Source organism: Rhopalosiphum padi, chromosome 1 (genome assembly GCF_020882245.1).
Source record: "Rhopalosiphum padi isolate XX-2018 chromosome 1, ASM2088224v1, whole genome shotgun sequence".
Lineage (NCBI taxonomy): Eukaryota > Metazoa > Arthropoda > Insecta > Hemiptera > Aphididae > Rhopalosiphum > Rhopalosiphum padi.
Genome location: NC_083597.1, coordinates 91691123 through 91761981, shown reverse-complemented (window position 1 = coordinate 91761981; position 70859 = coordinate 91691123). Strand labels below are relative to the sequence as shown.

Below are 70859 nucleotides of genomic sequence, written 5' to 3'. Positions count from 1 at the left end.
AAAGTTAACTGTACATAAATAGGTATTTAAAATTTAACAGTTATAAATCTACGTTTGGATGATCATTATAACCATGGTTAGCAACATTTTGTTCCGAAAAAAAGAAATAATAAATGTAAAAATGAAATGTATATCGTATATGTATTAATATAAATTGATCAAACACGACAATTTTTTGTTACTTAAATTTAATTGTATTTTCTATTGTTTATTATGGAATAAACCATCTTATGAAGTGCCTTGTATTACATTATCAAGCATTTTTAATCACAAATAACAATTTATCACACATAAATCAAAAATAAACTGAAAAAATAAAGAATAAAAAATATCTATAATTAGTAAAAAAAAAAATTTTAATTATGTTGAAAAATATATAATGTTTATTAAATCCTCATACAGCCATTAATTTATTAATTAAAATCAAAAAACAAAATAATTTTGTTAAAAACAGATTTTACTGCAATAATTTATAATTAGAAAATCACGAGGTAAATATTTGTTGTTGTCAATAAAAATATCCAATACGATTAGAAAAGCTTTAATAGTATATGACGTATATAAAGCAATTAGCAAGGACGGAAAATGAACCATTTCAGTTGTGGTCGACGTTTGCAACACGAACCACAGTAGATACCTTTTGTTACACCTCTGCTGCATTTTTAAATGTCTTTATCGATACAATATTATTATTAACAATAATGTATTGTACAATTTTTCAGCTATTCGTTTGTCCTTCGCTCCCAAACTTGAGTATCAGAGTTATAATATACTACTAGGTCAATACATTTTGCAATTAATAATTTATCTGGCTGTAACACTGTGAGCAACATCGAGTGGCGAGTGCCACTGGTCCGATTGAATTGCGTATAATTTTTTGAAATAACTCGTTCATTGGGTCAATTACGTCAACTACGTCAACTACGTCAACTAGGATCATTTGGAAAAACCAACTATTAAAAATAACAACTATTTAATATCTTGATTTTTTTTTTTTTTTTAATTTAATAATAAAAATATTTATTACGCAACTAGTTGGTTAATTTACATTTTGTTTTTTACTTATGATATTGTTATACGGGAATTCTTGATTGTCTATTTTCCTTATGTTATGTTGTTCATATTTTAACCAATATCTATTAAAGTATTAATACATTAATAAATGTAAAATGGTATTATTCTTTTTGTTTATATTATGTGCAGTACACCTATTGCAACTATTTTAATACCTAGATAATTTGTTTACAATGCTGTGTTTATTCTATTATAGTACAACATCAATGATTAATACTTGGCACTCGTCCAAGGAATAATTATCATTTAATATAAAGATAGGAAGATACCAATGTTTAAATTAAAATTTTTACTTACGGTATACAATATACATACATTAATTGTTATGTCATAACATAAATATAAGTAAATAACCATAGACAGTATAGACATATTTTGCTTAGAAAATTAGAACGGTCATGTCACTTTATAACGTATAATTATTAATTAATATTATTTAATTAATATATTACGCTAAAACTATGTGTAACAGACACTTACAAAGAGGGTTTTTGGAGTGTTTTAAAAAAAAAAAAATTCATATAGACATTATTAATACATTATCAACATAGACTTTCGTGATTTTCAAAGGCAGTTTTATAGTGAGTTCGAGAATGATTAACACCCCCCCACCCATCTTTTAAGTTAATTACCTAATTATTAATGACTTTTATAGAATAACTGAATAATAAGAGGCTTCAAAAATGAACAAAGTATAAACAAGAAATGTTATTATTTGTCCTAATATTGTACTTTTTAAAATTATATAAATTTTTTGATTTTTAATTTTATTCTATTAACTGTTATTGGCTGTATTGAACCAAGTATAAATTAGAAATTCTAATTTTGTAAAATATAGCTCTTCATTTTTAAAATTTTACCACGGCGCAGTTTACATGTCACCTTTTTATACTTGATAAAAACTCGGGTGCAGTTTACATGTGTGATCTTGTATTTACCTGTACCTTGGGCACAGTTTACAATCGCCGTCAAAAATTCAACACCATCAATTTTTTAATTTAAATTGCAACACAGATTATTTTTATATTAAAATAAATGTTAAACATTTTTATAATAACTTAATTAAGATAAATTAACTATATATTTTGTTTATTAACGTGAAAATGATTACTTATGTATGGTACAATGTGCATGGTGTATTGTATTGTCAAAATTATTTAAAATGCTCTGATATATTTAAAATATAATTCAAAACAAGTAATTATTTACTTGTCGATTATTTCATAAATTATTAAAAGTATAAGATAATAATATTTAAAGCAGCGATTCCCAAACTGTGCACCACGGTATACTAGGGGCACCGCGAGCACTTTCTAAGGGCATTGCTATTTTCGGCTCATAATAAATAATTTATCGTTAATCGTTATCAATGAATATTCTTTTGTTTTGTCTTTCATAAAATTCACAGCAGGGCACCACGGAAAAAAATTTGGAAACCGCTGATTTAAAGCATAATACACATAAACATTTCATCAATTTTAACTCCAAATACAAAATAATATGTAATTTCTCGTGATTTTGACGAATTTTATCAAATGTAAATTAAAGCTTAATAAAAACTATGACTTTCAATTTTCGACATTTTTAAATGCTATAAGAAATAATTTATGGAAAACCTTGTATTACATTTTCAAATGTTTTAACTAGAATAAAAAATGTTACCAATAGTTACATAAATCGAAAAAATTTTAATAAAAGTAAAAAATATCTATAAATAGCACAAAAATATTTTGAAAATTGAATGTAGAAAATGATTACATAAAAATGCCCAAATCTCTGGTTATTCATTTGACAACAAAAGAACAAATAAAATTTTTTTTTTAAAACTGTTGTTATGTAAAATCCCTATTTTTCTCAATTTTTTTATTTGTTTTTGCTGATTATTTTAAGAAATACAAACTGATTTACTTTTTCAAGTAGAAACAAATCTTCGTATTTTAGATTATCTTTGTTTTTGCTGTAAAATTGTATAGTCATAAAACCTGTATAGGTACAAATAATAATAATATAATATATTTCTACTGTCCAACCACTATTGCTATAAGTTTACTTAAAAAAAACAGCCAAAATAGGACGAACAAGTACTGAGCATCTATCGAATAACCCTATAAATATAAGTAGGTATTAGATATAGGAAATATCAGATGTAAAAATTAACAGTTAGCCAGTTATTAAATATTCTATTCTATTATGTTATATTATAAAGTTGTACCTATTACATTATTTGTATTATGCATGGATGTATTATTGATTTGATTACAATAAAAAAAAAAATTATAAAACAATAATACCTATATTATTATTAAAAAATAATTGTTATAACTTATAATACTCGATAAAAATAAAGTATTTTTATTTTATACATATTATAAAAATAATGATAAATAATAGAAAAGCCCATAACTATATAATATGATCCCATTCATATATGGTTTTTTTATAATCTGTAGATGTTTAACCTTATTAACTATAAAAATACAGTTATACATTATAGTAACTTTCAAATAATATAAGCGCAGTTATTATTTACGGGTTTTACCTATAATAATACTATCGTTATATAAACACGTGAATGCATGATGTGTGAACCATATTATAAGTATATTATAATAATTAAAATGTTTACTATACAGTAGTATAGTATACTGTGATCTTTGGAGTGTGTTGCGTACTTTCTATATAGGTACGTAGTTTTCGTATCTCTGTCAATTAATAATTAGGTAGGTACATTTAATATTCCGTTTACCAATCATTAATTATCTATTGGGATTTTCCTGGACGTTTACTACACGCGAGAAGTCATATAAATTATTATGATTATTATTGTTGATTTCCTACCACCAACGACACAAAATGAATAATCAATAGGTTTTCATTCTATATAAAAGACCCAAGTCTAGCACTCCAAAAAACAATCCACCTTCCAACTGCCGACAGAGCTCTATAAACTTATTATCCAAGAGTAATATTTGAAACTCAACTTTAATATCAACATGAATCGCAACTTGTCTTTGTTTCTTTTGGTCGTCGCACTGGGTAAGTACAAAATGTATAAATCGATTTATTAATTATTAAGATATAAAAAAACTTATATTGTTATATATCCACTCCAATGCATAGGTGACAAGTGTATTGTGTAGAATATATTAGCATATTATTTTAAATTTCAACATATAACTTTAAGTAAAAATGTAAAAATTTTCATGTATGACTTTGTAACTGATAGATAGCCAATAGGTAATGATTAAGTGGTAACTAGCAGTTATTTTGAAAATCTGGCAGTAGCGACAGTAGGTACTTTATAATGGGCATAACACTTGATTAGGAACTTAATTTTTAAAAGTATCTATACTCAACGATGAAACTCGAATAATTATATATATTACTAGATATATAGGTAATAAATATTAGAAAATATAAAAACAACTTTTGAAAACAATACACACTTACGTGTAGGTACAACTCGTTTATAAATTCGTTTAAAATTCTTATGGCATCACATCAGCTTAGATTTAAATCATATTCTAAAACTTTAAATATGTTAAGTGTTTTCAATATGTTATAATAAAAACCACTACACACAACATTTCAGAAAAAAAATATAATTTTCAATCAGTACCTACCTGTTGTAAAATATTTTAGATTTTACAAATTTGATTAATCAAAATGACAAATAGGTATACAATATAGCTAACGACAATAATTGTAAACTGCGCCCGAGTAAGATTTTAAAAATGAATAGCTATATATTTTTGCAAAATCAAACAAAGTTATTAAATTACGAATCCAAAATAAATATCTCTAATTTATACTTTAAGAGTTAAAACTTAAAAATCATATAATATAAATAATAATTAATAGAATACAATTTAAATATAAAAAAATTGAAAAAGTATAATTTTATAATTTACAATATTACGACAAATAATAACATAATATTTTTAATATATATTCATCAATTGAATTTTTACCACTATTATATTTATTAATTTAACTTTATAACTTTTCACGTTTATGAATTTTAATATTCAAAGGGTTCCTTTATACTAATTTTTTTTTCATATATTTTAACCTACTATTGAGGAGGTTCTGTTTGAACACATTTATACGACTTAATTTAATACATTCATCAATTTAAATTTCATTTAACTTTTCTGTAGGTAAACTTAAAAATACTAGGATGATTTATATAAAAGCTAGAATTAAATGATCCACATAAGTTGGCTCTGCTGATACTTTAGAGTTTAGACCATTATATTGAGCTTCTTCCCTTATAATTTATACATTTACAAAATAGTCCGCAAACCGTATCACTCATAGACAAGCTGTTTTGACATATATAAAACAAATTACATTAAATTTTATCAACATTTAACTTTGACAAACTCTCCTTAGTCAATAAATATTAATTAACAATTATTAAGTAAGTATGTATATTGTGTAGTTCATCAGTGGCCCTCTAGCCACTCATAGTTGCTCCGATGATAATATAACTAAACAGTATAAACAAAACTATTTTATCAAACTTAAAAATTATCGATACTTTTTCCGTACAATATAAGAGCAAAAGATATGTATATCAATTTAATGTTTTTCAATTTACAGTTTTATTAGTCGGAACTACAATGATCGACGCCGAGTGCAAATGGTTGGACTGCCACGCACATTCAGCTGGTGACTGGTGTAACATACTCGGACCCGGTTGGAGGATCAAGACTTGGCGTCGGTGTAATGGATTGTTGGGAAAATCCGAACAGTGCTGCAATTGATGCAATTATTAACTGTTAAACTTTTTTTTTAATACATTTTAACTTTCTGTCGACCCATTTATATATCTGACACCAGTATACATTGTGTCGAAAAATGCGCTTACTTGTACTTATATTATTACTATTACTTATTAATCATTGAATTATTATCGTGTTGAAAATATTTTTTTTTGTTTACAATAAAAAAAATTAATAATAACTTCTTCACATAAGTACAAATTGTGTCTCATTTTTTGTACCTATATAACCAATATATATTAATACCAGTTATACTATCCTCGTTATTTCTAATTGAAATACATTATGATACAAGTGTACAACTAGTGTAAGGATATTTAAATATTTAACTCTGTTTGGCAAAATTAGAGCATTATAAAGGATGATAAATAATTTCATAAAAATTTATGAATTTTAAATTAATATTTTATTTGAAAAATTCTTCAAATGTGTTTTCAAAAACATTATTTGTACTAGCATGAATGGCAAAGCATTCTTCGATGTCTTTAATTATAATCAATAAATCGTTATTAGGGTAAGTTAGAAAACCTTTAGTCTTCATATTAATGAAAACTGCTTTTTTACCAATGAAAAAAAAATATTTATATATAAATATAACCAATAATCTAACACAAAATAAATATTTTACATAAATATAATCGTGCAGTGAGCCAGTGACTAAGTCAGACATTTTAATCTCCACCTTATGAGACATTGTGAATCTTTTAACAAAAAGTAAAATACCTAAATTTAACATATATTATATTTAATAACTAATCTACACTAACATAGTGCATATTGTAGTATTCAAGTACACAATCATACAAATTGAACTCCCAAAAAAAATTTTCTTTTAATATTTTATATAATAAGGAATTTACAAAAATGTTTAGCCAAAACGGCTACAATTAATAGTGCTAAACAATTTTATTTAAATTTAAATATAATTTTAAAAATAAGTGTTTTTTCAACATGGAATAAATATAATATATAAAAAATAAATTACCGCAGTTTGTATAATGCATATTATCGGTTTTGTCGCAAATTGTATAATGTCGATTTATTTTTTAATGCAGTTTACACATCGACTTTTAGAAAAGTTATAATTTTTTCTCAGTTTGCCATCTCCACCGCAACCTTGTCATACCTGGGCTGTATATCAATTCCTTTTCGTTTCTGTTAGCCGATTAGCTACGACCTACGCGCGGTGAACCTCTTTTGGTCCGCCGCCCTGCAGGTACGTTTTTATTCTGCGACGAGTTTATTAATATTTCCTAGTACTACCTACCACCAACGACTCAAAATGAATAATCAATTTTATTCTGTACAAAATACCCAAGTCTAGCACTCCGAAAAATAATCCACCTTCCAACTGCCGACAGAACTCTTTAAACTTACTATCCAAGAGTAATACTTGAAACTCAACTCCAATATCAACATGAATCTTAACTTGTCTTTGTTTGTTTTGGTTGTCGCATTGGGTAAGTACAAATCAAATGCAAAATTTATAAATCAATTTATTTATTATTAAGCTATAGGTATATAAGAACTTATAATATATTGATATACATCCACACCAATGCTGTATACCGTAGCATTGAAGCAGTTTACATTATACCTTTTTAACATTCATACAAATTCGGGTGTAATTTAAAAAAAAATGGTTTTTTGGGCACAGTTAACGTATGCTCCTAGTTAGATATGATATTAATTTAAGATTTCCACCCTATAACAAAGGAATTCATATCTATTGATATAGACAAGCTGTTTTGATATGTATAATACAAATTACATTAAATTTTATCAACATTTAACTTTAACGAACTCTCCTTAGTAAATAAATATTAATTAACAATTATTAAGTAAGTATGTACCTATATTGTGACTATTGTGTAGTTGAGTAGTTCAGTGACCTAGCCACTCATAGTTGCTCCGATGATAATATACCTATACACATAACAATATATTATCAGCAATGGCAGAACTAGGGGGGTGCAAGCACGGAACTAGAATTATTTTCCAGGGGGGGCAGAGTGTGGCAAATATTTTTTTTATATGGGCTAAGGTTTTTTCAGCAAACAATGAGGTTATTTAAATAGGTAAAATATAAATATTTTCGTATCATATAACATAACATAATATAGCTATTAGCTATATAGTACAAACTTTTGAATAGTTAAAAATGTTTTAAGAATAATGTCAAATATTTTTTGTGTACCTTATGTAAGAAAATTTTTAATCACAGACCTTCAACAACTATATTAACAATGATGTACAAAAATGACAATTTCTTTATTACTTTAATATTACATACCTTTGTGAATGAACGATTATGTTTTTTTACTTACATTTCATAAATATAAATTATAGTAATTGTGTTTAGTAATGAACAGATGAATTTGATTGACTCAACTTTAATGCAATGATTTGGAATACATTCGTTTGTTTATTTTCATCCAGTAATTAATACTCAATAAAGGTAATACTAAAAAAATAAAAGATTTTTTCCTTATTAGACAATACTAGTAGGTTAATCCATAATAAAAAGACCAATGATGTTATTTGTTCAAACTTCATTAATTCAATTATAATAAATAATAAATTCAATTTATTCCGCAATTTATAATGTTTTATGACTTTGTTATATATCGTACATATTTTTCAGTAGGGAGGCTGGCGAGGGGGCTGAACGTTTTCTAGTGGGGCTAGAGCCCCCCCTTGCACCTCTTGGCGCCGTGCTTGGGGGGTTGTGGTTTAGTTTTTATATTTGCTTGTTAGTCGTTACACCTGTATAATGCTAAGACCTGTACTTTAAACTTCTGGGAGGGCTTAATCCCCTCAAGACCCCCACCGATTTCCGCCTATATGTCATTGAGCTATAAGTCATTGCTGTATTTTCCATGCAAACTGAGAAAATATTTGAAAATTCGTAGGTACTTATTCATTATTGTTGATATAAAAATGTAGGTATGTAAATTAAATCAATGGTAACCATAAATAAAACAAATAGTTAGATTTCTACACGAAATAATTCATTATAGATATTTTTGTATTAATAATCAAACGATAGGTCATAGGTAGGTATAAAAAGAAAATTAAAAAAAAAATTATCGATTTTAATCAAATATTTAATACAAGTATAAATTTAACACTAAAATCTTTAAAAATTTAACCTTGAAAACTGTTGAGTGTATTGAAACTGTCAAATCTTAATGTAATCCTTAATAATTTTCATAGTTGGGTTAACAGAGATAAAAAACTGTGAGTGGTAGTTCTATAAAATGCATTATAGTAACAACGCCAACTAAAATTATTTCGAAAAGCCGGTTCCACTGTTACTGGTATTTTATGAATTTCAATAGATTTTAATATTGTATTATAAAACTGTTTAGAAAGTTTTAATTATAATAGAGTTTGAACATAAAAAAATAGAATGTCATGTTTAAAAACACTTACTATTTATAAAAAGTAATAATCGTATATAAAGGTTTTAAAAAAAATGTATAACTATTAAGTCTGGCTCATGGGATTGTATAACATCTTAGTCAAATTACTCAAATTTCATATTAGCTTATTTAAATAATTCCAATTGGCATATTTAGCCTCCAAAATCTGATATGAATCTAAAGACATTTTCATTTATTTTTAGATAAACATTATTTTATTTATACAAAATTAAAGTAAATTTGTAAAATTTGTAAAAAAGCATTTTTGTTTTTTTAGGTCACCAATATCCTAACTCTAGTGATTATAAATTATAATCATAGAAAGTAAGATTATCAATGTCGATTTAAGATAGTATTTTACAGTACCTACCTACCGTTTTATACGGGGACTTAGTGTATTTAGTTTGAACTATCCAAATAATAATCTTAGCTAAAACTATATATATATTAAAATTTGAATTAAAGGAAAATGGAGAAATATGATCAATATAAATTAAGTTATATTTGATTATAAATTTTTAGTTTTCTAGGATTTTTGAATACTCATTGATTTTGAGTTTCAATAATATTGTTATCATATATCTACATTTTTAACCAAGGTGATGAATTAAAATTTAAAATAAAAACAAAAAAAAATTATTTTTTCAAATTGATTTCTTTCCATTTGGTATAAAATTAAACATATTTGAAGAATAATATGAAAAACTAAATGATACAAAAAGGTTAGATTATAAAAATGTGAAATTAATAATTATTAACTAAATTATTTGTAGTTCCTTAAAAATAATAACAATTACCAATATTTTAATTTTAACATAATATTCTCAATAAATAAAAATTAACTTGTAGTATTATTAAGAGTATTTTTTTATATATCAAAATATAATTTTAACTTTTCTACCTTCAGATTAATTATTTAAATTTGGAATTATTAATAGGTATAACATAGAATTTAAAAGTATTAGTTATTACAAACTTAATAACCATATTAAAAGGGAACAATCATTGGATATTATTGTGCATAAGTATTATAGAAACAAAATATTTTGGAGGTACAATCAGACATCCAATTGTTTTTTTTTTTGTGTACAAGTATGATGATAAATGATAATACATCATTTATAACAAAATTAAAATATTATTTAAATGGTAATGAATAATGATGCTTGCATAATAATTATAAAATATGTAATATTGTAATATACTGGATGTATGTTACAAGAATATATTTAACCAAATCAACAATATGATTTCAAATAAGCTTCATAATCATAAAAAGTTAATCGAGTAATATATTTCATCGAGATTTAAAATGAGAACTTTAAATGTAATTTATAAAATTGAGTCAAAATATAAAAGAAATTAGTTTTATATTTAATTAAAACTTCCTAGTGTGAAATTTAATATTTATCTTTTTTTTTTTATTAATCTCTCTAAGATTTAACTGATGTCCTATAACTTGATGCATTAAGGTATAGGATTTTGTAAGGAATATAACATACTAAGACAAGGGTAAAAGAAAATACTGTTATATGGATAAAACTGTTAACAAATGTTTGTTGGGTTACATAAAAATGTAACCTAAAGATAACACTATGATATAAACTCGGTGTAGCCAGGTTTTATTGAATAAAAAACAAGACCAATACAATAACAAATCCCTTACATACAATAAATGTTTGATTTATATATAGAAAACAGGCCCACTGATAAAGAACAAACATAAACATTGAGATGTATTGTTGTCACAATTTCCTGATATTTTGTTTGTTATTAATATACATTTTTCTTGTTCAATTAAAAATCATATTTAGAAACATAAATCCACAAATATATTGTGAACAATATGATTAGTTTTTTAAAAAAATTGCTACCACTATTGATAGAAGAATGTTAAACAAGAAGATTTTATTATAATTTTTCTTGATATATGTTTATCCTTGTTTTTTTCCTGGCTTCGAATTTCAAAATTGTGATAATTAGATTAGGTGTAAAAACTCTGGAACTAGTTACGCTTGCGGCATTCACGACTCAAATGTCCCTGTTCACCACAGTTGTAACAGCTTTGTTTGTTACCCTCTGGGCAATCACGAGCCATATGTCCAGAAACATTGCAGTTACGACAAAGGGCAGAATAGTTTCCAGAGCCATTTCTAAAACAAAATTATTAATAAAATCAATAAATGTTAATACAGAGTTACAAAAATATATAAATAAAAGATCTATATTTAGAGTTAAATATGACAATTAATATAATAATAAATAAAATACTATTTTTATTTTTAACGATATATTATAGGAATTTTCGACAATAAATTGTTACTAAATATTATTCTTAAGAGGACATTATATCCACATATGTTGTCTGTCTTATTAAAATACAATACAACAAATTTGCGTTCAGCAGAACACATTTGTTGTTAGCTTTAATATTGGAGTTAATTTACTTATTATCAAACTTAAAAGTAAGAATATTTTCTAAGACATGTTATATGATTGTATGATATCGTTGTTAAACATTTTTTTAAGTTGTAATATTACTATAACTCTATAATTACTATAACTAAATTAACTATAACTCAAGACAATGACAACACAAGAGTATAACATCTTCTTAAGCAGAGGTCAACAACATTTTTAATCATGCGGGCCATATTTTTTTTCAATTGTTCATCAAGGGCCAAATTAATAAAAAAAATTTTACATGATATAATACAAATAATTGTATTGCTATTATATTTGATTATTGTTTATTTTACATGGAAATATGAGTATAAAAATACAAATTTTACTAGAAAAAATTACTTTAAAAAAAAAATTCTAAATTTGTAAATTAATGCGATTTCTGTGCCTGCAGTTTATTAGTTAATTTTTTGATATCAGCTTGCAAACTTGTTGTTGAGACTCGTAATACAGCGTGTAAATATTCATAACTAAGCCGTGAAAAGTGATTATTTTAACCGTACTTAACAATAGAAAATGTCTCGTCACACATATATATATATACTTGCAAACGCCGCTATAAATTTTTGTGCAAATTGTCTGATTCCAGGGAATGAAAGAATTAAATTATATGAAAAATATTATTGAACAAAAATAAAACACAAAAATTATCCACCTTTGTTCGTGCCATGAAAAATTGCTTCGCGGGTCGCTGACCCCTGCTCTTAAGGAATAAGTTGTACATGATAAATTATTTTGATAAGTTTTTTTTTACATAGTTGTTTAGTACTTTTATTAAATATTTATTGAATAGTACAAATTTAATTATTAATTACTGATTGTAAATGATAATTACCTGCTTTCCATACAGTCTCGGGAAAAATGTCCTATCTTGTTACAGTTGTAACAAGTAGAACTGCTACCACCACCACCCATTCCACCACCGCCCATGCCACGTTCTGCACGTTCATCTGGGCATTCGCGAGCCAAATGTCCTGTTTTACGACAGTTGTAACACGATGGTTCACTAGCAGATTGAGAACAGTCACGAGCTATATGACCAACGCCGTCACATCTAAAATTGTAAAAATACATTTAATTTTGATTTCAATATTTATTTTTAATGATTAAATACTAATAATAAAACACTTATATTGGCAATATAAATTTTAAAACACAATTTTATTAAATTACTAAGTGTACATTTATTAAGATTTTTATTTGGTTACTTTAGCAGATATCATGTTATAATGAGTAATATTTAATTTTAATTATAATGCATACACTTTTCATATAGGTTTATAATATTATAATATATTATGCAGCATTATAAACAAAAAATAAGGACATGTTTAATATTAATTAATTTATAGAACCAATACTTAAATGATTCTTACCAAGTGTTTTTCATTCCTATATATTGTAATATATAAAATTATATGTTATAAAGTATTATAAAATTACTTGTTAGTTGTTACTAACTAATGCATAATTAATAATTATATTTGAGCAGACTTTCTAAAAATCATTATTGCCATAAGACTTAAAAATGTATCATATTAATTCAATTTTCATTATAATTCAATTTCATCAAAATTACATTAATAAATGTATTATAAATAGATGAATTTACATTTGGACGGGGCTTATAGAAACTGCTGAACCAATCAACACTTAAATTTGTACACAAATTTCTTGAAACTCTGAAAACATACATACAGATAACTGATTCACACAGGAATATTATTTTGTTTATTTATAGGATTGCAATTGGTTAAAGTAATTAAACTTTTATATAATATAATATATATAAACTAATTATTTAACTTATATACTAAAAAACTGGTTTTGACAAAAAATTTCTTAGAGATATTATGAACAAACCATGTTTAAAGTGCTGTAAGATATCTTGATCAAAGAAATTTACAAAACAAAATATATAGATGCCAATTTGCTTGTGAACTAAGATATATTAAAAATTAAAATAAAGATGTATTAATACAGCGACATTTTTATATTTGTTCATTTTTCTTAAGTCGCCAGGTTATACGGCTTATTTTTATTAAAATATGTACCTACTATTATGATTTTTATTTAAAATTTACAAATCATTTTAATTTAAACTTTAAAACTATTTTCTCACATATTAATTCTAAAATACTACACTTGTACTTGCTTAAATGATTGGATTTTTTTTTTACTTTAAAATATGAAGATGATATTTTACGTATGATACTAATTGCCAATAGTTTTGTATTCATAAACAGTTTAAATTGAATAAAATAGTACCTAATGCTGCTTTACATAATAACACATTGTATAAACTTAGTAAGTTAATAACTAAACACTTATTATTTCAAGTATTCAAAGATAAAGATTAAAATACACGTAACTTATACATATATTTTAATTTTAAAATATAATATATTAATTCAATTCCAAAATAATAATATTTATGACTACGAGTAGTTTCTATTAAGTTATTTAGAATTAGGAATAATCAATGAACTCATTATTTACGTATGAACATATTTTAGGAACTTAATGGTTAGGTAATATTAATCACAAATTTAAATACTAGCTAGGCAATTAAAAGCAAAAAGAGTATACTAAAAATCAGATAGTTACACATTAAAAAAGATTATGTGCAGCAATTTCAAGAATAAAGGAAATTTTTTTACACCTTCACAAAAACTTTAGGTTTTAAAAACTCATTAATAATTATTCTTTTAAGTTGAAAAATGAATGAAGTAAATACTATTATAGATTAATTATTTCACAAAAACGTCAAATATAAGAAGAATTCAAACTAAAAAAAAAATTCTTCAGCAAACATTTGATTAAATTTAAGTTACTATTTTATGTACATAATATTAAATTTATAATAGTAATAGTTTTATACAACAGGTAAAATTAATTACGATCCAATATGGTGCTATAATTTTGTTATTTGCATACATTGTTAATTGTTCAAAATAATTAATTATTAAAGATAATGTTGTAATAGGAAAGTAATTAGGCACAATGGTATCATATGTTAAATTCTTAACATTAAAATAATTACTATTCTAACATGAATTTATGATCAACAGTGATATTAATTACAAATAATAAACATACATTAAAATATTATTATTGTCAGATAATGTTGACAGGTTTTTAAAATATCAAGATCGAATGTTTAAATATTTATTTTCATACCACTTTTTACTTAGGTAGGAATTTATTTGAACAACGTTGTATAAGGAAGTACCAAACACAAAGTACAATTTAAAATTATTAGAAAAAAACAAATACAGTGTCAAATGAAGTTATATAACCAACCTACAACAATAGAAATAATGTTAAACCTTAAACACCTGGTTGATTACACACCCATTAAATAGAATATGACCACATAACCTCAATTATGAAACATAATATTAAAATGAATATGAAAACAAATGGACTTTTTTAAACTTATTTATGTTATGTATATATATTTTATACCTGTATATATATAAAAAACATTAGTTAAAGAAGAATTCAATAAATTTAAGTTAATCTCAAGATGAAGAATCAAATATAAAAGACTAAAAATAAGTATCCTGTAAAATTTCAACCAAGATAAAAACTAATATAAGAATATATTAATAAACTTTCCTACACTGCGGCAGAGAAGCATCACAATAATCATATTATGATGATTCAGTTTTTCAGTTGTTGAGATTCATAGTTGCTGACATTACATTGCACAACATCATGTAGATTATGGAAAGGGGCAAAATATGGGTAAAACATAAATTGAGTTTTTCTCATAATTATAAAAAATGTAAAATTATATTACCTGTAACATCTGTCTTTGTCTTTGCAGTCACGGGCAATATGTCCACTGCGATTGCACTTGTAACAATTTGTTTCACGATCACTACTTCCGCCACCTATTCCACCGCTGCCACCGCCTCCTCTGCCGCCTCTGCTGAATGTAGCACTGCTTACAGAACCACTGTCACGGCAATCCCTGGCAAAATGACCAGATCGGTTGCACCGATAGCACATAACTCCAGCACTCATGACTAATGAAAACAAAACAAAAACAACACTTAAATAACTTGTTTTTTCAAACAAATATTACTGGGACATAAAATTAAAAAAAAAACTGGAATTAGAACATATGTGATATGAGGTGATACATGGGTAATGTTTTTTAACGAGTCGCAATCTCGGGAGAACTAATAACTGTGACGGGAAAATAGAAAATATAATGAAAATCCATGTGGAACACCGGCTATTGTGACATGCCTCTTGCATCTCGGCCATTTGCGGTAGGAGATAAAACATTATACAAAGAACTCAATAGTTGCCGTCACAGCCATCATTCCGTCCAAAAGTGATTAAAAAACGATAGACGAGCATAAATACCTGTATTTGGTCGGTTATTCGTAAAAAAACAAACGAAAAAATATAAAAAAATTTAATTTTAAAAAACGTGAAAAGAACGCTGGCAGACACCGGGTCGAAAAGAAAGAATATTCCGTCAACGAACAAGTATGATGAGAAAAAAAAAAGAGAAACGTGATTTTTACGGTGAGTCAGTGTGACCGGTTCCCGGGATTTTACGCGTACACCAAAGACAATAGAGTTTTTCACGTAAACCGGCCGGTTAAAATATACATTTGATTGTAAATACTCGCACACACAATAATAATGTTATGTTATATAATATATATATATTATTATACACGATGCACAATCAACAATATATTATACCATCCTACCGTAAAAAACTATCGTGTACAATGTCTGCGCGCTAAACGGTATGGTGGAATACTGGAATCTGAAACGTTCTGGACCGTGAGCCGAGAAAATCGCATACCTGAGTAACGATTTTCATCGATAAATTACTGAAATAATTCTGGACTAGCGATTGTCGTCTGCTTGTCGACTAGGAAAAATCGCATTTTAAAATATTGTTGCGGTTCCGTTTGACGGGTTGATGCGACTTGAAATTATGATATTTAAATACTATCGTATCTGACATAATATCGTATAGCCGTAAAGCCCGTAAAGGTACACGCGTAATACGTCATAGTCTTTATTTGTATGCAGTCTGTGAAGTCTATGTACATACTCGTCATACTCTCCTCCTACATCAACCGATATTAATAGGTACCTATATAGTATATATATCATCATAAATGATGATCGACTACGTCAGTGAATAACCGTAGTTTTATCGACTGTACGTTTATCATCGCGATGACTCGAATGTGTGACACAACGAGAAATTAGGTATTCGATTATTGTGACGACTTCTAATGCCAATGAGTCATAACAATTATACATAATACCTATCATGATAGTCTAATAGTGTAATATTATAATAGTATATCTACCGAACAACTGAACATCCCAGCTATGTGTAGGTAATGTACTAATGTGTATATATAACCGTACAACGCTTAATATAGTTTTACATATTGCATAGTAATTAGTAATTATATCTATATACTATATTTGTTACGTACCTATAGATACCTATACTTGCAAGTGTGTGGGATGAGAAAAAATGATAAATTCGACAGCGTTTAAACACCTAAAACGTTACCGAAAAAAATGAACTAACACTGGTTATTTACACGTAGCACAGTAATGGTAAATTTTAAATTCAATTAAAAATAAAATTTTATATCCAAATAGTTGGCGCAGATGATTGCAAAATGCATTATTATTGTAGGTATCAACCTTCCTAATCTACATGAATCATTTTAAGTCTTTTAAAAGTTATAACAAGTAAAATATATCGTTTAACAAATATTTACAGGGTACAGCTACAGTATATTAGTATGTAGTCAATATATTACAGATTTTATTTAAAAACCCAATTTATGACAAAGTACAATGTTGTTTAGAAAATTAATTAATTAAAAGAAAGTATAATTAATATGTTATCAAAAAAAAACAGTTTTTATTTAAAATACCTATAGTAAATAAAATCATAAAATACATTGTTGCATATTTTTTTTTATATATTTTCATAAAAATAGGTACTTATTTTGAAATTTTATAATGATAACAGAATATTTTTTTTATCAATATTATTAAGTACGCAATAGGTACCAGCTAAATACTGCTCTAAATAATTATACCTGTATAATAATAAATATAATAATAACAATAATTTATAGTTAAAATCTAAATCTAAAAATATAATGAGAATAATATCGTTAATAAGCAAATAAATAATAATCAAATAATTTTAGAGCCTAATATAAAATTCATAATCAATAAAGAAAAAAGTCGATCGGGTAAGAATAATATGTATCGCTATATGGTCCTGGTGTAAAGATAGATGTACTGGTGTAGTGCAGTAGGGGTCTAGTGGGTCATGGATGTATTAAATTTGAAAATAATGATATATCATCGTACACAAAAAACGATTCTGAGTAGAGACAGTCTGTCGGCCTATATAACTAAGAATATATCATTACATGTTTTTTTTATATAACTTCATTTATTGTACTTTAAGTATTACAATAGGTTGATATCATTTTTCCGAAAATATTGAATTTATTATATCATTAGAATTTAATTATTAAAATACCATATTATATTATTGTTATTAACTTTTAAGTTAAATGTTAATACCACTTTATCATAACACAGTATTCATATTTCATATAGGTTCATACCTTTATGGTATAAATATTATATAAAAATAAAAATAAATGTATTATCTATAAAACAATTTACATATTTTAAAAATGTCATTGTGTATAGAAAATTCATCATAGACGTAAAAGTTTGAAGCCTCACGGATAATGTTTTTGCATTAAAACAATTCAATATTAAATATCCTTATTCGTAGTAATTTTGTTGTAATTTGAAATTCAAATGTCTATAAAAAAAATTGTTCTTATAATATATATATATATATATATATATTTGGTTTTAATTCTATAACACATTATAAAGCACTTTGTATTCAATTTCCAAGCATTAACTACAATTGAATATTTTACAAATTTTCAATTGAAATACAATTTGCAAATTTACCTGATTTTCACAACATTTTAACTTCAAATGCTTATAAAAATAAATTCTGTTAATTAAATGTAATTTTAAATATTTTTTTTATATTTAAAAAAAATTAATTCGAGATCTTGTATTAAATTTTTAAGTTTTTAACTAGCTAAACGGAAAGTGTCGAGTGAATCATTGTGATGGATTCGTTAAATTTGAATTACATGATACATTATTGTAGAAAAGTATAAAAGTATAAAAAGGTTCTGAGCGGAGATGTCTGTCAGCCTATATCACTAAATATTATATTCCATAATATTATATTTTTTTGATAAAACTATTAGTCATTTATTTTTAGTATTACGTTAGGTTGATTAATTTTTTTCGGAAAAACATTACATTTATTATATTATTATTTATTAGACTTAACATTAGTATTTAATTATTATAATAATTTATATTTACAACATAATATACTATTGTTGTCATTTGTAATTATGTTGTTGGTACTATAGTTATATTATCTTTCAAAATATTCATTGTTAATTTCTATTAAATATTAATTATTCACAAATCGTTGGTTAATGTAAAAATAATTAACATTTTCAAGTATAGTCGTAGGTAGTTACGAAAGACAGACACAAGAGATGTGCATGAGTAAAAATCCGATTTCGTATTTATAAAATATGTACAAACTATATCTTTCCTTTACCCTCAAAAAGCAAAATTTAATATACTTTTATATGTATAAATATACCATAGGTGTGCGGAAATTTAAATTTCAGGGGGAATGCTCTTTTTAAGAGCATTTTAAGTTATGTATATCAATTTACTTTATTTTAAACACATTTACGACATTCGATATTCACCTATAAAATAATTATTTCTTCTTAAACAATCTTTGATATTTTATTGTATTTCAAAAATAACAATGGATGGATTTTTAGGAAATGTTTACTGAATATTTATATTATCATTTTTATATTTACAAACAAATTTTCAACTTTTTAGTTTTTTTTTCTATAAATGTCGATAAAAAAAATTATATTCATTGCAGGGTCAAAATTCTTGAAAATCTAATACAAAATTCCACAAAAGTTATTATTATAGCTGTATAAAAATATTAATAATATATAGTCACAATTTTTTTTTATATGCATTTGAAGTTAGAATTTTGACAAAATTCGTCATAATCACAAAGAATTACAAAATATTTCATATTATTATGAAGTTTATATTACGCTATAACACTTGATTTATTTTAAAATATTATTTTTTACATGTACTTACCATAAATATATTTTTAGTGTTCTACAGTATTGACAGAAATATGTAATTAAATGTTGTGTTATGTAAGTTTATATAATATAGTATAAATATATATAATATAATTATATTTAATTATAATAATTAAATACTAATAATTTAATAAATACAATGTTTTCGATAAAAAATATATCAACCTTCTATTCATTATAATGACCTATATTATAAAATCAATGATAATACTAAAAGTAAAATAAATTATGTATAATAACAACTATATCAAAAGAATATATCACTTGGTGATTTAGGCTGATAGACCGTTTCCGTTCAGAATCGTTTTTCGTATATTGCAATGATTATCATTGAATTCAAATTTAATATATCCATGACCCACTAGACACCTACTGTACAGGAGAGCGGTATCCACTCACCCATCTTTTTATTTTTGATTTGTACTTTTGTATAACACATTTCTAGCTGCTTAACATAAGAAGTTTTTTCATGTAAATTTAAAATATTTTAGAATCTACCACATATTTTAGAAAAAAATTAAGTATTAACTATTATTTTAGTAACAAAAATTTGTATACAATCCTTTTACCTGGGATTTAAATTTTAAGTTTCCAATTACAAAATGTCGGGAGCTCATGGCACACCCGGGACACACCGTGCACAAGTCTATGGAATAAACTGATATATACTATGCATTGATTATAGAATAGACTATTCTCATTACTCTGTAATCAATGATGATACTATAAACTTCAGAGTTTAAAAATATATAAGTTATAATAATACTAACTTACTAACATAAACTATATAATATATTCATAATTTATATAATTATATTTATAAAAAGACTGAAAGCCGAAAGAGTTTTAGTTAATACTTAGAGTACTTAGACAGATGTTTATTTTAACTATTTTTAGGTTTATAGCTAGTATATAAAGGAACAAATTATAAAGTTACATTTAATTTGTTTATTTGTATGTATACAAAAATAAAATTATAACTATTAAATTTAATAACAATTTAACTTAATTCAAATTAACAATGTGTAGGTAATTTGAGTTACTAAATGTATGATAGAGGTGGCAGGGGCGCAATTTAAGATCCCCTCATTTATTTTACAGTTAGTCTTGTGATCATGGCTTACAGCAGCTTTTCACCCTCCATAGCCTCCATCTAATAATTACATGTTTATAATGACTGTATAGTTTATAAGTACCTACCAATTGTATATATTGAGCATTGAGGAGAAAAACAATTGTGTCGATATGCTCATCACTCGTAGCGCAGTGATATCTTCCCAGACCTAAAAAAAGTACTGTACATAATATACTTAATATAAAAAAGTGGGCAAGTGGGTATCGCTCTGCTGTATAGTAGAGATGGAGAGTAGGTCACTGCCCACTGGTCACTATAATGGATGTGTTAAATTTGAATGCAATGATGGGTATCATTGTATACGAAAAACGATCCTGAACGGAGATGATTTGTCAGTAAATGGTAATTAGCAGGATATATCTTATTATTGTCTATATTTAAATTGTAATATATCGTTATTTAATGGGATTTCGTAAAAAATTAAATTTCTTAAGCTCATAAAATTTTTTCTTTATCGACGCTAGAATTTTTTTTTACAATTACTTAAAGGAAAACTTATGGATAACCTTGCATTGAATTTTTGAACCTTAAGTATAAATCACAAAAATTTTATGAATTTTCAACTTCAAAGTTCCTTGCAAATTTTTGCAATTTTGATATATTTCGTAAACATTTGAACTTTAAATGCTTATAAAAAAAAATTGTGACGAACAATTTTTGATTTTTTTTTACTACGATAAGTACAACTTATAATAAACATTGTATTAAATTTTAAAGATTTTTTGGATAGTCAAATTTTTTTTATCGGCATTTTAAGAAAAAAAACTTAGAAAAGTCAATTATTTCAAATGTCTATCAGTAGCTTAAAAAAGGATAAATATTTTGAAAATTTAATCGTAAATATATAACCATAATATAAACATTTTGTTAAAAGTATTTACAATTATTCGTTTTTGAGTTACAGCAAAATCAAAAAATCGATTTTGTCGAAAAGTGTTATACATAAAAATTCCCGCTTTTCCGTTATTTTTTCAGGGTTTTTCCCGACGCTTTTGAAAATTACTGGAAATTTTTTACCCCCCAAAATACCAATAATAGATGAATTTTCCTATTCAAAGAGGGGCTGGAGTCAAAAATTAAAGCATTATTACTACTCCAAAACGTGATGATAGACACAAAAATAAAAAAAAAAACACACATCATTGTAAAATCAATACATTCATCACTCCGTTCAGAATCTAATAAGAACTGATTAACCATCATATATTAACCATAAATGATGTAAATTACGAAAGTGCTGATTTTAAAATTGATATTGCTAAATAGCTAGTAAGCATACTCAACTTATTGGCGAACAAACAAGGGGGGTGAGGGGGATAAATCTCCCAATGAACTTTTTTTCTTTAATATTTATAACAATTAAATTTATATATAAAATGTATATAATTTATTATATTGTACTATATTGTTATTTGTTAATATATTAAACTTTATTTTATTTTTTACGCCACATCCCCCCCCATGAAAAATCATTTGACCGCCACTGAACATCGTATCGATACACAAACAATAATTACATACTGATTTTGGATTCTTCGTACAATATAATGTAGAATAAATACATCATTAAGTTTCTATAATATTATACGATTGTCGATAGTAATGTCGTTTATTAAACAACAAAAAGACTTTTCAGTAGAAATTATTTTTTCAAATTGAAAAAGACGATATTGGTTAACAAAATATTACATTAAAATAGAAAAAATGTACTAATAATATGCTAAAAAAATTTAAATATTTATTTTACATAAAAAATTATACGATATATGCAAAAATATGCAGTCAAACTTTGTATTTAACTTCAACATTTCAGTCATTTCACAGTAAAATTTTTACTTATTTTTTATTTTTTTAATTTTTTAATTTTTTTTTTTTTTATAATAGTCTATGACCATTAAAAAATTAAAAAACCCGCAAATGCAAGAAGTTCTGGATCTAGTAATAAGAGTCTTATTACGACGTACGTATATTATAAAAACTCAAAACAAAGTAGATAATAAAGAAAAACATTGTATAATATGCTTACAAAAAAACAAAATCAATTTTCAATATTTCAATAGTCCATATACCGATATAATTTTAAGGTATTTTTTTTTGTTTTGTGATGGTCAAGTTAGACGAAGGTCAAGAATGACTATATGAATCACATATATTATTCTATTTATACAACATAACTTGGACAAAGATAAACCTTCAAAATTGAGACACATGACTTAAAACCATCTCTATTCTTTGATGTGTCCATATTTTATATAAACAATATGTATACGTATATTTGCATTATAAATAAATCAATGTGATGTATTTTTATAATCTCTCTGAAATAAAATGGTAAAATTATTTGTATATCTCAAAAAAACATTTTTCAATAAAATAAATAATACATTTTTTTCTTTATATTAATACATATTACAATAATTATCTATACTCATTTAAAATGTCAAATATTTTGAGCTATTTCTAGAGAATTTAAAATTGAATGCAGTTTACTTTTCAAAATATTGGTTGTGGGTTAACTAGCTTAAAAATTGAATACAAAGAATCTCATAAGTTATATGTATAATTATAAAAATTTAAAAATATTAAAAATAATATATATAATCACATTTGTTTTCAAACGCATTTGAAGTTAAAATTCGCTTAAAATTTAAAATTATTTTGTATGTGTTATATTTTGCGATTTTTAATTTTTAATTTAAGTATTTAAAACTTGAAAATTTAGTACAAAGTAAGTTAGTTTTAAAGCATTCTCAAATACCTATCAAGAATACATCTGCACAATTTTTTTCATACATATAAATTTAAGTACGTTTTTATAAAACTAGATATTTAAATGTAAAAATAACGATTTTTCATTGTAATGGTTTAGTTATTTTGTTCATTTGTTGTAATTCATTCAAATCATATTAATTGTAAAGAATTGAAACTTTTTAGTGGTACAGGAAAACCAGCAAAATTCACTAATCCGCTAATCAAAATTTGAAATACTTTTAAGTTATAACAGTTATAATAAATGGTTATACATTTATAATTCATAAATTACTCATTAAAAATTCGATTTGTATATATCAAAAATACTCCAAAAAATATCCTGTTTAAGAATAATAAATTACAAATATATATGTTGTCATTCAAAAAAGTACAAAACTAAAAAAATTATAAAACAGTATAAGGTAATAAAAATAATATAGTTTTTTCAAAAAATTCTGTCTTGTAGCTCGTAGGTAATGACCACAACTATATAAAATAACATATAAATACATATATTATTGTACATGTCTATGGTAACAACTTAGTAAATAAAATAATTTAAAAAAGATAAATATTATTTTTTAATTAATTAAATGTTGGTATAAACACATACGTTAATATTTAAATGTGTTTATATTATGACGAATATAATATATACGTATGGGTATGATTATGCTTTACTTAATGATATACTACTTACTAAATATTAATTTTTATAACATACATATTATAATAAATTATTCTACACAATTACACATACCTATAGATAGTTTTTATTGCTTGTAAATTGTTGTAATACATTATTGATATATAGCTTGGGTTCAATTTTAATGTTATACTTGTATTTGTTCGGTATTTCGGTAAATATTTATTTTTTTTGTACGTTTATTCTCATGTAAATTATTTTTTAAATTCAAAGCGAAACGAAATTTCACTGACAATAATTATTTTTACGAAAACTCATATGTTTCTATATTAGGTATATATATTACCAATTAATTTCTTTTACCGTATATTAATTTATTTTTATGAAATGTAAAATGTTGAGTTTATAATGTTTATATAAGTATATTGTTTTACTAATAGGTACTAAATATTACGTTTAAATAGGTATTGAAGGTATTGAAGTATCTATGTTTATTATACTAGGTATACAGACATACAGTTACTACCTAGGTACTCCGACAGTGGACACTATAACTATATATAATCAATAATCATTAAACTCATTATATACTTGGCTATCTAATCATTTATTTATACTGACGTATATTATTCGTATTAATCTTACACATTACAGAAAGATTAACATTATTTATAGTAAAAGATACAGCTCTAGTAAAAATCGTCTATTCAATGAAAAATGAAATGATTCATTCAATGATTCATTAATGTTTTCAAAATATTTAGCGGATCGATAATTCTGTAGCCGTTATGATCAAAAATGAAGTGAATATCAGAACACTTATAGACTCTGTATACCGTAACCTGCGTGGATTCTTAAACTAATATTTAATATTAATTTAAGTGGTAAGTTATTACTTTTTACTTATTAATTATATATAGCTATACTAGTATAACCTTGTCTCAATAATACAAGGGCATTTGATACAATTCATCGTATATATTATTTGAATTAACTTATCTATAAGTTATAAGTTATAACTAGTTTCGCGATTATCGTTGGATTCGTAACTTTTGTATACCTATAACCTATGTGACTATGTCATCGATGTTGATTGATGGAGATAGGTGACATGCCGAACGTCAACAAGCACAGTAATTCAAGTTAACGTTTAATAAAACAAAAAAATTTAATAGGAGTGACTCATTGTCATCTGTATACTAACCAATATAGTATAGACAATAATTTTAAGTCAAAAAAAGATATAGAAATATCGTTTCTATAGTAGTTTTTGAGCAATTGTATTAATAGTACTTAGTAATAGTATCTTTATTATAACAATAGAATATCATACATTATTTTACAAAATATGCCTTCAATGCAACGGCAGTGTTTTATTTAACTAGTAGCTATAGTTAAAAAGTAAATAAATAAGATAAAATTGTTTATTTGTTTTCGTAGGTAATCAGTATTTTTATTTATTTATTTTTTATTTATAATTTTAATACGTATAATATAAATAATAAATACATAAAATATACTATCACAATCACGTAACAGACCAAACTACCAATGAATCAATGTATCTCAAATTCTCAATCAAAAAATACGCTTAATGAAAAATTGACTTCTGTTTTTTTATTGTTATATATACATGATTTGGGTAAACTATATAGATACTATATTGAGTACTTAATAAAAATACAATTGTACTTAATATTTAATATAATTATAGTATTGTGATTTGTAAATTTAAAAAAAATGTAAAACAAACATTTCATAATAGTATCTCAATTATTGACAATTTGTATCGAACATTATGAATTCTGAAGACGGCAATATATGATTATTATATTATTTACTTTGATAATCGACTTACCACTATTTCAAACAGAAGGATTTTCAATTAATTATTTAAGTAATTACTTAAATACTAAAATACTATTTATAGTAAAGTATGTAAGTAGTAAGTAGTAAGTTGTAAGTATTACTCAAAAGGCTACAATAAATTGTCATTATATAAATGTTAATAAATAATAGCCCATTTGAGTGGATGGCGGCTGTGTATTTTTATTTACTAAGGATTACAAAATAATAAAAATAATTTTAAAATTTATAAGGACTCAAAAAAATTATAAAATAAAAGTATTCTGGTACTCAAATACTTTACAATACTGCATATACACTAAACAATACACATTTTGAAATTCGAAGGACGATGGCAGTTCCTTCACACATCACACCTGTGGATAAACTATGAATTATTTATAAATACATAGACGTAATACGTCACAAAATACAAGGAAACACGTGCTTATGGTTTGGTATATTATGGTATATAATCGTATAATTGTGCACATACTATATGTGGTTTATGTACTATGTACAATTATTGTACAATAATAAATAAATTGATTTTTGGTATAGTAATTAATAGATTATTAGAAAACTATTGTCATTTTTGATTTTTCTTAGATAAAATGTTAGGTATGTAGGTATCTACTCGAAGCATCACGAATCGTATAAAATTAAAAATATTAATTTTAATTGTTTGATATAACTTATGAAAGCTGACTGTTTATTGTTTATGCAATTATAAATAGTAAATATTAAATTGTAATTATTAAAATTATTAATAAGAACATGATGATATGTATATATCGAACAAATTATAAATAGTAATACCTAGTAATAAACATAAACTATATTATGTAGCTTATGAAGTTTTACGTTTTGCATTATTATAATATAATACACAATGACTCACCACTCATAAATTTATTTTAATAAAATGCATTTATTCAAATTCTGGTTTTCGAAATTTTTAAAGAGTTAAATTTTCAAAACTTGGATTTGTGTAATTGGTAACTGGTGATGTAAATTAATTTTTTTTTAATGGAAACTGAGTACATCATATGTATAGAAGGTAGTGCTAAAGAACAATACAGTACCTATAATAAGTATAATATGCAATATACTAATACTATATTGAATATAGGATTAAATATTATGTCTTAAAACGTTTTAACATAGTATGGTATAGTCGAACAAAAATACATTCTATTATTTCAATTATTTGGAAGTTTTAAAGTTTAAGATATAAAGTTCATAAACGGGTAGCTTATACTTTTTAATTCATAATATTTTTATAGGTAGAAACCAGTAGGTTAGGTAGGTATTATGAATAATAGCCTAGGTACCTACACGTATACTAAGTACTATATATGTGATTATGTGAATACATATATATTATAAATTATAATACTATTATCATTTATAAATTTATAATAGTTGTTTCTCTGTATATAAGTCTTATCGTTGCTTAATTAAATATTACTTCATTATTTATTTATAATGAAAATGATTTATTATTTTTAAAATAATATAATGATTATTTGTTAACATCTCGCGAAGAAAAAAAAAGGTGTAATTATCATTTTATCAATGCATATTTTGATAATGATTTTAATTCATATCAAACTATTTTTACGTTGCATATTTTTATCTGTAGTAAATAATAATAATTATAATTCAAGTTTTCTTTAAATAGGTAACTTTTGTTGTAAATGCTGTACCTATAGATGTTTATTGAAATAAATAGTAATAAACCAATAACGAATTAATGATTATTTCTAAACTTTTAAAATGATTGATAATCATTGAATGTATCATGTATCCATATCATTCATAAGTCATAACACTAAAATAGTAGGTTTTACCAAGAGTAAAAATCATTAAACTTGTAGTACTTATGTCATTTGTATTTAAATCACAACACACGAATAACCAAAATGACTAGGTGCGTTAGCGTAATCACATCGGAATTTTATATGTTGTATATGCTACTCGAATCTGTGATTAATTACTAATAAAAGTTTAAAAAGACTAAATATAAATAGTTGCCATGAATTACTAAACGATTGTCAAACGATTAACTATCTAATCCTTTTCAATAGACACAATCACGCAACTCGTAATGAAAATATGCACAAAGCGAATATTATTTCCATCGCATCTTCTGCTGCGCGTCTGGTGGGTCTTTATATAGTTTATGTAAATCGTTTTTAGTATAGGTAACCCGTAACCAACTATATGTATATCTAATATCTACTATTATAATTTATAATATATATTCAGCGTTTTGTACGAGTGGACGTCAACCTGCACGACAACACACAATCACGATTCACACGCGTATGGACTATGGACTATGGAGTATGATATTAATAATAGCCAATAGGTATATAATATTGTATGAATAAACAAAATTTGATGCAACCACTGCCATACAGACATAGTGAACATAATATTATATGTGATTCACGATCTCGCACTTCACAGGCGTGCAGCAATATATCGTACACAATACGGCCAGGCTTGAAGTTTAACAATACATACAACGAATGTTTGCAATCCAACACGATTTATATATATGGAGAGGTACATCGTACATCTATCGGTCTATCCAACGATATCATCTATACGTGTGACTTAAAAAAAATAAAATAATTGTAATATAATACGTATATTTCACGTATACGATTGTACGATAATCGAATACCTACGAAAAAACATACGAATGCACATAATTACACATACAGTGGTATAATAAAGTAAAAATATTCAAGGGTATACCAAAAAAAAACCTTTTGAGATACCCTGGATAATATTCTTACCTTTGAATTTGATAACAGTCAATTAACTTAAATATTAATTTTCCTAGTTATAATAAAATTATTAGTAGTGTATTTGAACATTCAATTTTTAAACAGGTATTATATATATAATATACTGTATACAGTAAATACTATTATACACCGCATGGCTTTAATCAAAAACCACGTGATGAATCTTCATCGTATAATTCTAGTACACCACTGACAAAATAATATATAATATAATAATAACTAATAAGGTAAAAATGTTATAACTTATAATCGCAAGTGCACTTTCGTTGAGAGGGGAGCGGAACTGCGCCTCTGGATCCGGAAATGCATGCGAATTGGCGTTTATGTTTATAATATTATAGTATGTAATATGTTTATAATAATTATTGGGCGTTACGAAGGTCCTAATAGTAATCGATTAAACGTGTTGAAACGAATAAATTAACGACTCTTTGAAGTACAGTCACCTCGATATCCTATCTCTCTTTTTCTCCTCTCACTCGCAATTTTGGTAATAATCCGTTACTTTTAATTCTAGTGGCCCGTCATCTATATAGTCTATGAGTGGTCCGTATCGTCTACTCGCTATCTCTCTTTCGCAGAATTGCCAGAATCTCACAAATTATTTCGGTTTCAGTTATTTTTGTACAAACTGCACGCGTCGGCGTCACATTGTCGCCCACCATCGCGTGCATATTATTATATTATACATTATTTCTGTATGCACTGTATATCCGGCTAAAGGGTTATTCGTCACACGCACACAGTCGCTCGTCACTTCCCGTCACGTATGTTTTCTTTCCGCACACGACCGAAAATGTTGCCAAAACGGTTATTGTAAAAATATGCAAAAATCGGTACTTTCGCATTTAAACCGGCTCCGTCCCGCTCGACGATGACACGTGGACACTGAATATTATTAATATTTAATATTACGATTTCACTTATTGGTAATTTTTACACAATAATTATGAGTTCAGCGACCGAAATCGTCGATGATATCGACCGCGTGAAATAGTATATTTAATATATTAAAATACTGGTAGGAATGCGGCAAATCCAAATATCGGATAATAAAACTTGGTAGTTTATTAGTAGGGCCCGGATTCCAATGCAAAATGCATCATTTTTTGATTAATCCTAGACAATGCTTTCCAAGTTTATAATTTGATTCATGTAACAGAGACTTCAAAGGTGAAATTTTTATTTTGCATTTTTTTGCTTTTTTTTGCATATTTCAATATTTTTTCATTTTTAGAACATATTTTAGCTTTTTTCGGTCATTTTTTCGTTTTTAATGCATATTTGTATAATATACAAGTATAATATATAGACATTTGTCACCAGATGACATTTGTCATTTTAAATATGCTCCTATAACATCAGTGGACGTCGAACGAAGTTTTTCAACATATAAAAATATTCTTTCGGACAACAGAAGATCGTTGGTGTTTGAAAATATTAAACAATATATTATTGTTCAATGCAATGCTGAACATTTTATAGGTAAAATAGCTTAACGTAGAATTTAACATAATCTTAAGTGTATATTTTGGTATGTTTAGAATGAATAATATTTCCCCTAAAACAGCCAAAACATGCGTTTCAACATCATATCAGTCAATATTTCAAATTTTCAGTTTTTTTTTAATAAAATAATTATTATGTCATTTATAAATTACAATTTGTATAAAAAAATATATATGGCATTTTTAAGGTCATTTTTGTGGTAAATTGTATTTTTTAAGTGCATTTTTAAGGTCATTTTTGTGGTAAAATGCATTTTTTAAGGGCATTTTTGGCTATTTTTTAGAGCATATCTGTATGGTTTTAAGTGCATTTAAATCCGGGCCCTATTTATTAGTATATTATAATGTTATGTAAATCGGACGAAATTATTGGCATACTAAAGTCTAAGTAGCCACTAGCCACGTAGGTATACAAATGCGTAGTACACTATATAGTTTCGTCACTATTAATTGAAACCACGCTGACCCAAATACAGCGCATCGTATTTTTTTATTTCCCAGACTTCAATTCATGTACATCGTAATATTTTATTTCCCACTTTCCCAGACATCAATTATTTATGTCATTCGCAAACATACATTTCTCCGGAGCACCTATTATAGTTGTGTGGGTATTTCATACTATATTAGTTGTTTTATAATGCAATATCCCCGGGGTCCGGAGACATAATTCATGGTCTGCGCGTTATTTACTTAAAAATTACACATTATTAGCGATTATTAGTCGCGTAATAATATTAACTGTATAATACACTATAATATTATGTCCGAAAGCAGAAGTGTATTATGTCACCACTGCAGACTATATACATATATATATATATATATCTAAAGGATATTTCAGATATTATTATTATCCATAAATCGAGAAAAAAACAAAGAAAATGAATAACGGTGAGGTAATAATAATATAGGTACTTAATATCACACTTGTTGTATTTTTAAAAGATATGGATAACGAACGTAAAACATCACAAATACTAGTGGCAGGTTTGGGTTTTTTCTTCGCCAAGTTACCATAATATTTTATGTTTAAAAATTAATTATTCTCTTGTAATCGTTTGCTAACAGATTTTGTTAACGGGGAGCAACGAAATCGTTGTTGCTCATCGTTCGCATCGCAAGTTGGAGAATATTCTAGAATTCTAGATTGTGCCGTCGTAATGCTGTGCGTGTGAGCATTCATTAGGTACACTGCAGTGGACATTATTATCAGATACTTTTACTTTTATATAATAATTATTAAACTTTCCCTCTGTGTTTACGGGTTTATGAATCTGAGTTTGGGTTTGTGTGCTATCGTAACGATAACATAAATATTATTAATTATTATTAAATGTATCGTTACGATAAGAATATATTATAAATGCATTGTTAGAACATTTTATTGGCGAGGTCGGACGAAATCGGAAATTCGTCAGATTGACACGTAGACAAAAAAAGTCCACTCGAACGACCGGGGCGGAACGAAAAATATTGGTGTATTTGTTTCTCGACGACCCAATTCTCGTTTGCTTCGTGGTTATCGCATAATATATCAAAGTACCAAACACGAGAAAAATCGATTCGTCGTTTAAACGGACACGACAATAATAATAATAAAAATTATTATTTTTGTTTATCATAATATCTCAATTCCACGTCGTGATTGTAAAATAAATTCGGTCAAGACACGTACTGCGAGTCTGTCCCTCGAGTAGCGTACGATTCTATAATAATTGTTATAATTGTTTTTCTAAACAATTGTGGAGAACGTTCAATATTGTGTTATAGTATTATTATTATTATAGTTTCGAACGAGAAAAAAATACCACGAATCTCGCGTGTTACGTAGGTACGACGAAAAAGTTTCACCGAGAAAGGCGACATGGCCACGAAACGTAGAAAAGCCTATACAATATTATTCGAACGCAATACGTACTATTTTCAATAATATACAATATTATTCAAACGAAATACGTACTATTACAATAATATTATATAGATACGAGCGGGGCCGACGGCAGAATACCGTGACGTGTCACTCTTTTCGATTTCGCTCCGGACTTGGCGATCCGAACGGTTTTCACGACGGCATCTTGTTTCCTACACGACGACGTAGTACAATGACGTTGTTTCGTGCACAGTCGATAGAAACACAAAAAAACAAAATGATTTCCGATGGCCGTTTGTGGGACGTGCAAGGCGCGATGACACGAGCGTACTCCGAGAAAAACCATAATACCATAATATCCGACTTTGCTGCCGGGGTCGCGGACAAAAATACGAAATACGAATATGCAAACGTATTTACTTGTACTACACAACGACGACGACGACGACGACGACGACGATAATAATAATATTATTCTAACGTGGAATATTCGACGCACAAGGCACAGTCGCCGCCATCGGACATGACAACGACGACGGTTAACGTTCTATAGTTTGGGAACCACTGGAATTCGGTTTGCCGTCGTCCGCCGCGGCAGTGGTTGGCGGGCGGGCGTACGGGACGCGCGCGCGTACGTGTCGCGCCATCTGCCAGCACCGGGGCCGAATTCGGCCGACAATATTCCCCCACGATATGGATGTGGCGGGTGGGTGGTGGAGACCCGTCGTCGTAAAAACGCCGCTGCCGACCCAACGTCGGGAGGAGGTGGGTAGGGAAAACCGTTGATCGTCGACAATGGTGTGGGGACGGGTGGTAAGCGGTTGCCACACGTGCACGCACGCACGTACGCCCGAGTCGACGGCAACGACGAGGGCGAGCGGAGCGTCGCGGGGACGGTTCGGATCAATAACATCCAGACGACGAATGCCTAATACCCCTCGCCCGCCCGCCATAACCGACCGTGTTTTAGGACGGCGAACGACCGGTGTAACCGACGCGTCCCCGAGGCCACCAACAGCGGCGGCCCGCGGGACGGGTTTCATAACGTCGTCTAGTGGGTGGGAGATGGCGCGGCGGTGAAGTGGTCCCGGCCATGGCGCGGCGGGTTGGTAGTGTGGCCGGTGTGGCGCGGTGCGGGGTCGACGGCGGCGGTAGTGGTGGTAACGCTCGTTCGCAAGGCGGAAAGGTCACACGGCCAAAGTGATTCTCATTCCGTTGCATTGCGTTGCACATAGTCACGACTCGCGCACCGTTCTTAACGTTCGACTCGTCCAGTGGAGTAAAATAGAGAAACGAAATCGGTATCGTTACAGAAACGTTTTGTTTTTTTTTTTCTCTAGATACAATCGCGCGCGTATATAAACATATTTATACGTCCTTATCCGAAATCGAATTTATAAATTCCCGCCAGTTGCCGACTGACGTGCATACCGGTAACAATCTCTTAGTGCGAATTGATGATAATAATAATTTAAATTATTTATTTATCGGTCCATACGTTAAACGGATTATAAAAAATAATATTGAATATTAGAATTGTATTGATTTAACAATACGTATACGGACAGTGAAAAAAAAAGTAACGATAAACGGAACATAAGAAAAATAATTTCAGACAGAATCAGATCGACAGAAATCAGTCGAATTTGTTAGAAAATCGTTAGCTCCGAAGAGGGAATCTCGTCGTTGATTCCTTATTTATTATTTTTTTTTTCGGAACACTTGCATATTAATAAAAAAAAGCTATGGCTTTCATGATGCCTGTTGTAAAAAACGATTACAATATTTACAAATCGAACCGGAATAGACGCGTTTCCGAGTGTTCCAACGACAAGACGTCCGCCTCGTCGGCTTCGTCGTGCGGTGGCACCAGACGGGTGCACAGCGGTTCCCGGTCGGCGGACGGTCCGTCGCTATCCACGTCGCCCGGCAGCGATTTTATGGTAGGATCACCGGCCCATCGGTCACTCGGTGGAGTGTCCAAGCAGACAGCTTTTCACCACGGCAGTCTGCAGCACCACCACGGGGTGGCGTCCAGAAACTCGTCACGGAACTCGCAGTCCAGCCTGCAGAGCCCCGCCAAATCTTCGTCGTCGTCCTCGTCACCACCAAAGGTGTCGTCCACGTCGTCGCTGAACATGTTCCACTCGAAGCTCGTCGATAAGCTCAGACGGTCGCTGACGTCGAAGTCCAAAGACAGTAAGTGTCAGTCTCTAGATAAGAATATTATAAACCTAATTCTTACACTCCATGTGTCACTTATCGGCTATCCTCGGCCAACGACTTGGGATAAACCTCGGAGTCCAGCTTGTTTCAAAGAAATCTGACGTTAACTGCGGTGCGTCCATACATTTTTTCATGTTTGATTCCGACAAGTGTTGATATTTAGATAGGTACCTATAATATGTTTATTTACTATCTGAGGGTATGCGATTAGTGTATAATTGGTAATTGGCTTGTGACGACTAAACTCTTTTATGGTCTGTTTGGTGTGTCCCCAATAAACCCCATCTCTATATTGGCCCGATGTTCATTGTATTTGATATGACCCGAATTTCATTGTATTCTCATGCTATTCAACTGACAATAATTTAACCTTCTCCTTTGTGAAACGAATATAAACACGTTGTTGTTGTTGTTATTATGCATTAGTATATTACTATAGGTACTTGTAAAGCTTCTGAAAAAAAAAAAAATCAATAATATTGTTGTAACCATTTTAAAATCTTATTGACGTTAATATAAACATTAAATTTATATAATCAACTTAACTATAACATTACCTACCACAAAGTATACAGACTTGGCTTGGTCTTGTTTATCAATTCCTCCAACATAATATACAATTCATACTAACTTGAGTAATTTCAATAACTTCTACTGACATAAAGATGTATTCTAATAATAGATGTATGTGTGTTATACAGATAGCACAACGACAGCATCTAGTAAGGATATTGCAAGGAGAAGATCCTGAGATATGGCCAAAGGTGACGACCATCAACGGTCAGTACCAAATCTGACTAGATCAGCAAAAAGCCGGCCAGTGTCCTCTATGGCCACATCCTGTCCATTGGGCACCAATATTGCGCTATGACAAAATAAACAGTAAAAAATCAAGAAAACCAACAGAAAATCATAGTGTACTCTTGCGTGCAAGGGTAAGTGCCGGCACTTTGTTTAGAATAATAAATTATTTATTACACGAGTCGCATCTATTTTAAAATGCTTGACTTGTTTTTTTAAATGGATGCGTCGTGTGTTTTGGTTAATAATAGAGAGTATTCTAAAAATTGTATAAATAATAGCCTATTTTAAGTTGATACCTAGCCTATATTATATATAAAAAAAAATGTATTAGTTACATTTTTTATGTACATATTAATATTGACAGCTTATGTGGCTTATCTCAGCATTATGGTTTATTTTTAATATTATTTTTTAGTACTTTATGAATACTACTATATGAAAATTAAAGAAGGTACTCGACTAATTATAACTTAAGCCTATCAATCAATAGGGGACAAGGTCTTATAACCTTAATGTTTAATGTATTATATTATTGTTGAAAATGTCTTGATGTATTAACAGTGATCAAAAAATGAGGGTTTTTTAAAATTAAGATACTCTGATAGTGTCAAATATAAAATCAATGCAATTTAAATACAATTTTAAATCCAACAGGATTCTAGGCAAGATTTAAATTAAATACTTGGTAGGCTCTTATTGTTCTTTCTTACCAACCCGCCTACTTTAGTGTATAAATAAATGTATATAATATTATATCAATATGTAATTTGGGGGTAAAATTTCATTCAAAAGCTTTTTTTTTTTATAAAATATTACAGATCAAATATTTTTAAGATATATTGAAAAGTATTTATATAGAATATTTTGGCTGCAATAATTTATAACTCGCACTCCATAAGTCTGATCGACCAAATAAAATTAAAAATACCATATCACAAAATGTATTCTTTTGCAAATAATTTTAATGTAGTTTTCGTTCGTAAGGGGCAACATATGTCCTACCTGGATACTCAATAATAGACTGTACTTAAATTTGTTAGATGTTCATTAGGCTGTTACGTTGTATCATAAAGGGAAAATTATTTTAATGGGTTGGTAAGTTAAGTCTGATGCTCTGTTTTGTTTATAATAGGTAAAAATTAATCAACCATATATAATCTGTGATACGTTTGTTACTATTTTTTTAAGATATTCAGCTTTTATCTTTATTTATCTAGGTAAATAGGGTTTACTACAACATGAAAATAAAAACTGTTATTGTTTTGGAGTTAGCTTAAAAAAAATATTATTATTACATTGGGCGCCTAATCATTAATTCTCAATTATTCATTTTCCAAGAACAATTCTCATTTTTTTGTCATAATTATGAATATTATACATTCTCTATCAAAAAAGTGAAAAAAAATTATCATAAAACTTTTTAATGTATAATATGTGTATGTATACATAATATACGTTTAACTCCCTCATATGCAATTAATCATTTAAAACAAATAGCTTCCACAGTTATATTAATTTTAACATTCATACATAGTTATTCAATTTAGTTTTAATTCATTTTCTTGTAATAGTTAAAATGGTTTTAATAATTTAAAAATTAAAGTACAAAATAATAACTAGTAAGAAACTATGTTACCATTCATTTTTTATTTTAAAATGTATGGATATCATAAATCTTGATACAAATTTTTCATAGTATAACCACATCATTAAATCATAGCTAAATTAGTATAACAGAAAATTATTATATTCATTTATTTTTGATGGCGCCCAAACCACAACATAAATAATACTTGTCTAGAAACCATAATGAGTTACAATACTAAATGTGATAATTACTATTTACTTGTCCTTTGAAATACAATAGTCAAAAATATTTGTTACGTTTAATTATATATTTTGATGAAAAAATGAAACTAGTCTTTTTATTTTTTATTTTATTAAGTTAATTTCCTGTCATGTCTGATACCAAAATAAATTTTATCACCGGTTTTTTTTTTCAATAAAACAAAATCATTGAATTAGACTGATTGATAGACTAAATAATTTACACAGTATTAATATAATTGTTTTGGAACTTCAAAGAAAATGTACTTAAAAAAGTCTTACAAAATTATGCTGTCTTACACATAAATTATTATAACTAAATTATTAAATTATCTTTATTTACTTTATTTACTTTATTTGTTTATGTTTTTCTGTCTGTACGCAAAAAAAATTAATTCTATATAAGTCTATTTTATTGTATAAGTGCCGGAAGAGAAAAATGTATTTTACATTTTGATTTGTAATACAATTGTAATAAAATCCTTAATTAATAAAATATTATTTTTTATTGTTCAATATGTTGTTTTAATTTTTTTTCCTTTAAGATTTCCACATAATCTATTTGTAATACCTATTAACCCCATATCTATATTTAAAAAAACTAATTATACCGAAATTAAACAGAATTTTCGTATAACTACAACGATAGTTTTGTGCCATTATTGAAACTAGATAAAAACTGTCAATATGCCAGAAATAAAAATCAACGTAGGTTTTCGAATTCGGAAGTATTACCAGAACAATACCATTAAGCTAACTTGGTAGTTTCATGTAAATTGAACCTTGATATGACGTTATTATAGTTCCTACGCGAATTACAGAACAACCAGCGGTGTACCATATTATAATGGAACAGGAAATAAATTACGCGTCTGGTGTATGGTGTATCCGTAATTTAAAAATAAAACTACTAGTCATTCAATTATTCGCATGGTAATTTCACGACGATGGGACGACGTTAGAAAATAAATCGTACAAAATCCTTTCGCCGCCCGTGTTCGAGAAAGGGTCTTTGCTAACAACGAATATCGATCCTCCTATATTATTTATACAACGAATACAATTATTAGACATCTTCCATTATACATAATATATTTCGAAAAGGTATCCCGGCATTCGGCAGTAGTGAAAATTCTTATGATCGATTAAGTATTAGCTATGGACGCGGTCATCTGTACGTTTTAAGCCAAACGAGGAATTTATGGTTTTACAGTGATCTGATTTCTGTGCCTTTTGGCTTCTACACATATTTTAGTCTAAAAAAGTTTAGCGCTTCAAATGTTTGTACTATTTATAAATTTGAAATCGAATAAAGATTAAAATATGTGATACCTTAAATCTTTTGACATATTGTTTAGAATTCTCTATAGTTTTCTGAAAAATTGTGGTGAGAATAAACAATTTTATTTAAATTACTCGCGACTATGGTCGTTCATACATATCACCTGTGTGTATCATATTCCAATACCTATTATGAGTTATGACATATTTCAAAAATATCTACTAATGAATTTTTAATATCATAGTTGTACCAAGTAATCAGTAGAGCAAAGGTAAAAAGATGAATTATTATTGTTATTACTTATTGTATTATAAATTACTATTAATATAAGTCTTTTGGGAAGCACTTTGTTGTCTTGTTTCTAAACGACTTTTAAACAATATTTGCCATTATATAATACGTGAATCGTATAATACGAAATCTATAACTGCAGACTGAATGACGTATAACGTGTAACAGAAAACGAAAGCGATCTGATCGGAAAGAATATTCTATATAATAATATTACAATCGTAATAATTAGTTTAAACACTTTAAAGCAACTAATAAACAGTTTTAAAAAAATTCAACACAAACATTTACGTCATACTTATGTATATGGAACATCAAGTCACCAACAGTAAATAATAGTCATCAGTACTTAAGTACTTATTTTAAAGTCTCAACAGTACTTGTGATGGCACGTTCTTATATTATATCGTTGCGATTACGATTAGGTAATACCTACCAGCTGCATTTAAATACATTTATTTTTATTAATCAATAATCAGTAATAGTTATTAACCGATAGCTGTAAATATTTATGGTATATTTTACTACAAAAGTTATAAAATATTATACCAATTACCAACCCTGAACCCATAAATTTAATATGATTATTGCTTAGGCAGCAAGCACAAGCCACAAGGTAAGTATTACTTCATTTTTTTTATTTATCATAAATTTAATTAAATATAGACAAATATCTTACCTATGTATATAGTATAATATGTATGCATAGAGGCTAAAATAATCTATATAAGTATCCAGATAATATGATTGTTTTTAATCATAGAAAAAAATATTATATTTTATACATTTTATCAACTTTGTATTAATTATTAAATAATTAATAGTACCTACCTACCTAATATTGATTTTTGATGACACTTTTCGGGCCATCCAGAAAACACTAAATTGTTACAATTATAGGTAATAGGTAAAATTATGCCAATTATTATGATATACATAATATTATGTTTTTTACAAATTGCAAGCTATACATAATATAGTTAATTATAGTATGATATAATTATAAATGAGTTATTAAATTTCGAATTTCGGTATTTTTCTATCTGAAAAGTCGGCGACTCTTTTTGCCGTTTAACTCGTTTAAGAAGTAAATAACTCGATAAAATAAAGCTGTACTTGTAATGAAATGCACTCACGACTTATGACAGATGAATAGTGTCGGATTTAGCGGATTGCAATGTTACGTAGTCTCGAGACCGAGTTTTTTTTAGAGGCCTCAGGTGGATGTCCTAGATTTTCTGAATTTCTAAAGTAATAAATGATTAAAAATATTGAATAATGGCTAAGAAAAAAATATATTTTGACAAATTACCCGAACCTGCATTTGTTATAACTATAAACTTATATGAAACCTAATTGTGACTCGATTTAAAGAAGTACATGAGCCATGAAATTCTTTTCTATGGTTGAAATATTTTCTTTTTTAAACCCATCTCACTCTTTCAATTGCCAAAAAAAAAAAATGTATCAAATGACTGATTTTTTTTTAAGGTCCTCCAATATTAGTTGTTAAACCCCGGCCTTTCGAGACTTAGATCAGTTAGATCCAGTACTACCGATGACACATATTATGGTAAATTAATTACTTTAAATTGTAATATCTAGATTCTAGGTATACCCGCTCCGTTCTGGAATTCCTAGGCACACTCAAACGTATGGATCCCCCGGGTGCCACCTCGGCAGTAATAGCTAATGTCCATCATTGCAGTGATGCGGAGGAGTGTCCAATACAAATAAAGCACACCCGGTCGGATCGCTACGGTTCGTTAGAATTTTAATTTTAAGTATAAGCTCGGCTAGAAAGCGACGTGATTTCCGGTCTCGGCGCATAATTTTATTATTATTGGTTGGCACCGGAGGGGGGGGGGGTGCAAGGAAATGTCAATGTCTAGGTCGTCATCGTGGCCGACAGATCGGTGAAAAGCCTCGAAGGGGTAACCATCCCTCTAACGCCGCCGCCATCGTCGTCCCACACGCGATTCGAAGTATATAGTTGCGGTCGTACGGTAGACGCCTGGCGCATGACGTCAGTAGCGCACCCATACCCCGCCGGACGAAGGGGAAGTTACCCTATTTGTGCGGTCCCCGTCGATGACGCATTCTCACCGCGTCGTGTAGGTAGTAGGTATCATTCGCTATGGGCGAGTCGAGTACTCGCTTTCGACTACGCGTCTGACTTGACTTCCATTTTTCATATTACCGAAAACGTCAAGTTATAATATGCTATTATAAAGATTATTAATAGTAATATCGTTTACCTGTTGTAAATATTTACGATAAATTTAAAAAAAAATATGTATACTTTGCACATTATAAAATTTTAACGCTAATAATAACCTTTGATATCGAAGCGAAATTATTATCGATAATAATGATAAAAATAAATATATTATTATTATCATCATTTTTTTTATTACAATATTATTGTTATTATTTGTTAAAGAAGTATAGGTATTGGATTTCGTTCCTACTCCTAATCTGTTATAACTTGACAGGTGGTGAACTTTTGGTCGAAAACAATACAATATTGACATTCATTATACAATAATATTTACCGAAATGTCGATTGGTAACGATGAAAAAAAATTCATCGCCGATGATGTAGGTAAACAATATACGAAAATAGAAAGATAATTAATAAGTTATTAGTAGATTGATTTTTTTATTTATAAACGGCGCGCGCACGCGCGAATCAAAGTTCGTCGGTGCTATTATTATGACCGCTGTACCTGCAGTATGCCGTGCGGATGTGTGATGATGATAATAATTATTATTTTATTTGAGTTAATAAGACGCACGTAAACAATGCGGGGTCGTCGTCTACGAGTTTACGACTGAAAGGGAAATCTACTATAGTTTCACGCATAATAACGCGTGTTTACTGTGCTTTACTACGACTAGTGCAATGTGCGTATTTATTTGTAGTGTCGTTAATATTAATAATAATAGTATAGTAGTTGTAGTAGAACCTAATTTTATATAGTTAAAGTTATAAGTATAGCAATAATGTTACAATACATTAATATTGTGTTATTCCGGTGACGTGGGTAGTTGTTTTGTATACTGTAGGTTAAAAACAGATGTATTTTTAGAACTTTTTGAATGTTATTTACCTACCGCTATTAATGTTGATGTTGTTGTGGTCAACAGATAAAATGGCTATAACTGAATGATAAAAAATTGCGTCTAAACCAAAATAAAAAAACAATGCCTCTGATTATACTTCGGAAAAAAACGTAAATAGTAACTTAAAATTAAAGTGAGTAACGTATACGCAAACGTATCATTATGTGGTAAATATATTCGTATTTTTTTTTGGTTTGAAACTTTTAACTATTGAACTAATATCATACTTTGGTAACAGAAACCAGTAAATGACATTCCTCTAATCCTTAGGTAGCCTCTTAAATCAGAATATGTATAGGTGTTCGATTTTCAAATGGATCAGACTAGGGAATAGGGATATAGTCAAACTAAGTTATAGAAAAAGGGCATTAGGAAAAAATAGAATATATATGTAGGTAAATATTGATGTGTTTTTTCAAAAGTTCTTTGTATATATATAATCTCTATTTTCTCTTATAAATTATACAGCTATACATTTCTATCCTTTTGAGTTTTGATTGTTTATTCCGTCTGTGTAATACGTTTTCAATCCATCCGTACTCAAATCTCAATAAGCCAAGTTTGACAGCAATTATCAGGATTTTTAGAATGGAAACAATTGGGTTCTAGGCAATGTCTTAAAAAATCCGACGAAATGGAGGAATAAACAATTTTCATTTATACGTATATTATGTATTTTTAGACGATCCTTCTCCGATCTAAACTTTAAATATTTTTTTATTAATAACTAATAAGATTTATTTCTAGCGTGCGTTCGTCATTCGCGCCTTTTTACTCTTAATGCGTACCTACGTTTATTTCTAGTATAGGTACGAGGTACGCTTTGAATGGTTCGTTTAGATATGAGCGCCGATAATAAGTAGCTTGCAATCAGGCATCAAGTCTATAGTCTGTTATGATTTATTAATTATTATAGATAAATGCATATCGAAAAAATAAAATAATTATTTTCTTAGAATGAAACGCCAAGGTTGTAATATGCCATTACTTAAAAATCAAAAGTTGATACAATGACACAGTTTCCTAAAGACAAATTGGCGGTGAATATAAAATAAAAATGTTATAATTTTTAAAACATTAATGACAATATATTAATTTATAGTAGGTAATATGTATTTATAAATTTTAAATAAAACATTACTTTTTCTATTATAAATTATTGAATGGTATAGTTAGATTTTTTTTGCAAGTACCTCAAGTATGTATATGTGTACTGTTTACAGTTTATACTCGACGTTGTATCGAAGTTTTTTATTCTTTTATTAAATTTATCTCCAATTTAACATAATAAAACACTTAAATTATCATTAACGGCCATATTAATTATATATATACGCGTGTGTACGTTATACTTATATTATGATATAAGAATGCAAATATTGTGTCATATGGCATACCTAGCTGATACCTATGAACATGCTGTGTACCATATATACATCTTTAATTCACTTGAGGACTTGCGTAACTCAGTGGCGTCCGACATCATATACTATAACAGTCCGATAGTTAATAAGTCAAGATAACGACTAGGCGTAAGGTGTATCTACTTAAGAACAAAATAGAATATATTTAAAATTATACACAAAATGTCCTCCCGTCGGTAATAATGATTAGAATATGAGCAAACTCTTTAAATAGTAGGTTCTCTTCAAAGTCCGCGAAACTTAAATCAAGCTCGTGTTTCGGATTCACAGTAGGTAAGTCTTCTGATAAAGACCGAATACAATATTACACAGAATGAATAACCATTCACCAAACATATTCAGTCCTCTTTGATAGTTAAATAATGCGTTTTTAAAATTCTGATATTGGGATTTTTAAATATTTACATATATAAATATATATGTATATACGGACCATATTTTCATAAACTTAGATTTTTATACCATCTATCATTTAAGAAGTTTGACAACACAAACTAAGCGTTTATACAAGACCCAACCTTTTTTATTTAAAAATTCAAAAACTCAGAATTTAATACAAGTACATATTATTATTGAAAAAAGGGGGATAAACATGCTTGGTGACTCACCCCACATATTATGATGTTTGGTATTCTTGCGCCATACATGACGGAGTATTGCGACATTGCGTTTATGAAAAATAATATATATATATTATATTGTATTATTAATTAATATTATACAACATTAGGTATTACATTATATAAATACCTACGGTAAGTCTAAAGAGGACCGATGTCATTTGTCATGATGTTTTCACAAAAGTGTGTCAAACCTTACCTTTAGTATATGAATAAGTGAGAATTACAATACATTTTCTGGCTTACAAGTTACAATTTTACTATATTGATCCTGTGTGATTTTAGTGGAGATAATTCTGAGGGTGCTCGCCCTGGCTGTCACATTAGTCGTAGCTTTGATTTGTTCTTCTTCAAAACCTTCCGCGGTTTCTATACTATATTAAACAATAAAAAATTATATTACATAGCCTAATATTTACTAGATTCAAAAAGGCAACTGTGAAATTAAATGAATAATTTATTATTTATGCTGAAGAAATACTAAGAGAGTATAGTATACACTATAGAGTATGTTAAGTGTAGGTACTAATGTACTATATTATAGTATTATACGAAGTATAAATACGTACATTATAATAAGTATATGGATTTGAAATAAACCGAACTTTTAGTGAGTTAAGAAAAATAAATTGATGTAAGCTTATTTGAGTAAAGAAGAAATATTACGTAAGTTTTCATATTTATTCAGATTTATTGTAAACCCTGCATCGTCCTTATTCCGTTGTCAAATATTTCAAAACTATACAGATATGATGAACTTATTGTAGATTTTCTTGGGAAGAATATTACATAATCTCCGTTTTTAAGATTTTAATTTTGAAACATTATACAGTAAATGTACATATTATTATTGCTCGAATTGTTAAGTTTTTGAATCGATAACAATTCGTTTTGCAATAAAAATAATGATGTTAGAATAGATTCTATTATAACGTTGTCTTCTATGAACATGTCTAAGAAAAGGAGTCTGAAATATTGTTTTTATTTTAAAACTTTCCATGCTTATTGCTTATGGAAAATCAATTTTTCCTCGTTTTCACTTGCATAGGAACAAGACGTCATATTATTATACGCCTACAGACTAGGAGTTCAAAAGTTTGTTATACCTACACCTACATCCTCGGAATTTATTCCAATGAAGTCAATAATATTATAGTTAATGGGTTTGCCTTTTCAAATCATATGCCTATTGTACTGCCTATACTTCTCCATTCCCATATTATACTATATATTACAATTTATTATAGTAATATACTAATATATATATATACGTTTGTTAAAGTATTAAAGTTTACAATTGTTGTCATACAATAATTTAGTAATTATTATTATTAATAAATAAATAAATTAATTAATAATTCTCAAAAAATGGATAGCTGTAACTTTCAAGTTAAATTTTGTTATTTGTAACTATCGTATCATCTTAAAAATAACTTGTATACATTCTTTAGCTTAATTCATTTAAAAGTAATAGTACCTCTTACTACAACTACATGTATGCTGTATATAACTTAAAGTTATATTTTAATCAATCGTACATGATGCAGTTACTTTATATAGTCTGTTTAATGTATATACCAATAGTCAATAAATATTACCTACTTTTATTATTCAAATATAATTGAAAAATAATGGTGTAAGTTTTTTGAAAACAGTCAAACTATTTTATGTGTGGTGTAAATTAATTCAAAATTTGGAGAAAGTTTAATAATTAGGTATATCAAAAATACAACACATCTAATGTATTTTAAAAAAGTTAATTTTCGTTATAGCACTGAATATAGATAAACAACTCAGAAACTCTTTATAATCACTAAGTTTAAGTAACTTGATTATTTTCAAAGAAAGTCATAGCTATATTTATTATATTAAAAGCACATCACATTCACATGTGTTGTCCCCGTCTTAAATAGTGATAACATTTTTACTTTTAACTTTGATTATAAGTCAGATCACTTATTTTACTCTAATATAAAAGCTAACAACACACAATTTAATTTACTGACCGCAAATTTGGTATAGCTTTTTTTGTATTTTAATTGTACAGATGGAGGCCGCAATGGCAACCTCTTTTATATTAAAACAATTTTATTTTTTAATGCAAATATGGCTGCGACGTGACATAATATATCGACCAACTGATATTTGCTTATAGTGTTCGATATTGCACAATATATTGTTATTGAGGGGTATTTATAATAATAAAAGTATGATGGTATTTTATAATGCGTTAACGTATTAAACGTTTAACAAACGGATATAATATTATGTTGTTATAGGTATAATAATATAATATATAGGTATAGGTACTATAAATATTCGTATTGATAAAATATATAAATAAGTAAAATATAATAATCACCCGATAACTTATTATTGAGTTTTATAATTACTTAAGTGGAACGTAATAACACATTAACACCAATAACAATATCTTAGCAATGAAAATGGAAGACAATAATAAGTTGGATTATGAAAATTCAACGCAACCACCTATAGGTAATTTCGTAATGATTAGTTTTTAAATTTAAAACATCTTATGGCGATAATAATAATACACTAAATACTCATATATGCCTATGAGTGCGTATGCATCAAAATGATTAACAACTAATACGATTAAAGATGTTTTATTTTTAGATTAAGACGTGATTACTGATTACTACATCATAAATTATTTATCATTATTAGATTTGGTGAATTATCAATTGCTTTATATTTATATACCCACCTATACGTACAAAATGTATAATTTGCACTGTATGGTAACGCTCGGATGGTTATTTATTTATTTTTCGAAATACGTTTGGGCTTAGTTTGCATTGTGTTTACGATTCATTGGTTGGCAGTGTTGACATACATAATGTAATTTGGGCAATGAGTGGCGCTAATGACTCAACGCTTTCTTTAAACTCACAGTTTCATCTAGATCGGATCTCATAAATTATAATAAAATATTTAACTACACAAATACTGAAATAGAATCGTACATTAAAATTATATTAAAGTTGTATACACTCCATAATCCATATTACCCGTAATATTGGTTTATATATTACAGTGAGTGGCATGTATGGTAACTTGTAGGTGTACGTATAGTTAATGTAAAATCGATAATTGAATTCACGTAAACCTAAACTCGTTCAAAAGGCGTATTGTATACATGTAAATGACCTGTAAACGTAATAATAGTATGTTTATTCATAATAAAGAACACGGAATAATAATAAAATAACATCATTATAGATGTTATAATATTATATATTATTATTATCGGCCGATACACAAGCATAATAATATATAGTTTAATGTCCTCTTTGATAAAAATATAAAACGTGGATCGAAAGGCTAAAATATGACCGTATTATTATCATCGCATTATAATAATTCATTACGGAATGTAACTATTATTTTTATGGTGACTAAGCACTAAGCAGACTAAGGATTGTCTGCACGGCTGGGTAGATGTACGCACTATATATTTACAATTTAATATTTATATTTTTCGAGTATGAATAAATTCAAAAGTCGACGAAAGCTGTGTTCGCGTTACGAATTTACGACGAATACTTATAAGTTATAAGAGTGGGTGTAAAGTAAAGTGAAATAGACTAAATTCATTCAAGCTCTACGAATCTGAGCGATAATAACAGCAGTCGAACGTTTTATACGTGGATAAATACGAATGTTGACTATATACTTATACATATATATATATATATATAGTCGCACAATACCCCTTGAAGTCCTCATTCGCAAATAAAACGCAAACTCGTAAACGCCTTAGCCTGTTTTGTATATACGCAAATATATACGCGTGTATACCTACAACTCGTTATAAGTAGAAAAAAACAATTTTCACGTTTGACCGATTGATCGCGAATCGATTGATTGTCGTCTAAAGCGTGAAGAGATATTATACGGTAGTAACGCGTTAGCGTGTTCACGTGTTCATCTTGCAAAAATATATCGTAGAAATATCTTTTGCGATCCGAATCCATACCTAACACAATATACCACCTATTATAATGTTAATTATAGGCGTCGATGTCGTCTTGGGAAGAGACTATATTATAAGAGTCGCCTTGAAAGAAAATAGGTCCACCTATATGATTTTTTTTGTTTTGTTTTGTTCTGTTATTGCTTTCTGATTACATCAGACGGCAGACAGTCAATGTGCGCTGCTTTTCGTGCATGCGAACATGATATTAAAAATTAAAACGCAATTGATTTTGTTTTGACCGACATTAAACAGAAATTATAATGAATAATATTTTGCGTTTATGTATATATATAAGTATATTATATTCCACGATGACGTGTTCTATAAATTATGTATATGTTAAGTAACAAATAGATTATATTACATATTATATTATTGTATAAACACTAAACAGAAAATCATCTTTATTATTATTATTATTATCATTACAAACATTATTATTGTCTACTAATAAACGTTTATGATTGTGTGAGAACAATAATGGCTCGGAAGAATAAAAAAACACGGTTTCTGTACATTGACGCACGTTCGAGTGTTGTATCCGGCCGGCCCGAGACTTTGTCATATGATTACAATCGGCAATTATTATTATTTGACGAGTTTTTAAGGTTTTTATTGCTAACAAACAACGATAGTGACGTTTTATGAGTATTGGTTATAATAGGAAAGGCATTGAGAAAACTTTACATATATAATATATTAACGAACAGCACACGCACACGGAAGTGTATGATAATATGGCATACTTGTTCCGAAGCCTCATCATATAATGTTATTACATAAGCTTGCTGGCCAACATGATGTGCTTGACGAAGAAAACTTAACAATACCATAAGATATTTCGAAATATATTAGGCGCACCCGCACATCCCCGAATTATATCATAGGCGTGCACAGACTTAGATCGTATGGTGAGTAGCTGATGAATGATGATAAAATGTGATCCTCGAAAATACAATTGTCCTTAAATAAATATTCATACTGTTACCTTAAAAATAATATTCATGATTATTATTATTGTTATTAGTGCTCCTAATTAGAAAATATTATCAGGTCTTTCAACATTTTTTTGAATTGATAAGTAAATAAAAACATTTTTATGTAAAGACGTGTTTATCACGAAAAGGATATAATTTTATGATTTTTGTCGCATAATTATTAAAATGTAAATATATCGATCGCACTTATAATATGTTTTTATTTTTCTAAAAAGTTTTATCCCGGGACTTTGGGTCCCACGTGGCTTCTAAAAAACTGTCTGCCTCTGCTCGCAGGTTATGCATGAGCATACGCCATGCAACCATATGCATATTGCATATCCTATACGCACGCCTATGGGCTATGGTCCACATTCATTTATGATATATAGGTTTATTGTATATATTGTATTTATGTATGTAGTATGTACTTTATAATATAATACATCTAACATTGTTTTAAATCGCTGACGTTGTTGCTGCACGGTACACAAAGCCGGGTGTATGGGCTTTTGTCGATGATCAGTTCAAAAGACGGGTTTCAATGTTATAATATTATTAGTACTACAAAACACCTACAATGCCTAACACACTAATCTTTGTTTATCAATTTAAATAGTTCGACCGGCAAGAGATCCGTGGATATAGATTTACATCTTTTAACGCAAAATGTATAGGTACGTATAAGCAAATGACTAACAGACTAATGTTTATATAATATCGAATACACCTCAGCCCTCAAAATAGGGTTGTTCATTATGCACACATCTGACAATTTCTCTCCTATACGTGCAGATTAGCGAATTTATTAGTATTAAAATATAAATATAAAAACGTGATTCATTATTTATTGTACTTATAAATTAGTTATAATGATTATACACAATATTATTAAGTAGTAACGCTGAAGTCTATCTAGCCAACTAGCCAAGTGTACCGAAAAACAAATTGAATTCGTATAAGTAAATATAATTGATAATCCGTTTATCTTTTTTGATACCAAAATTAATCGTCAAAAGACAAATAATATTATTTTTAAACCTTAAATAATCTGGGATATCTTGAAGAACTTATTATTGATTCGTTCAATATGTACTAACTTACGATGCAAGGACAGCATTAAACATATTATAGTATGTAGGCCCTTCTAATATAAAAAATATATATATAGCTCTTGCCTCTTAGAAACTATATACTAAAAACTGGGTATCGTTTAAACTACAATAATTGTTTTATTATTGATAAGTATAAAATTATATAATATTTTATATTATAATTATTATACAAAGAATACCTAGAATTCGGTATTGAACATATATGTGTATCATAAATTGAGTTCTGGCTTGAAAAATGACTGTATTTTAATAATGAACTTTGAAAACTCAGCACACGAATAATAACGCAAAAATTAAAAATAGACTGTAAAATCGAAATTTAGTTGTTATATTGCATTATACTCAGTTGTAGTTATTTAAAATTAAAATGTAAAATATTTAAGAAGCATATCCACTTTTTCGTGAATTGAATTTATTTTCAATGTAGATGAGCAATTTCGATTTGATTTTAGGAGTCTTAAAAACATTTAAGAAGTTAAATAATAATAATATGATATACATACATCACTAGATAAATAGTTTATATTAAATATAAATCATCTGTATACAATATTGAATATTATATTAGTTATTCAAGTATTTTAAATCAATATTAATAATTGAACAAATAGACAAATAAGAAAAATTAACTTATTTATTTTACTTTATTTAAACATATAACAATCCAAATTTAATTTAGATAATTTAGTCAGTATACGCTATATAGATCAGTGATGAGTGATGACAATCCATACCCTCCAGGCTACAAGTCCTTAGAAATAGCCTATGGCTAATTTTAAGTAAAATAACTATACAAAAATTACAATTATTTCCTCAATATTTAAATTTCTTTTTTTATTATTATATTTGTTTTCTTTTACTATCGACGGTCTAGCGAAGAAAAAAAGGTTAGACATCACAAATATAGACATTGCTATGAATTTTAAGTTTCTATATTATACTATGTTAGTTTTCAAATGTTCTAAATAAAATATACATAAAACAAAAAAATTGTATAACGTATGTAAGTATCAATTGAAAATAATTTTGATTCTAAAATATGATGTCAAACCAATATGTAACCCTGTAGATGCCTATTTTTGAAATTTGTTCACAGCACATAAACGTTTTATAAATATTACAAAATAACTCATAAAATATGTATGTTTAAAAACGTGTCACTATCACACGTGCGATTATGCTTGCTGTGTCTCCCAACAATTTTCATTGTCAAATATTAAAAAAAAAATATATATATATCATCAGTTTGAAGTTAAAACATATATAATAGCTCATTGGCACTTATGTATATTACAAGGTCGCTGCAGCATTGTTAAACGTCGTGCAGCGTTAAACTTGTAAAAAAACCATCATAGAATCAAGTGCTTTTTTATTTTTTTTTAATCACAAATCAAATGAGTAACTTCGCAAGTTTTTCTTGTTTAAAATAGTTTAAATACAAGTCTTATAAAAATATTCAACAAAATAATAACGCGGGCGGTAAACCGTAGAAGTTTAGAAATAACATTACGTCACACCAAAAATTCCCGTCAGAATTCTGCAGTAACAAGTTTTTTTGCCAATTAAACGCACTATTATCAAATAAAGAATTACAATTAAGATGACCCACTTAAACTATACGTAGGTTTAGTGTATAGATGTATATTGATTCTGTCACTGGTCGCCTGTATACTATATAAATATAATTTTTGCGACACTGGTTTTTTTAAATAGTACCTTGAAAATTATCGCTATCCAATGCATTTATTAATCAAAATTTAAAAAAAAGTAATGAACAAAAAAATTGGCATGTAAAAATTTGTTGTTTTAAACTTCACAAATATTAAGAAAAAATAAGTACATAGTAATATTACAATTAATATACATGGAAGCCACACGACACAAAGTTGAATTAATACGTAGAACAATATAATATTATATATTATACTCGTATTATGTATGTATAGTTTGAAAACAAATTGTTGTAAAAGTCAAACGTTATTTTTGATGTGCTATAAAAAAACTTTTAAATTTAAATGCTTTTCATAATATGTTAAATTGTTGGAAATCATAAATATGCATTTCACATAATATAATATTTATGAATATTAAATAAAAAGGAATGCTGTAATAATGATATACATAAGTACATAACCATTAACCATAACTAAAGAGCAGCGGCAAACGAAATGTTATATTTTTACAGTTATTTTTAAGTGTACCGATATTAAGAAGAATAGTTTGGATTTATAATTGGTAAATGTTATTACGTGCTTTTAGTTATTGAAATCGAAACAAAGCACGAGAAATGATAATATAAAAAGGACCCTTTAGTCGTAGCCTCGTAGGCTGCTGTATACTCATTTCACTCCACTCGCCAATGCACTGCAAACAAATGCAATAAGGTTATATATTTCTTTTACTAACAATTATGTTAAAAAATTTGAAAAACAATGCAAGTATTGTTCCTAAGAGTTATTAATTCTTACATTTTATTTTACAAGTAATAAAAATATTGTAGAAATGTAGAATATGACTATATGAATTAAACTTAAAACGTTAAAACGACAGATTTTCAGAAAAAAATCTTAAAATAAATAATCCTGATAACCGATAATTTTATCGGAATTTAAATTTTAAACTATTAGGTATCAATAGTACCTATTACTTATATAACGTCGGTAATTGTTAAAGCTAATAAAACATTTTAATGCTCTAAAAATTATTCGATTATACTATCATATAAAAATATAAATTAATTATTATATTTAGCCTTCATTTTTTTTGTTATATAAACATCGTTTTCTCGAGTAAGACTACATTTTAAATCTATTAATGATTTTTTTTTTAATTTTTTTTTCAAACATCTGACAACGTGTTATTGTATTATACTTATGTTTATCGTTGGACAATGAAATCATCATTTTATACAAGATATGGATTATATACAAATAACTAACAGTCATTGGAAACTGTTGGAAATCTGCTTTGATCATCATATTATATTATGATTCGTCAATATTGTTTTTGACGTGTTTGCTTAATATTCTACAAGTCGGTTAACTATGAACGACGTAAGAAGGTTTAATATTTTCGTTTAGGTAACTAAAAAATGAAGAAGTACAACATGAACAAAACATAGACACATTTTAACGTAAATAAACAATGGTAATCGGTTGACGTTTTAATGATTTCGTTGGCCAAATATTATTCATTTAAAATCCAATTGTATTTTAAATGGGTTTCAATACTATTATCATATATACTACGTCGTATTATGTTATATACCTATACAGTATACAGTTTCTAAAAAGCAATAGAGACATAAAGTTATAGGCACCTTCAGTAGTAGCAGGTGACATTTATTATTACATAGAATATAATACATACTTACGACAAAAACAGATAATAATATAATATACATTTATAACATATTATACAGTGACTAATTACTAAGAACGAAATATGTAATTATGAAGACATAACACGCAACAACGAACTACCTTGTTACGGTAGGTACTAGGTACCTGCAACCTGTACACATACATATCCGAATTTTAATTGCAAGCCTCGTTTATATTATAATAACGTGCCTACAGCGAATCATACACTACCAAATGTCCAGCGACATATACCTAAATATGTATAAATACTCAGGTTTGAGATATATTATGACGACGGGCCGACGGCTGCATCATGGTACAAATAATCAACCGTCTGATGTAACTGGTTATATTAAAAGGTATAATAATATATTGTGTTTAATATTTTTTAAGCGTACGATTTAAAATTATATTTAATATATAGCTAATACGCGAAAAACATTTCACCAACCACTACAACATAATATACATAATATTTTATTTAGTATGCCTATATACTGTTGTGTCTATTGCCTATCCATATTATACATATAATATAAAATATATAAAAACACTGTACGTGCCAAAAGAACATACATAATGAACGTATTATATAAAGTACACTATTTCGTTGAAAATCCACATGACTCGGAAGTCAGTTTTACGATAAAAAAAAAAATAATAATACTTTTGAACTGTCTACTTGTATACAGGTACACTCTATTGCTCTACATTGATATTATAATTTATACGAGAATATGTAAATTTCGCATGTGTGCAATGAGTTCATTTCGATGAATCTCGGATTCATTATTTTTGGGAATGTCAGCATGTCACTCGTTCAAGTGGAACAAAAAAAAAAAAAAATTATCGGAAACCAATTTAATTACAAATTTCATAAATTGACTTGAACATCGCGTGTGTCAAGGTCCCTGGATCAAATGAATTATATTATTTTATTAATTTAAGAATAATTCAATAATTCAAAAAGACAAGGGAAGTTAAAAAAATAAAAACGACCCCGTATAAAATGTATTTATAAGTAGGTATGTAATTTGTTTTTTAAATTACCATATTATACAAATAAAAAGTTACAACATTATATAACTTAATAATATTACGTTATCGGCGTTGTTTAAAAAAGACAATAATTTGAAAATATTATTTTGTAATATTACTTTAGATAATGAATAAAGTCAGTTATTAGAATAAGTATTTGTGTGCAATAATATACAGATGTAGGTTTACAAGGTGATTCAATGTAGCCTGTATATAGAAATAACAAAATTATCTATTTATTATTTTATTATGAAAGATAGGTATATAGTCAATATATTAAAGTCGATTAAATTAAATGATTTAAATATGTACCAATCCACTTAAATAAGAAAGACTTATATAAGTATCCAGCGAAGGTTAATTTACTTAAACCAATACGTTTCAATTTCCAAGAAATGTCTTGCTCAGGAAATGAGTTTTCACTGTGTTTAACTTATCTAAGGATTTACAGATTATCAGTCGGTGTACACAGTAATACTCTGTTTTGTTTAACCGTGGGTTTTGGAAAAAAAAATTCAATTTAAAAACGCATACTCAAACGAAACAGTAAACACATTGAACATCTCTCTATAGATACATTAATTTATTTATTTTTTAATAAAAAAACCTTGTGAGTCGCGACGTTTGTCGTGCTTCGATAAGATATTTATACAGACACGATAAGTCAACAAGGACTTGGTTAAATTACCAATAGTAGTTGTATGTTACTATATAATACACGTGTGTATTAATTGATTTAAGATTATTGAAGATTTTCGAATCACTATTACATATAATGCCTATCTTTAATATTGTTCAACGTGTTTACCAATTATTTTAGATTTAGGACATACGCCATAAATTGTAATCGATGCGATACACACGAAGGTTTTGATGTTAATAATTAAAAATTATTAAGCTTTAGAATAATATTATATAATATAAAACATATATAATTAATAGCACCTAAAATCGCAATTCACAGTTTATGTATCGATGTAAAATATGGTTTCATCTTTCAAGTACAAAAATTAGAAACTATTTTTAATAAAATATTTTCGTTGAAAAATATAGCGTACCAATTATATTATGATCGTATAAATCATTTTTCTTTAAATTCTAAAATGTTAAAAGTTATTGCAATATGTATATGCAATAACTAAGCTAAGTATACTATTAAACTTTATTATTATTAACATAATTTTGAACATTTTCACTCAAAATATTTTTTGGCCTGATGATCTGTGCCACTATGCATTGAAAGGTTCAACAACGGTTTTCGTTCAATTTGCATAAAATAATTCCCGCCTTATTAATTAGTAACTTATTAGAGATTTTATGCTAATATTATTTATATTTATGTTAGTACATCTATTATGATGGTAGTTTAAACACTTTAAACGTGTAGATTATAGTATTTCTAAATATTTTTATTTTATTAAATATAATTTTTAATTTTTCAATATGTATGACGATTATTATAATAATATAGTAAAGCTTATTTTTCATAGCGTTAGTTTCTTAAGCAAAAATAGAATTTAAAAAAATTACGTTGGTAGTAACAAGAAATATTTAATAATGAATATTATAATGAAAATGAAAATTGATTCTTTACTTTAATACTACGCTTATAAATTAAAAATTTATTTTAAAGTATGTCGATTTAGTTATCGTTGTGTAATTATTTATTAAAAATGAATAATAAAATAATTATATATAAATGTAATACATGTTTTTAGTCATAATTTGTTAAATATATTATAATATGTACCTTTAACCTTAGTTTATTCGTGATGTGTTAACCGTATAACCAATATATGTCACGTTGTCCTTATTTTTACTATTTTTAGTGAATAAAATTAATGGTTGCCTTCATTAATTTTTGTTTTACAAACATTGTTATTACAACTGAAACATTAACATAAAAATAGATTAGGTAATTAATTTAGTTTTAGTTTTGACTCTTGGGAAGATTATAAATTAATTCACAGTAGTTTTCAAGTTTACAATTAAAAACTATTAAATTGCTATTTTTATAGTAATTAAAAAAGAGGCACAGTAGTCAGTATTTCAGTAACAAGAAAATAAATATAAATAAAAATACTCTAATCACGAATGTTATTTTACAGTGTTATTGTATATTATCGTTAAACATTGAAACATGTAGACATTTGAAAAACGGGATTGTACTCAGAATATAGAGATACTAATAATTATTTCCCAGTTTATTATATCGCAAACCTTGATATGTATCATGTATCTAGTGTGTACTTACATTATAAATCCATTTAATTAACACAGTACGAAAGGAATAATATAATGTAGGGATTTCATATTGAAATTATTTTATACCACGTTTCGCTTTGAATTATTGTTTGAAAGTGTTTTTCTGTATAGATTCAATTGGCATGATGAAATCATACAACAAAAACACCGAGTCGAATATTTACAATATTTATTTATATATTATATCATGGAACATTCAATAGCTGTCACATATGTTATACGCATAACGCATTTAACTGTCACTGTATATTACGCTCTCATCGTTCCTGAAAATCGCACTGACCTGCGTCATAGTAGGGGGGATGTTGAATGTTTAGGGGAGGTTGTGCCATGTATAGGGGTAGGTTTTGTCTCTTATTTCTCTCAACAGTATGCATGACGTATGTGTGTATAAATATTTATTATTGCACTTATATTATATTATTTAGATATACCTATATATTTGTTCGAACCAACAAGGTTGTTTTTATGTTGAAATGCAACGTCGCGATGTCGGTCACGTTGCTGTTTTTCAGATTATTGATTTTCGACGGTTTTTACTTTTTTTCCGTCGAGAAAACTGAGCATAGATAAATGTATTTTCCAATTTTATATTTTAATCATTGCACGTAATTATGAGGTATAATAACAGGAAGTATAGTAATCATGCGTGTAAGTTGCTCTTCACCTGGTTTAGGCATAGACACCTAAATAATTTAATCTCATCCACTCTATACAAACATGTGATTAATTTTATGTTTCTATTCATATAAACGTGTCATTTCGCGGCAATTTTATCTTTATTTTTACTTTTAATGTAATTCGTGTAGATTTGATAATTCTATGTCACGTGAAAATCGATATTCGTGTATTAAAACACGTAGGTGTAGTTGATGCACAAGTAATCTAAACTGAGTAGTGGGCACATATTATTACATCATAGCAAAAAATAAATTATAAGCTTGAGGGTGGTAATAAAATACTCTTTTTTTCGATGTTTATTTTTAACTTAAAACAACTCTGTTATAAGTTCAAAGGATAAATTATTGCTTTTATCCTCTAAGGAATAAGGACGATTTAGTCCTGAAATTTTCTTTTTCAATTATTTTCAAAATCGAATCAGCGAATATTTAACGTCACATCGGTTACTGTATCTGTCATTGAGTTTTAAAATGCTTTATTATTAGTCAACGCCCGAGTTTTTTGTGTGGTTGCAATATGAAAAGTAGAACAGAAGAGGGCATTGCTGATCAATGATAAAGTTGTAAAGTTATTTTAATAAAAGCAAAATGGGACGTTAAAAAGATTAATGATTAACAATTTTTTATTTAGGACCTCTAATAGAATTAAATGAAACTTTCAAGTATAGTTTATTGATTTTATTTCTTAATTAAAATTGTGTTACATGATGATGGTATCTTGAAATTGATACATTTTGTTTATTTATATTCAATTTATATGTTTATATATAAATAAATGAAATTGAAAAATAAATATAATTTAGTTAATACCTATTGTTTAATGTCCTCGGATTTCAAACAAATATGGACCGAATTATTTAATTGCTTAATGGACATTAAACATTTATATTTCTTTTGGTTAAGGTAGATAAAAAATATTATTGTCCAGAAACTTACCGCATTTATTTTTTCTTATTTTAAATTTAAATTAAAAAATATAATTTACTTTTTTCTATAATCACTGTTCACTTTTACTTAGGTCTTCTATATTAGATTATAATATGTTTAAGTTTTGAGTTAAATAAATGCATAATAATTTTGCTACTTATGTAATCAAATTCGAGTGAATCACGTTCGCATATATTTATACAACTTATACTACATACACTTGTTAACTTCCAGTTTACTGTAAGAGTGTATTGTGCACTATGAACATTTGATTAATTTTCGGGTTAATAATGTCTGTGTTTAAGAGTTTAACATGTATAGGTATGGTACTATATATCTATATGTCCTTTATATATATATATATACTATATAATGTGCGCATACACATCAATCGAACGAATTGCGTAGCAATTAAAAATTAATTGTGAAACAAAAGAGGTGAAAGCTGAGTTTTGTCTGCGGTAATAAACGAATCGCAATGGGGCGAAGAGATGGTGGCGAGGTATTGTAGTGTATAAAGGTCATTCAAATGTATAAGGGGTATGCATTATTCGTGTTTGCATTTCCTTTTTAAATGCGTTCAAACTTTCAATCAAAAATTGAAAATTGATATACCTATAATTGAATATATAGTAAGTACTAAGCATATAAGTTAATTATATTATAATAATAAGTTCGTTTAAAGTTTAATTTTTATGTACCTATACATATAAGTACGTTTAGAATATAACACGAATGGTACCATTTACTTGTTATGTATTATTTAATAAATATAACGACTATTTTATACAATAAAATTATGAAATCTCATAAGTTGCATCTAAGAACATTTTACTATAATTATTTATACAACTCAAAAACTTGATAACGATATGGTTGTGATATTTGTATTTTGTATAATAAATGTATGGTGAATTATATCGTTTCAAATTTTCAAATTTAAATAAAACAAATATTATCAAAAGAAATAATGTTTAAATCGTTATAAATCGGTATTTGTAAAATTGACTATCAATGCATTATTGCATTGAACGATGAAAAAAATTACTGTTAAATTCTAATGATATTAAAAATGTATGTTATTATTAGTATATTTTTATTTTTTAAAATTTATACTTGCTAGTTGAACTAATTTTTGTTAAAAACTATTCGCATTTTTGCATATATTATATAATACTTACTAATTATAATATTATTTACAATTTCATTGTGTATAGAAAATAATTATTTACGTAATGGTGAAAACTTTCAAGTCCCTACAAATAATATTTATTGAATTACAACAAAATTACTTAAACTATTATTTTTGTATTTAAAAATTCAATTTCGTTGAAGTTTGAACTTGAAATGTTTATAAAAAAGATTTTTGCATAATTTGATTTTTATAGTTTGTAAGTTTTTATAAGAATAATAACGTACAAGGAACCTTATATTAAATTTCAATTTTCAAGCTTTAGTTATTCAAATCGTTTGTAGAATATTATTTTATGAACCTAGATTTTACCAATATCATTCAGTAAAAGCTTTTTACATATAGGTATAGTAGTCGGTTAATTCTAGAGTTCTAGTAAATACGATCAACAACAACATCAATCGGTTATTACTTATTATTGTATTATAGGTATTAAATGATAGGTACCTATGTCCTATTATCGAATTGTTTTGTCCGTTGTTGACTATTTATTATACGCTATTTCTCGGCCAACGTGTAGGACGTAGGTGCTTGTTATAATATTATGTATTTAATTATTTTTTAAGGTAGTTGTGTACAATTTTGTCAAGTGATTTTAATAATCTCTGACGCGGATGGGTTAATGATTGTTGGTAAATAACAAATTACGTAGGTATGTCATGGTATTCCGTATTGACTTCGATGGTGCGACTTAGAAAAATAATAGAGAAATATATCACAAACAACGTGCTCAAATATTCAAGGTTTAACCCCCGAATATACGTATTATAAAGAATAACGATTAAATATATAAATATACCTACCTACGTCCGATTTCCTACACGTATATACCGGAGAATATGCACAATATGTACGTGGCAATTATATTTTTTCAGTTTATTACTACGACAGTATACGACCGATTTCACCAATTAGTAGCGAGTATGAATATGTTTTTATTTTTTTTGTTCGCTGGTGATATATTTATCTATTGAATCGAGTTAAACATTTAATTGCGTTTTTCAATTTTAAGTTAACAAAGCATTTTTAATTTTTTGTCGTATGAAAACGTTTGCAATTTACAATGCACCTAAGCACTTTCAATAATTGACTTGATAATATTATGAGCTGTGAGCCCGTTTATATGAGTTATTGAAACTAATTTTCATACTTTTTTAACGTACCTAAAACATTGACCATTAAATTTAATAAAATAAATACAATAAGCTAAGCATATTTGAAAAAAAATATCAGTTTTAATATTATGTATTATCTATAGTTTATCTATATAGTCACTAGTCAGCTATAACCATTAACCAATTATAGGTACAATATTGTAATATATAATATGATATGATTAATATTATTATAAAAAGTATATTTTATTACAATACGAGTATATGATATACATATTTTTATTTTGAATTTCTATTTCCCACTTCGGAGTATAGCCTCTGCGGCAGACAGTTACTGCAGATACGCAATTCAGTAATTAGGTATACACAATTGTATCAATTAACGGTCGGCGTACAAGTTCCCATGTACAATATACTGGTGTTTAGTAAACGCGTAGTAGTTTGTACACCGTTTCTAAAAACTATTATTGCTCACGCCAAGTACTTATATTATATTATATACATATATATTAATTATGTTATTATTATACCTATTATTACCAGTACGGCTGCGTATGTATGGTTTCGTTAAATAAAATAACCAGTGCTTACTCGTTAATAGTCGTATGTATGTATGTATGTATGTATGTATGTATGTATGTATGTATGTATGTATGTATGTATGTATATATATATATTATATACACATAATGCACGGCGGCGATCACATCTATCGTATACATATTATATAATAAATAATAATGTATGAAATTATAAACGTTTATCGAATTATTCAAACTTAGTCTACCATCGTGGAGTACGGACCGAGTGTGTGCGATATTTAATACGTATACCTAAATTATATAATAAGTCGCATTAGAAAAAATATGATGCTGTATTTTATACACACAGTGCTATGGATATTGTGTTGCCTGATGATAATAATTAAGTATGATTACAATAATATATTATTATATTGTTATTTATTAATGGACGATAAACGGCCATGTACCTAATCAAGTCGAGTTCAAATGCCATTATATAATATATTAATAATATGTATATATACCTACGAGTTCTTGTCTCTAGCGTAATCAGTATTAAATCACTATAGGATTCAGATTTGGAGGCAAATGCTAATTTGTTTTAGATAAAAATAGAAAAATAATTCTTTTAGAAAAATGCGTTTCATTTCATTTCATTCTTATGCTAATGGCTAAACATTATTTTTGCTTTCTTTTGCCTTTTTTACCACTAAATGCCTTTTTTCTATTTTGTGTTGAATTATCATTTGAATACAATAACTGTATTTGTATTTATGGTACAAATCGATAAGATTTTGCAATGAGGCCGACACGTTGGTGATGATTAGAGAGTACTCACAGGAACATGCTTTATCATCACTGATGAGGTATCGATAAGTTAACTATTAGTACTCAAGTATATTTTTCAGTATTTATATAACTATAAATGGCTATTCTAAATAAAATAGATACAGATTAAACTTAGAGAATCTAATGACGAAGTGGCTAAATTTATGTTGAATAAGTTCAACAAAGTTATACCGATAAATATAGGATGTGAAAATATCAAATGTATCAACCAAGTAGTAATGGGAGAGACAACTACGATGACAATTAATAACTATTAAACTAGATAATTATTTATTGTTATGAATTTATGACGTACGTCGTACGACCCAATACCTATACGGCGTACGTTAAGTTCAAACTATCAACGCTTTACGTTTGTCGAAGTATATGGCTTAACATTTTTTAAAATCATAATTTAGGTAATTGATGTAAATATTTCTAGCGAATTTTTAATTACATTTATAGCCCTTTTGTGCATTTTTTACATGTTTTTTTTATTATTGATATTGCTTTTAAATCCGAATTAGTAATTACTAACATATATTTATATATAATACCTATATAAATTAATGTTTTTTTATTTACTTGTCCACTGTTCTCTATAGATTTAAAAACTGCTGGACCGTTTTCAATAAAGTTATATCAATCGAGTCATTGATACTCAAAGGGTGTTTATAGTTTATTTGTTCATTCATTATAGGTTTCTGCAGGGTGGATCAGTACATATTAATTTAGTTTTGGTTTACGGAAATTGAAAATATTTTGTTTATTTAAATGGTTGCATTAGTCCCGGATTATATACTACTAATATAAATAGTAGGAATATGGTACAAAAAATGTTTTAAAATATAATAATAAACAAAAAAAAAACAAAGCTTAAAATAAAATACTCGTGAACAAAACTACAATAATTGCGTATACTTATAACTTACTTGCTTAATTCTGGGCAGTGGGCATATTTTTGATGTACCTCTACACAATTTAAAGACAACCTAACCAATCTTAACGATATAAGATTTACATAATTTACATAAACTATTAAAAATATTTGTTGAATGTGTCTCGAGTTTTTAGTGTTTACAACAAATATATTTCCAGACTCAATAAGATCATGAAATTAATCATTACCTATTGACTTCTTACTATTAGTTGTGTTGGTATTATATATTTTAACTGAAGCAAAACGGAAAAACGATAAAATAATAGATAAATTTTAACCAGGATGAAGTTGGGTAATACAAAATTATAGTTATAGTAAAATATAAAACATAAGATCACCGAGTCACGGACGAAAATTTAAATAAAAACAAAATCTGCAGTCATCATCTCGTCTACTATATATTGTATATTATGTATATTTACGTTTAGTATTTATCATCTCGAATATAATTCGTTTTATCCTAAATTATAATAATGGTAATATTCATATCAATATTATTTTATTATGTTACGTTTTTTTTTTTTTCGAACAATTGGAATAATCGGGCAATACTATATAATATACAGTATACACAATGTATTTACAGAACTTTCTGCAATGACGTAGGTACCTATATTAAGTTAATTTGACTATTTTAATGTACATAATCGATAATATTATATGATAATTCACATTCTATACAATTAAACCACACGATAACATATAATATACCTACCTACTATAATATGTAATGTAGAAAATAATGTTTACATACACCCACGTGACAACTTTAAACGTGTATACATTTAAGTATTTTACTCAACTGAAATATAGTAGAAGTGTATACACAAAATATAATTTGCATTCAGTTTATTTGCGGTATAAGTCAATTTAATTTTCCCGATTATCTATATAATATACATACACAAAATAATGTAAATTTGGATGGAACTTAAAAACTTGAAAACCACTGAATAACCAATTGGCCCAAAATTCCAAAATGGTACATACATATTCCTTGAGATTCGGGGAATGCAGCTTGGATGTTTATGATGTTTAATTTCATTTTCCAATCCCTATAGGTTGCTATAGACATAACTATCAAACATACATTCCCTTTTAGCTCGTCAAAATGAAACATTTTTTATTAAAATATTTAGGGTTGCTAATGTTGCTACAGATTACAGAAATAAAATTTAAAAAAATCAATTGTTCATATCAGATGGTAGTTTATAGATTCAATAACTATTCTACCGATTTTGAAAAAAATTGCAGATTTTATACTTATAAAAATTAGAAAAATTTAAAGAGTAGTTTGAACCACCTTAAAAATATACTAAGATCCGATCCGCTATAGGTTTATTACCCATCTCGATCAAATTAGTTCATAAAGCGAAATACACCCACGCCAATTTACCCGTGAACTGATGTAGACTACTACAACTAGAAACAAAATACACCAATACAGCGTTGTACCTAAAATGTGTTTATTTTATCCCGGGCGAATTCGGCCGTTATACAGTTAGTTATAAAAATCGATAATATTTAATCAGCCGTGTGTGTAATTTTGACTTGAAAGTTGAAACTTTGTATTAACGTATTTATATAAATTTATTTAACGTATTGGTATATTATTATAGATAAAGATAAAAGTTGAATTTTCACATATCAGACAGTATATACATAATATGTCATCACCGCGCTTTTTATATGAGTACTTTAATAATTAATTTTTTCTTAAGTGTAATATACTGCAAATATAATACGGTTACAATAATAGGCACAAGACAAATAAAATATACTGTTTTTACACTTTTTATAAATTGTTTTTACAACTTTTTTTTTTCAGTCAAGAAAGAGATTACTATATTTAAGAATACCAATAATACAATTTTTTGATATTAGTTAAAGTGAAAGTTGTCGAACTTTTAATCAATCAATAACTAACGAATAAGATGGGTAGTGTGTATGGTATAATATATATATTTAATGCAATCGTTTTAAGAAAGTTTAACAAAAATTATTTTTACGAACTTAAAAACAAAAATTCCGAAGAAAAAGAATAGGTATGAAATGAATACAACGCCTTTATATGATCGTCAAATACTATAATAAATAATTTATTACTATTTTGAAGAGCTTTGTCAGATTTGCAGGTTAATAAATATTAATAGTGCTACATAAATGCCAAAAAATCATTTTTAGTTACTTTTCAGTTATTGAGTATAAGAGGTTGATATATGTATATAAATGAGCGGGGAACTTACTTTGTAAAATGGTAATAGTATAATTTGTAAGTATTGAGATATATAAGTATCTTTTAATTTAAGCTACCGGATATACGTATTACGCTGTACTAGCTTGTGCTGTACCATATATTTTGTTCAAAACAGTTTTAAAATTATTAATTATTTTGCACTGATAATATTATAAATATTGAAGATTCAAAATGTAAAATAAAAATTGTGTGTTTAAAATGTACTTTATAATAATCGACGTTTACGTATGAAGTGGATTATATTATTCTAGTAAATATTATGTTGAAAAGAAGTGTCGATTTCAAATGTATCGTAGTTTTTATTTATATACCTGATGTCATAATGGACTTATCTGAGTAATTTGGTAAAATCAGCGTGTGCAACAATGTAATATTTAAATAAGCAGTATAAAGATGTGTAAATAATTTACACTGTGAATACTTGAGATTAATATTTTATGAGTCAATGATACATTATTGGCAGACATTTATATAATGTGTATATTTGTTATTAAAATACAACATTGTACGCAGTTTGTTTTTGTCGTTAAGCTGTCCGTAATCCCTTAATAAACGCAAACAATAATAATATTATTATGTATAATGAAGGTATTTTTTAATAACAATAATATTATATATCTGTTATACGCGGACTATAGGAACTCTCTACATGACGACAGTGACGATTGCGATTAATCGCAATAATTATAAATTCGTTTTGTATACAAACACATAGGTACACTTTATGATATATTTACAACTGATAAAATGTACATTGTATTCTTCCTAGAACACTTGGGCCGTTTCGCCAGAACGCGAAATACGAACTTTAAATTACGTGTGTGTAATATTATGTATTCGCACTATAGTTACCTACGTACGTGTAGTTACCTCGATAAACATAATAATATAAACACTGATCAAATACATAGTATTTATTATATAACACGCATTACATATACCTACTACACTTCGACCACGTGGGCGGTATGGCGAGTATTAAATTTTATAATGTGGAAGGTTGAATCGCTCGGATTTCCCGGCGTAAACACGCGACCATAATATTATGACGATGGCAGTCATCTAATATTGGTATTATTCAACGTGTGCTCCAAGATATGAGGACCCCAAAGGAGAGTTAACCTACTTGACTACTCGAATGTCAGAACCACTGAATCGACTGTTCCCTCAAAAAAGTTAAATGTTCTACGCGTTACGTCCAAAACGTATATATAGGTACGCGAGTTGTGTCGGCAAAAATAGTTTCTCGATACAAATAATCATGAACCATATATTATTTGGCTTTTACCTACAACTTAAGGGATGTTCAAACCTTTTAGATATGATTTTTTTATAACCAACCTAAAGCAACAATGCACTTAAACTTTTAAAATTAAAGTTTAATAAATAATAATTATGGATTTCGATAAAATGTTAGGTGATAAAAATAAACAATTATAATATATTATTGATGACTATAAATTTGATTTTCGAAAGGTTTTAAATAATAAAATTTAAAGGTCGTATAAGCTCGTGTAGTCGTGTGTGGATGCGCCGTGAACATAATAAAACAATAAAAAATATAATATATTATACTGTTTGTAATGATGTAAATTCTTGTGATTTATAAAATTGTTGTTCTCGTGAGGCAAATGAGGCTGCAATGTGAGAATAGTATAAATAGTATAATAACGCTGAAAATTTTATAGTAACCACAAAAGTTGTAGAGGACCGATAATACTTCTTAAGGTCCTAACGAAAACTATACGTCATACTTCCTCATACCATAGAAAGCACCTGAATCATTAAAATATATTCCATTGATATTTTAAACGATGTAAGCCAATAAGACGTGTCGTTCAGCGTCTATAATAAATGGGCTGTATATAGCAATAATACCACCCTCGCATTCCATATGCCATCGTTCGTATATTGTATATTAATACATGAACACCATTCTATATGCATAAATATATACATAAATAATATTGTAATAGAAATTTTTTTTCGGTTATTTACATTGAATGTAATATATTATACAAACTTTGACCGTGTACGATTTTCTTCAAACACGCTTTATACCTACGTGATGTATATATATATATACCAGTACCGACACCTATATATAGTATATACATTATACACATACGCCCACGAATTCGCATATTTCTCGGACGAATATATACATGTTAAACACACGCGGCCAATTGGACGTTGAACTCGCCCATATTATATGTATGTATACATATTACTACACTTAATACGCACGTTTTGCACATACGGTGGCCTCGTCCACGAAAATGTATATTTTCTCATTGCGTATATACACATTAATATATTATATACTGCCAACACATCCGTCCGTTTACTAAGCGATCGAGCTGTGTCCATATCTACTTACGCAGTTACGCGGCTCACTATATTGCAATTTGTACTATATAACTATATAATGTTATATATATATATATACAGAGTGATTCTTTTATCGAGCAACATTCATCATTTAAAAATTCATATTAAAGACTAAAGTTTTTGAAAATAATTTTTTTACATAATTTCCGGGCAAAATAAAATAATATTTTTTAATAATAATATATTATTACAATATTTTTTATTGTTATTATTTTTAAGTTTTTTTTTTTACTTTCTTGGACGACATTACGACAACATGCATTTTTATTTCATATTATAGAACAGAATGCTTTTCAGAGTATTTCAATAAATAAAAATCGAAATTTGGACAAGTAGGTAGTGTATGAGTTATAACTTCGACTGGAAATTATGTAAAAAGAAATTTTCAAAAACATTAATAGATTTTGAAATAATAAGTGTTTTTCGATAAAAGAATCACCCAGCCTGATGAGACCTACTCCTAGCAGCATAATTACTGCAAGTCATATTTTATTGTCGATCTCGCACGTGAACATTTTTTTTTTTTGTGTATCTCATATCTGAACATTTATGAATTGGCATTGAAACAGCGAAAAATAGAACCTTTACAGTAATACATTATAGTTTTTTTTTATTAAACATATTTATATAATAAAACGGCAGTCAACGTGTTTATCGTACTAAAAATGTATGAAATGAAGTAAAATGTGTGAATTGGCTTAATATGAATAATGATGGTGATCGGGGGGGGGGGGGAGAGTTAGAGATAAATAACACAATTAATGTAAAGTTAGAGCACACTGGATAATATGAGCTAGAGCGAAAAGACATATTTTCGAGGTATGTAATTTGGAAAATGTTTATAATTATGGTAGGGAGACACTATTTCCAATCTATTTATCATATTGTTTCCCCAAAAAGTTCTTTTTCACAATACTATTTTTCCAAAAAGTTGTTTTTCATAATATCGTTTTTTCAAAAAGTTATTTATTTTTTTTGTAGCCATATTCCCAATACAAAACAAAAATGATTTATTGTTAATTTTAAAATGTATAAGTATAAAAAGTATATAAGTCAAAAAAAATACTATAAACAAATAAGGGTGTTAAAATTTTAAATTATGACCAATGGCCGTGAGGTATGCAAAATATAATTGTTATTAACTAATTCGTCGTAATTGGAAACAATATTATATATTCGTTTCTCTATTTTCAGTTGTACCTTATTACATTTCCTTATTTTTCGTCGCAGATTCAGTTTTCGTAACATGCACTCAGTGTACGTAAGTTAATCTACGAAAAATCACACATTTGGCCACAACTGTCAAAATGAAACTAAACAAAGTACAAGGACATTTGATAATCGATACCGAACGGATAAATATCCGATTAACCTAGCAATAAAAATGATAACATATGAGTTCCACTAGTCTAGACCAGGGGTGGGCAACTGGCGGCCCGCGAGCCTTTTTTATCTGGCCCGTCCTACATTTCCAAAGTATATCATAGACTTTTTAACCAGTTTTTCAGATGTTAGTGATACATATTTTAACAGTATTGTTTTATATAAATTATTATAATAATGTGCATTTTAAATAGCATAAACTCTATTATCATAACTACATGCATAATAGGCAACATCCGCATAAATTTCCAATAAACATCATACATTTAACAATCTTACCTAATTATTGTCATTTTGACTAGTTCATAATATTCATGTTTTTTTTTTAACGAATCGGTTTCAGTTGCACTAGCACTTAAACAGGCAGTGCCGAACTTAAGGACCTCAGGGCGAAAAAGCAGTTACTAAAGAAGAGCTCTTTTAAAAATATATTAATAAAAACTGCTTTTAATTTGCTTTAAAAAATGTATAAAATACGGTTTCGATCAAGCACGTATTTAGGATTAATTATCGAGGTGAGGGAATGTTACATAATATTAATTTCCAAGTTAATATCTACCTCATAATAATATTCTTATAAGTCTATTTCTATATATAATCCTTAAAGTAAATAAGTAAATAAATGATATTGTATAATATAAATATTTCTCCGTGTTGATCCATTTTGTGTGACATTTTTTTTTTTTTGGTTCTTGGCCGGGGGCCTGGGCCCCGGGACTCTAAGTAGATTCCTAGTTTACCAGGGAAGAAGTTCAGCACTGCCCACGGGTACAGTCGGCGTAGTGAAAAAAATTAGTATGTTATATCAAGACATTCTGATACGTTAAAAATGACAAATTGTTGGTATTCAAATTTCAGAATGGCAATAATAGTGTAATTTTTAACTACAATATTGAAACACTTATCACTTGATATGAGATCCGAGATATCGTATCTTATAAACTATATTGCGGTGACACAGTAGTCGTTGTAAATTAGTGATTAGGCCTAGTATCACACAAGGTTACAATTAAAATCAAATAATACCGTTCTATAATAAAACACAACTGATAAAAAACAATTTGTGCTTAGAAACTTGTTTGGTATCTGTTATTTGATATGGAATCAAGAAATAAGAATGTATAAGCACTAAGTATAATATATAATAGTCAGTGGGGGGAGGGTTGGACCTCCTAAACCCTCTCTCCTGAGCACACCCATGTATATCATATTATATTATTATATAGGTTCACAGTACACTGTCGTCGTTATCGCAATGAATACCTGCATCTTTTCCGTGATTAAACATATATCTACCTTTACCTATTATCTAGTCTAATACTACTTATAAAGTTTATGTATTACCTGAGAAAGTCCCTATGTATCATTTAAACGAACTTATTGATTTTTCTGTTATACATATTACATTATCTGATTATCACACATGCATCACACAGCAACCGATTGAATTGAGAAGACGACACAATATAATTATTATTTATTAACTAAACATATACTCACCCCTATTTTTTCCTTTTTAATATTTAAAATTTTCAAGTATATATTTCAACATCATATTTTAAAATACATAGATATTTTCTTCACTTTAAGGACTGTTATGTTTTATGATTTCTAAATTATGATTAACCATTAACCAAAGTAAAAAGGATGATTA

General features: G+C 27.4%; 2 protein-coding genes across 2 annotated transcripts; one reads left to right on the top strand and one right to left on the bottom strand.

The window, feature by feature from the left end:
* Positions 1-10887: 10887 nt before the first annotated feature.
* LOC132927020 (uncharacterized) lies at positions 10888-16291 on the bottom strand. The gene is made up of 4 exons (XM_060991476.1): positions 16130-16291; positions 15555-15783; positions 12585-12803; positions 10888-11439 (listed from the first exon to the last, which is right to left on the bottom strand). The coding sequence occupies exons 2-4, from the start codon at positions 15779-15781 to the stop codon at positions 11292-11294; spliced, it is 594 nt and encodes a 197-aa protein (XP_060847459.1). The 5' UTR covers positions 15782-15783; positions 16130-16291; the 3' UTR covers positions 10888-11291.
* A 17516-nt stretch (positions 16292-33807) lies between these two features.
* LOC132928535 (uncharacterized) lies at positions 33808-37981 on the top strand. Its single transcript, XM_060993291.1, has 2 exons — positions 33808-34807; positions 35536-37981. Exons 1-2 carry the CDS (start codon positions 34354-34356, stop codon positions 35583-35585), a joined length of 504 nt encoding a protein of 167 aa, XP_060849274.1. The 5' UTR covers positions 33808-34353; the 3' UTR covers positions 35586-37981.
* The last annotated feature ends 32878 nt before the right edge of the window (positions 37982-70859 follow it).

Coding starts and splice junctions, on each gene's coding strand:
- LOC132927020 (XM_060991476.1), bottom strand. CDS start 15,781: ATGAGTGCTGGAGTTATGTGCTATCGGTGCAACCGATCTGGTCATTTT. Junction 12,804..15,554: donor GACAAAGACAGATGTTACAG/GTAATATAATTT, acceptor TTACAATTTTAG/ATGTGACGGCGTTGGTCATA. Junction 11,440..12,584: donor CGAGACTGTATGGAAAGCAG/GTAATTATCATT, acceptor ATTTTGTTTTAG/AAATGGCTCTGGAAACTATT.
- LOC132928535 (XM_060993291.1), top strand. CDS start 34,354: ATGGCTTTCATGATGCCTGTTGTAAAAAACGATTACAATATTTACAAA. Junction 34,808..35,535: donor GACGTCGAAGTCCAAAGACA/GTAAGTGTCAGT, acceptor TGTGTTATACAG/ATAGCACAACGACAGCATCT.